Below are 62,998 nucleotides of genomic sequence, written 5' to 3'. Positions count from 1 at the left end.
TGTTTTAAAGGAGTAATTTTCGACGATTTTACTTAGTTTCTAATTAGGATTTCTAGGAGCTTGGTATAAATATGTTTTGAGTGTTTTTGGTATATTTGACCTCTTCTCTTAGCTTTTCTCTCACTACTTAGTTTTTTAGATTAAACTTCTCTCTTGTTTTCTCTCTCTACAACTCTACAACTTTTTTCTTAACTCAGTACATTATTTCCGTTAATTTTGGTAACAATTTCTTCTCTATTATTTTCAGTAATTTAATTTCTTTATTTCATCATGACTTGTTTAATTTCTTTGATTAGTTTAGATTCAATGATGTGTGAGTAGTTTTCTTTCTAGGGTTGTGGGAATCCATAACTAATATGAAGGGGTAGTTTATTATTGTTGATTGTCAATGATTGATTAATTTCCTATTGATTGATTTAATGCTATGCAATTAGATTAGGCCTGGTTTAATTGTATGAGTTATGCAATATTGATTTGAGATTTGAGAGATGAGAATTAATGTTTAGACTTAGTTTCAATAGGCGGACTAATTTATAAATGGTTAAGTCGAGATTCGAGAGATGAGATTTAATACCGGTAAATTAACTCTGTGATTGTAATACGTAGCGAAAGCCCTTTATGATCTGATTAATTGATGCATTGATGATTGATTATTATGTTTTACCCTAGAATATTATTTATTGGTGAACCTATACCCTAGGCTTTTATTAATTGATTTTCTCCCTAATTTATTCTTCCTTATTATTATTTCAATTATATCTATAATTTAGTTACTTTATAATTTAGATTATTTTAATTAATTAGGAATAGAAAGACTTGTTTCCCTGTGAATCGACCCTTTTTCCCTGTCTGCATAGTAGAGGAACTTAGGAATTATTTTTTACTAGGTGATACGACTTTATCATGTCACACCCTCACTTGAGAACGGCAACACTCTTGTTGCGCCTGGAAGCCCGAGGACTCCGGTATTATGCCTAATGGCAACTGGGTAGCCAAAGTGTTACATCCAATTTGGATATGGCCAAATAACCCCAAAATTCTCCCCCGCTAGGCGACTGGCATACGATTAATTATCCATAATCAGCACGCGGTCGCAGGGTTGCTCTGATACCATTTGTAACACCCCGACCCCAAACAAATTAGGGAGGGCCTATTGTCACGAAATGCGCATCAAGGGACAATAACTGTCCCCACAAACCAACACAAGTCCTTCCGGCGCATTTTATCCTCACTCATGTGCCCCCTGAGAAAACTTCCCAGGATTCACCTATCCCAAGACTACTCCCAGCCAAGCACACTTAGAGTATCTTGGCAAATGAGCTCCCTAAAAGGAAGATGCACCTTATTGGTATGAGTAGTATATTAAACTCCTTTAAAGCAATCATCAGGGGTATTACAATATGCCTTTTCTTTTTTCAATGTATACTTTTCAATTGATGACATAACACAATATACGATATATCATGAACCACTACACAAACATGAATTCCTCCATAGTATGTGAGTGATTTTGACTTAAACTTGGATTAACCTAAGTTCAATGTAATGGGATCAACTGACACCATTTTTTTTTTTAAATCTTATTACAAATAATTAAAAAAAATAATGATTATTTAACATTAAATTTCTATCCATACAAATAATTATATGTGTCATGTGCAATATAATATATATATATATATATATAGTTTTACGTAATTTGTTAAATTTAATAACTTTAATATAATTTTGTTCAAAAATGATGCAAAGACATACATCTAAAATTATCCATGAGCAGTTCAGAAGCCTTATAACTTTTTCATGTTGATTGAATCCACTAATAAATCAAAACACCATTAGCATCAAAGTTAACACGTAATTTCAACTTAAAAGTCTTTTGAATTTTGTAATTAACACCCTCCTTCAACTAACAATACTTAAATATAAGGATATATACTATATAAATAGAATATATATTTACAAACCACAATGTTCTAATAAACAACTTCAATCGATCAACTTTAACAAATCAAAAAATTCAAGATAAAACTGAATTCTACCAATTCAATCGAATATCTATCAATTTCTCCGATCAAAAATTGCAATCGAACAATTAAGTCACAGTGAAATCATCATTGAATGAATTACGATATTGAAACAATCAAAAACTCCAAAATGCAAAAAACTCCATTAATAGCAAGATAAACTTTAGAAAAAGTTACAAATTTTGCCATAACAAACTATTTTGATGTGGCTTCTTGCAACTAAATGTGAAGATGAAGAAGAGGGAAATGCAACTTACAAATCAAGTGTGAAATTTATAATGTGAGGATGATTTTACAATTATGCCCATTCAACTTGGAAAATTAAAAGCTAGCATAAAAGTGTAACTATGTACTCTATCTCTCTTACCGAAAATTTTAAATATACAATTTTTTTTATATAAAACGGGCTTATAATAAATATTGTACATCAATTGTAAACTTAATATATATTGATCAACCAATATATGTAAAGGTTACTAACATAACTTTTTTTTGGTAACATCCGGTATTCCGGTGATTATTCCTGCCATTATTTACAAAGATTAGCTATTTCATTCTTTTTTAATACAGAATGCAGGCCCTCACTCCTCAGTCCACACTATTTGAGGTTTTTCGTATTTCTTGAGGGTAAAGGGCAATCTAGCATAAAAGATAACAAACCAAATTTATATATGAGTTTACTCGTTTGGTTGGACGTGGCAAATTACACTCAATAGTTTACAATTTCCAAAGGAGTTCAAGTATTTAGGAAATGGAAACACCACAAGTTAATACCATAAAGCATCCCCCTCCTAGAAAAGGTCAGCAAGGATCATGGAACCCGATATTTTCCACAGCACCAACGGTCTTGGCTGCACGTCGCTTGTTCAGGGACTGCATCAAGGCCCGGTTCAGCAACTGGCTACGGATGTCCATGAACGAACGTATCCTGCTAAATTTCTTCTGCCCACTTGAGCTCATACTCTTGAGGGTACCAGATAATCCATTGTATTTCTCATCACACTTGAAAGTCGTGCTCTCACGAGGACAAAACCTAGAACACTCCTCTACTTTCAAATCCGAAATGACATCCCTTACTTCTGGACTCTTCAGTGAAGTGTACTCAAAATCAGAGCAAGAGCTTGAGCTACACGAGCTTTCTGAATATGCATCTTCAGCATTAACCAAATGTCCTGTAACCAAAAAGAATTTACACAAGTACAATTACCCCCTGAGAAAACACTAATCCTCCTAAGTACATACATATTATTCTCTCTGTTCCACTTCAATAAGACCACATTTCTAACTTGGGACAGCACGTCCCAAAATATAATGCCAATCTACAAATTAGTTCAACTTAAATTATGAACTTTCCCACAGTACTGCTACTACTATTTTTAGGATTTGATGCACATAACATGGGCATCTCAAGCCTAATTCTTAAAAAATGGACTGTTATTAGATATGGAAATTTAGAGTGGGAAGAAGAAAGAGGTACAGCTTAAAGATTTGGGCAAGTTTACTTTCTACAAATTCTATTTAATTCACCAGCTCACCAGAGCTATTTAGACACTAAACAAAACAATTAGACTTGTTTTACAGCATAATCTTAGGAGAGCCAATAACAACCCTTAATTGTCAATTGGTCATTCAATCAATCGTGTATATTTAGTTTACAATAAATTACAGCTTCATTGATACTAGAGAAAATCCCAAATATGAATCAATAATACAAATGCGCACAAGAAGCATTACTCTCACCAAACTCTTTAAGTCTAGTTATACTTCCTCCTTTCAAAATAAAATTTGACTTTTGGACTATCCATTTACTCAATTTGACCATACATATATTCATGTAAACTGTAGTTGGATTAGTCTCAATTTATAATTTTGAAATATCCTCAGTGTTTATTAATATTTCCCATATATAATTAAAGATATTAATAGTTAAGTTATGCATAGGTAACTGCGGAAGTCTAAGTGTTGTATCTATTTTGAAACAAAGTGAGTAAAAATATTGTATCTTGATAGGAGCTTATATATGTACCTTCAAGCCAATCATGATTTACGTTCAAAGGAATCTCACGAGAGCAAAGTACTTCACATGACTTGGAGGAACCAATGGGAGACCCATGGGAAGGTGAACAAGAAGACGGGAAGGGAGGGCCATTTTCATCATCATCATTATAGTCAAAACTGTGTTGTTGCTGGCTTTTGGGTGAATCTAAATCTTTCCATCCTGGAACTAAAGAGGATATCTCCTCCTCGATCATATCAGCAATCTCATGCGGCTCCCAGTCAGTTATATCCAGTTCCCTCACCATCTCAGTAGCAACTTCCATTTCCGTGTCATTAATGATGTCAAATGGGAAGTGAATAAACCTTACAGAACCTTTACAGTGCAGTACAAGCAAAACACCAATAGCGTGTGTTAGAATTTTTAACAAAGATATTGAAGTAATAGACAACTAGCCACAGTACAAGATTGGATAGAGAACAACAATATATATTAGGCATGGCAGATCATAATATGAAATTTGACTACCAGCATTGTTTAATGTGCCCTAAAATTACAGTGTAAATTGTAAGATACCCACAACCATTCCAAGATATTTAAGCATTTTAAACAAGATTGTCTTGATATTCAGCCGTAAACTAAAATATGTCTTATGGTTAACTAATTGGCAGGCTCTAAGAATAGTTGGAGCCATGCCCAATAGAAAAAGGACTGAACAAGGAGAAGTATAAAGATAGATAAAAACATACCATCTTTGTCAGAGATTTGCACCTTGAGGAAAAGGGTACTATCTTCTGGATTCACAGTTCCAGTGATTGTCATGTCAGTACTCCTAATAGGTTTATCAAGCAGAAAAGGCATATCAACTAAAACACCCTTTGGGGAGTATATTTGAAGAGGTTGTTCCGGCACGGGCATGAGATCCTCATCAGGCGCCAGAAATGGATCCAACAGTAGCTCATGGGCTGATAACCTCTTTGAAACAGTTTCCAAACATTTTCTAACAAACTGCTGGGCTTCAATATTTTGGATGCGGTAAAAAGCTTCAGGCTTCTTTCCCTGGAATATTCAATAAGGGAATGGGTCAGAGTGGAAAATAAATATAGAAATACAATAGAAAAGCCCTCATGAAAACTCACCGATGTCACCTTCTTGTAGATTTGGGCTGGGTTTGAGCATTCGCTATAGGGATATTCAGAAGTAAGCATCTCTAAGACACACATTCCAAAAGAATATACATCTACAAGCTCATTATATTTCTCCTCATATAGTTCTGGTGCCATGAATTCTGGAGTCCCTGTCAAATATAATTATAAACAATTCAGTGAGGTACGCCATAAAGTCCACAGAATTACTAGCAAAAGAAGTGTAGTATAAAGATGTCATTTAAAACATAACAAAGAATAGAAGCGTAGTCAGAAATATTATACTTCGCACTTTGCATTAGTTTGAGTAAATCAATTAAAATTAAAGCTTAACAGGTTTGATAAAATCCTACATTCAAAACACACAGATTTGGATAGATGGCAGATTTGCAAAATGAATAAAACAACGGTGGGCCACAGCAATTGCAAAGCTAATTAATAAAACAACTGCGAGTGTTGTCTGCTCAGCTTACAGCCTCTGAGTAACTTAGTCTAAATTCATATAAATTCAAAATCAGAAGTATCCTTAAGACAGAGGATGACTAAAGCCAAGTGAAAGGTTCAAGTTCCATTCACAGTCTTCCCTAAAAGCCCTCCAATTGTATACATGTGTCAGAGCTAGTTATAACATATATGAGCAGGAGATTGACCTATAACACTGTGGGCATGTTTTGAGCGAAGAATAGCTGCTAACCCCAAATCACCAATCTTCACCAGTCCAAGATGGCCGTTAACAAAAATGTTGTCACACTTGAGATCCCTATGTATCACCGGAGGATCATGACTGTGCAGATAGATGAGACCACGGAGGATTTGACGGGCCCAATTCTTGATAGCTCGAATATCAACTTGCTGATACTTCTGCCTATATCTGTGATCAAAGTGCCACAACACAAGGCATTAATTTTTGGACTTTAGGCTTTAGATATTAATGGTATCCAATAATATAAGATGTGGATTTGAATGGGTTAGTATCTATCATAGTATGCTTGATCAAATTACTAATTTATATAATTATTCTTAATCTCATTGTAGCCTAAATTCTTTCTGATGTCATAAATATTTGAAGAATCTAAAAACACTAAGATGCCAGAAGAATATTTTTAGTAATTTAACACATGAGATTAATTAAGTAGAAATGCCATTTTTGAGACACTTGTTTGGTCAAGTAAAAACACCATTGTAAATCACTTATCTTAAGTAGTGTGAATGTAATGCTACTTGTCAGAATCAGTTAAGTTTTCCTTAATCTCAAAAATATTATCTTATTGTGTACACTTCAATGATTATTTCACATGCACAAGCCTAAAAAAGGTATTGGAAAGCGATTGAGAACAACTAAATAAAAAGAAATTCATACTACAGATCCAAGTATTAATCGAAGAAAAGAGTTAGTGATTACTCTCTCAAAGTGCCTGAGGTGAACATTTCAGTTATGAAGTTGAAGGTTCTCCGATCAATATCAATCCACGAGTTGTAAAATTGTATGATAGAATCATGATTAAGGTTCTTCAGTAGATGAACTTCAGAGTAGAGTCGTTGCAGTTCATCCGGAGAACGAAGAACGTCATTTAGCATCACTTGGCTCCATGCTACCTCCATTCCAAGCACCTCATCAAATGCTCTATAGACACTCTTCATGGCTCCTTTGCCAAGAATGTCTTTAAACTGCCAGATTTTTGACAACCAAACTTCTCATATCAGTTAACCAACCAATAACAGCTACCAATTGTATGATTTATAGCTTTGCATACAAAGATTGTCAGCATAACTTATCAGTCACACACAACAGAATTAGCAATGAAATACCCACCTCTCCCAGACTCCCACCAAGGATCCATCTATGACAAGTACACAATGAATCAAGCAGAACAAAATTATAATCACTTTCACTTCCCTCAATTAACACAAGATGACCATACTGCATAATTGACATTCAAAGTGCAGTTGTGAAACATAAAGATACATACTACCTTTGTTTCTCAATAGAAACATCACTTTAAGGGGACACGTTTGCCAACACACTACTTTGAGCATTAACATCTTTAATTATGCTTTGATAAAAATTATACGGAGTAATAAATTTATATTATGCACATATACATTGAAATAAACTCTACAATAATGAAATTTATTGTTATACATAGTGTAGGAATAACGTAAGAAGTTAAGATGACGTATCTATTGAGAAACAAAGGTAGTACAATGGAAGGGTTCTTCTATTACAACAATAACCAACTTTCCACCAATACATGTGATACTAATATAAAATGCTGCTGGTTGGTGACGATAAATAAGGTAAGATTGACATGCTATCGCAAAGATTTGTGGTTTAATCATGCTAGTTGATTCCTCAATACACCACTTATTGATAGCAATAAGAAACCATATAGATCCACATCAATAGTATAGCAGCACCGTATCATTGCTATGTATAACCAGCACTGGTACAAAATTATTCATTCCAGAATAGCCTTGTTATAATTTAATCCCATATCAGCAAAACAAACAAACAAACAACTATATACACATTTTATTGACGATTGCGACTTCAAGGCATAATAGGAATATATAATACGGTTTTAGCCCCTATTTAAAAAAAAAAAAAAATAAAAAAAAAAAAAAAAAAACTTGTATTAAGCTAAAAAAAAGTCTGATACTAACATCCCAACTTGTAATGTTAGCTCACTTGCACCAACCATGGTAAGCCATACATCATATCATCTTCTCAAAGTCAAACTCATTACCTACTTCAAGTTGTCTCTAAGAAAGAATATTTAAGTCAAGAAATATACTCCCTCCGTTCCATAAAGTTCTACTCACTTCCCATTTTCATCCAATTCACAAAGTTCTAATCACTTCCCTCTTTCGATTTTACGAAACTTAACAAAGAACAAGGTAAGATATGGTAATAAGGATACCATACAAGAATCAATCCCCCCCAAAATAGAGGAAAAAAAATAAATAAAACTAATAATTTCCTATAAAATTAACTCTATCTCTGGCAAACAACTCTTTTGCCACCTCTACTTTATCGAACAAAACACAAGATCATAATCCAAACCAATAACATAACATAACAAGACACATCAAACAAATAGTTCCAATTCTACAAAGAATCAAGTGCAAACATCAATTACATGCAATATGACTAATTAACATAATAAATCACAAATTACTCAGAAATAAATTACAATAAATTGGAAAAATGAGAAACTTACACGTCCATAACGACCAGATGGATCTACTTCAACATACTTCATATGAGAATTTGCTCCTCCACTTTGAGTCTTAATTCTCATATTGTACATGATTATATATCAAACAATTTTAACTAACTTTTAATTGCTAAGTATTTATATATGTATCTAATTAACTTTCAGTGGAATTTTAATAAGAAAAATAAAGTGAGAAAACACTAGAAAATCCGGGGTTTTCCTTCATGAAATTCAAAGAAGAAAACGCCCAACCACAACCAGAAAAGCGTAGAATAATTAATTCTTAGCAAATTTCTCGCCATTTCTACTACTGAAGGTGAGTAATTGTAGCTATTAGCACTGATTTTATGAATCAAAGCCATAAAATTCAAAGAACCCAGGTTATAAAATACGAATTTTTTTTTTAAATTACAAGAATTTAAGGTCAAAATTCAAAAGGGTTTTGTGGGTTTATACTAATTTTTCAGGAAACATGGAATCCTGAACTTGAAAAATCTGCGACCTCGATTAAAAAGTGCCATTTGTGGATTGCTGAAAAACCCAAAAAGTGGAAAGAAAAACAGAGAAAAAGGTTTTATCTTTTTGGAATTTTAAAGAATAATTTCACAGGAAATTTGTCTGATTCATAGGAAATTAGAGGAGGCAACCAGAAAAAGAGAAGGGAGTAGAATGAAGTAGCGGTGTGAAGGTGTTTATAGAAACCGATTGAAATGGCAGGTAATCTTTCTACGTTGGCATTGTGTGGGGCCTTTTTTTGATCTTTGTGGAATGTGGAATCCCACCACTTGGATTTAGAGGCGTTAATTCGGTTGTTCGAAATGATTCGATTTAATTTTAAACTTCAATCATACTGTACTAAATTAATAAAATTATTTTGTTCATGTGTTGAATAGAATATTTTTCAGGTCGGATTTGATTTAGGTCGATCGAGTTAGATTTTGACACCTCAACTTAGATTAGTATATTAAACTATCAAGTACTTTGTCCGTTTCAAATTATTAATGTATAAAATAGGGTAAAACGTAAGTGTTGGGTTTGATTAGAATAAAAGTTATAAAAGTATATCAACATGACATCTTGTACAAAACTCTAGAGAGTAAGAGAGCTACAAATTGCAAATAAATAGAAGTACTACGTAAGACAATAATGGACTACATTACACATTAACAAAATTTTGGATACCATCCCAAAATCACCCCTTTATATTTTACGGAATTTTATTATAATTATGAATGAATCTTATTGTGACAACGAAAGCTTATACAAAGTATAAACCTATTAAAAACAACTTTAAACTAGTTTTCTTGAAACAAGTTGTTTTAGGTGATATGGCGATCATTTGATTGGATGTACAAAGTTACATTAATTTTTACACTTACAATTCTTAATCTATAGATATTTGTTTGATTTACAATGTTATTATTATACGTTTTGTGTAGAAAGTTTCCCTAGGTAAAGGGGCTAAACGGACTAGTATGGCTTAGATAATCAATATTCTAGTATGGCTTAGCCATGCCATACTTAGATTGACTCGATATTTGCATGTTTAACCGTTTGGATCACTTGATGATCAAGCCATTTGTGAATATTTGGCTCGGTGTGAATTGCATATTAATAAGAAAGCGATAATGAACAATATTGTAGATATTTTTTCCTAGTAAGACTAAAGATTGGATTATTCGGAAAGAAAAATTTAATAAGGATGGCAATAAATTTTATGACATGGGATTTATCATTATTATTTATTACTTCAAGAATTATTTAAGTATTTTTTTACTAGATAATAACAAATAATCCATACGTTGTATTACAAATTTTAGATTACTTTGTACTTACTACTTCCCAAATTTTTTGCAATATAATATTCAACAATTAATTTTTTTTTTTTTTTTAAGAAAACAAGAGTAAGTCTTGTATGTGGCTAGTCACACGGTGTGACCACATTATATATATGAGTAACCTTATTTATTCCTAAGAGTAACCTCATTTTGTCCATTAAAGTAACTCTAATTCATTATATGAGTAATATCAACTAATTTAAAATAAGTAATCCCATTTATTTATTCGAGTAATGCCTTTTTTTGTTATAAAAATTGAAAGAATGATTCCACTTATGTAAGAGAGTAACCCCTTTTTTTATTTAAATGACTCACATACGTCAAGGTAACCCTATTTGCTCATCACCATAACCCCATACTATTTATTTAATTGTTTTATATGTGAAGTGGCAAGCCATATATAAGAATTTGAAAACTTAAATCAACAACCATTAGTAATTAATTAATCGGTTTTTCACCAAATACCCCATGAGTTTTAACTTAATTCACCAAATAATATTGACATTATTCAAAATCACTATATAACCATCAATTATACGAAAATGTCACCACATGTCATTTTCGTTAACTTAGGGCGTGTTCACTTCAGCTTAATTTCAGTTCAGTTCAGTTCAGCTCCAATCAGTTCAGTTCAGCTCAGCTCTAATCAGTTCAGTTCATTTCAGCTTCTAATTTCTTTCTCTCATAAAATATTCATTTCAGTTCTATTCAGTTCAATTCAGCTCCAATCAGTTCAGTTCAGTTCAATTCAGCTCAGTTCAGTAAATGTGAACAAGCCCTTAGTCATTAACGTTAATTATGTCACGTGGCAGCTAGTAATTGTTTCTTATTAATATTATTTGTTTAATTAAAATTAATTAAAATTTATAAACTTATTAACAAAATTAAGAAAAAAGACACCACCAACCCAACTTGTTCCCCCACCCTTACCCCCAGCAGGGCGGCGTCTGGCCCACTTCCCGGCTGCCCGGCACCCATTTATTCTCCCCCCGATGACAACCCCAACCCCAGCTCTTTCCTTTCCCCCTCCCCGCCGCACCTCACCTTAAATTCCTTCTCCCTCCCCGAACCCAAAAACCCCTCCTCGCCTGTCCACCTTAGCCGAAATCCCTTCGCCGGCAGCCCAGACCCCCTCCCCCCCACACGTCGCCATCGCCTACTTAGTATAAAACCACCACTCAGAAACCCTAAAACACCAAAATAGAAACCCTAGATTTTGAGTTTTGGGTTACGGCATACGTGGTGGTTTGGTGGGGTGGAGATGGCACGAGAAGGGGAAAATTATGTTCGCCGACGCTGGTGAGGGGGGTTTGGGAGTCGACCGATGGCTAGGGGAGGATTTTTTGAGGGAGAGTAGGTGGTTTTTAGGGTGCGGAGGTGATGGGTTAGGGTTTGGCTAGTGGCGCGACGAGGGAAGGGGGAGGGTCGGCATAAGGAGGAAAGGCAGGGAGTGGGCCGGCGATGAAAAGCTAGTGTGGCCAGTCGCTGGAGTGGGGGAGAGGGATGCTGAGTGTTGGAGGTGTGGGAGCGGGGCGATGGCCGGTCGCCGGAGTGGGGGAGAGGGTTGGGTACGGTGGTGGGGTTTTTCTTAAATAAATACTACATCCGTTAAATGTTATGTGCAACTTTGGAATATTTTATATCTCACAAATAATAGCCCAAATTTGCATATAACATTTAACGGAGGTAGTAGTTAATTAGTTAGTTAAATAATTTAAGGACAACTAGTCATAGGCTACTACGTGGCATAACTAAACTTAATTACTAATGGAGCTAACGTCGTTTATGATGATTTTTATGTAAAACTGATGGTTATATGGTGAATTTAAAAAATGTTGGTGGTATATTTGGTGATTTAAGTTAAAGCTAAGGGGTATTTGATGAAAAAAAAATTGAAATTTAAAAAGAAAAGAAAAATATGAAATTGGACACATGAACACTTACCAGACCAATCTCTCCTTCTATATTATATGCTTAGTATTCAATTAAAATGAAAAGGATGGTATCTCAAAAAATTGTGAAAATTAATAATAATTGTCAAAATCACTAAAATCAAAATTATAATATCTTTCATTAACAATATATTATACACATTATCTTATCGAAAATAAACAAATAGATAAATTATACGCATAAATTGCCGGCAGGTGGTATAATTCTAATTAAAGTTTTTTATTGAAAAAAATCTATGAATATAAACATGGATGCTACTATGAATAAACACGTAGTAAGTGACTTAAAAATAGTATTCTCCACTCGAGTTGTTTGTGACATTTGCCAAATATGGCCTACATCTAACTTTGCAATACATTTGGTAGGTGATCCTTCACATTTTTTAAAAATCTATATATATATATATTTTTTCCAAAAGTATTCTCTTAATGTTTTTGACTTATTTATTGGTATAAATTAATTGTGTTTGGACCCCATTTGTCTTGATAAATTGACAACCACCAATAATACTTAAAACCTTTTGATTTTAAGGGTTGGAGAATCTAAAAGCTAAGTGAAATTTGTCATGTTGGATTATTTCTCTACCTATAATACAAAATCCTTATACTTTTTGAGATTCAATTTTAGTGTTTATCTATTTGTTTTAAAATCAAAATAATATTGTAGTACACTTTGAGATTTTGTAATTTGTATCGGTCACAAACTCTACCCTCGTTAAGTCGTTTGTGATACTTATATTTTATATAAAAACAAATAATATAATTATATTAGATTTTGTTAATTTTATCTCTAGGTGGATACCTTCAAAACACCAAATTTTTATAAATTTTTACAAATGCATAATTGTAGACATTAAAACTAACAATTTTATGTGAGCAAGTGTGAAAAAAAGGTGTCAATTTTTTTTAAAGTGTATATTTTTACTATAATAATTATGCTGATAGAATTGTCATACAAAGTTATGGAGTTTTTTTTTTTTTTTTTTTTTTTTTGACAAGTATATGGAGTATTGAGTCTATAATTATAGTTTGAGATAGAATAAAGAATGTATCAGATTTTCTGTAAGAAAATAATTTATTAGTTTCAATCAAGAAGATACATCAACAACAAAAATAATCCCTCATTGGCTGTGCCAATCATTTTAAATACTTGATCTTAAAATTAGACTTCTTTCATAGGATTGATGGTAGAGGTGAAATTTGGTCCGACCATCTAATTCCTTCTATTATCAATCTTAGCTTCATTATCATTCGAAGTTGTTTACATAAATAATAAAAATAATAAAAAAATTATAAGAAAAAATTATAAAAATAAAAAATAAAAGATAAATAAAAAATAAAAAAATAATAAGAAAAATTATAAAAATAAAAAAAAATAAAAACATTTTTTCACACAAAAAAAAATTCATATTCGTAAGTATGATTACCCTAATTTATTCCAATTGAAGTATACATACTAGTATACATGGCAGCTTTGTATTAGTCATAATTATATTATATATTCTGTACATTATTATACTACTTATACCCCAATTATGGGAGTAAGAAGACTTAAAACGATCCATTCAGAGGTCCTATATCTTATGGAAGAGCCGTTTTATAACTTATCATTATATTGATTGGACTTTTTAGTATATCCTGCTATTTTTAATTGATGATCATAAGCATGTCATTAAAATTAAAATAGAGTAATATTTGCTACCAGAAAAAGACTCCTAATAATTTATGAGAAAACATAATAATTCTCAAAGGTCAAATATATGAATTTCAGCCCAAAATTTCAAAAGTTATTGTAGTATATTATTAGTGTTTTTTATAATTAATTTTGATTTCTCTATAAAAGAATTGTAGTGTGAAGGAAGATGCGTACTCAAAAAATTATTTTTATTTCACTATAAAAGAATTGTTGTGTGAAGGAAGATCAGTTTACTAAGCATTTTATTTTATAATGTTGGTCCAATAATTCATTGACAGTCCTTAATAAAATGTATGTAATACAAAAGGATTAATGATTAACATTTAATAAAGTGTTCGACCAATGTTTTCGCGACACGAGCATTATAATTCAGTCATGAATCTGAGTAGAAGTGTCACAAATCTACTGAAAATGCTCTTTCAGACATCTCAACACACTTTGATCAAAAACAATAATGCAATTGTGGGATTTATTTGGAATAGAAGTACCTCAAATCTAAATTGTAAGTAAACTTTGGTAAAAGCCAGGGAAGTGGCACCCAATCTCACTATTATCAGCACATTGATCAAAGGGTTTGTAAGCAGTATTCCAGCTTCAGAAAGAATACACTCCTTCGATACTCGTATATGAAGTTATACACTAAACATCTACAAGATTTGCATTTCAAAATTTATCTACAAATGCAACAAGGATTACCAAAAACGGCGTTAGAATCATCAACTAGGTTCCTAACTGTAATATAGCTAACCTTAACTGTGAGCTATGAAAAGTCAACATAATGCAACACAATTTCGTAAAATGTACAAAAATGCCTCTAATTAAACCCCTGGCTGAAAAACCTCTAGTTTCTGCTATGTGGTTTCAAGCTTTCAGCTACGCCACTGTCAAACAGACAAAGGGGGGAAGTCCTCATCGTCTTTAAGGTGGTAAGACTGCAGAGTGAGCCTACAAGTTCCAACACAGGAAAAATAATATTATTAACAGCGAGCTTTCTTGCCAAACTAGTTTGATATTACTGCTGATTTTAAGTATTTCAAAAGCTGTATGATATTAGCTGTGTAACAGACTGGAAATTAGTCTATAATGTTAACTTGGCAAACTGATAAAAAAAATCTAAAATCAACCTTTTTCTTTTCCAAAAGAGAAAAAAAAAAAAGTTTTAAGAATAGAAATAGGGGAATTGATAAGGAACACACCCTAAGTTTGTTGATTTTGTTGGAAGAGATTCAAGTACCTGTCACCATTCACAATAAACACACTCTCTCCATTTTGGCTTCCAGGAGAGGGGACTGAATCGAGTGGCTCACAACTCTCTGTATCTTGGAAGGCGGCTTCCAATGGCGGGTGCCCAGGAGCAAGAGATTCAACAGCCTTCTCGGAAGTATGAACAAATCCATTGACTTCTTTGTAGACCTTACCCCTAGGTGAACTTTCAAAGTAATCCGAAGACTTTGGCCTCCCAACGCCAGGACGACCAGGAGATTGTACCTGTGAGCTTCTATCTAGAGATGCTGGACCACGGCCATTGGTCCTAGGAGACTTCAATTGTCCCTGAGACCTTCCCTTTACAAAGGGCTTTTCTTTGTATGAGTGATGGTTCTGCAAAATGATTAAGCAAGAATCAGTTTCAACAAACAGAGAAAAAAGAGTAGACAATGACATTGATATCGGCGGAAATATGTCCCCGTGTAGCAAATAAACTAACAAATATGAAGTATAATAATCCAGCAGCTAAACTGTGTATACCGTTATGGGAAAATATGTTCCAGTCCCTCGTGCCTTTGGCATCTCATCCACATTATAAGTACCATGTACTGCTTGAGAATTCATGGGAAAGAAGGCAGGTCTGGAGGCATTCATTTGTGGGACAACATCCCGCCTGAAATGCACCGAATGTCGAATTACATCCCACGGAATTTTGGCTGGGAACACAGGAGGCAGGGTCAGATGAATGGGCTGCATGGTCATTTGCAACCCATGATCGAACCACCACCGTCCATATCCCAGATTTTCAAGATGACTGTCAACGTCCCCTGACAGATCAGGGCGGAGTATCGTTGCTTCATGCTTTCCAACAGTCTTAGAGGAAAATTTATTCCGATAAACATAATGTGAATCTCCCAAGCAGTGAGCACTCACGTTCATAGATGAATAACTAGAGTCTGACTCCAGGTTATTGCATAAATGAATATTTTCCTGCTCTCCAGATGCTAAGTTTCTACCATCATGGCATGTGTGTGGTCGTCCAGTAAATTTTTTACTGAGAGTTGAAAGAGAAGAATCTGTGGGCCGCTCATCATCTAAATATCCATTTTCCATCATTCCATTCTCAAAGGGCTGTGAAGGAATTAGGTTAGAATTAGATGCATGATCTAAAGGCGATTTTTTATCCTCTTCTGTATATGGGCAAGGTTTATGACTATGATCAGCTATTCTAAGATCCTGAATCCCATATGTTGCAAGATCAATGGCATCACCAGAATGACGGCTTGCAGAAGCAGAAAGTTCATTCTCAGATAACTGAGATGCTGGCAGAGCTCTACAAGGATCTGCTCCATTTACACCTCTATGGTTTTCAATTTCAATCCTCTCCATATAGGTTCCAGGCCTTCTAAAGTTACTGACTACACCATGTCGTGTATCCCCAGATCCTATACAATATCCAGTGGACTGGTCATTGAAATCGATAGGTACTTCTTCAAGAGCACAAGTATCATCTAACCTGGACTCAGCAACAGATATGAAAACCTCGGGGGCAAACCCATTGCACCCAGGTGTTAATACAAGATCCTGAACATCAGGTCTCTGTCCTTTTCCATGTCTATCCAGTGTGTTAGTAAAAAACTTACGGACTTCTTCAGCTATGCTTTCCTGAGGCTGCAACAGAATTTGACCAAGTTTACGAGCTCCATATGTGAAAGCACTCCTTATGCGGAAGAAGTTCCCTGCACAAATTGAGCAGGCAATGTCAAATTATAGAAAATCATAATAGGAAATTCAGACACACCAATATAGAGCAATTTCAGAATCTGTATCCCAACAGCTCCAGATATGTTGAATTGTCAAGGCAGCCCCTCAATATGAAGTCATCACTTTCACTTCCATCCATGCACCAAAAGTGTCTCAAATGTCCTATAGTTCTACAGATAATCTTCTCATATTAATATGTAGTAGCCAGGAATCCAACGGTTTAACCCTACTTATGTTCCAGAGCTTGTCAAACAAACAATACAGGAAATTCAGTCAAAACAGAAGAGGTAAAAACAAAAGAAGATTTAAATCCTTTAATTGTAAAAACTTAGTGAAAATGCTGATTTTAGATGCCATGAATTTCTACATGCAAAATTTATCAGCAGAAGCATATGAATTCTAGTTGAGGTTCTGTAGAGAATGGACTGATTTTCATATTATTCACCAGAATGAAATAAAATAATGAACTAATAAAAAAAGTCATATACCTCTACTGACACTGCGGCCAAGGTTGTTATTTTCTTTAAGTGGGTCAACTATATTAAGATGCTTCTGCATAAATGTCCTGTAATTTGTCTCATTTCCTCTGGAGGGGACAGAGAATTTCTTCACACACTCCTTCAAAAAATCATCACTCAGCAATAAATCATCCCCGCTGCTTTTTGGACTCTCAGCTGCAAAGTCCAATATACTACAAGAATGAGCATTCTAATGACCTAAGACATTTATGCTTAGCAGAATACCCATTTGTAGCTTCTTACCCACTATTTCCGGCAACGAGGATACATGTACTGGACCATTTAAGCTCACACAAAAGTTTTCCCAGTCAAATTTGCTGAAGTAGTCTAGGAATTTATGTAGAACCTAAAATAGTCAAATTAATTTAGTATGCACCACAAGGCAATGCCCTGAAACAACTTTTAATCCATGATTGACTTACTGCCAAAGGACCGTTCAAAGATGAATGGAAGAGATGGAAAATGTACAAAACCAGCGTCTCCAAGGCATATGTAGATATCAAACCATGATGTGCACCCAGTATACGGCTCTCATAATAACACCAGGCCTTAATCAAAATGATACTGCGCTTAAATAGATGATCTTTGCCAATTAATCGATCCACCTGCAATGATGTCAATATAAATTTATATGAAGTAAACTATGTCACAACGAATCAAGAAGTCAATTTATGTCAATAAAAATCATGACACAAAAAGGTTGAAGTATCCTACAAGCAAGTGAGCACCTTACATTTGAGTTAAATAATAACTAATTGACATGTCCTCAGAGAAGTATGCAAAAATAATAGCAACTCCAGTATAAAAAGCAGAAAACACACCTTGAAACATAAATGGAGGAATCTAGATTTTTAAAGTAATCTTTCAAGATTTAACCAACAAAATGATAATCATTTGTTATAGTTTCTTGGCAGAAAATGGGAACCAAAACACATCTAATGATACCATAAATTTTGTATCACCAACTACCATCACATTGAGGTTCCAATCAAAGCAACCTTTTATGATAGTAGGATACTAAGACGTATGCAACCTTATGCTCTTCACCCAAGAATGAGCTAGGCAGCCCAATGGTATGTACTTCAGAGACAGGTTAATGAAAATAATAACGTAGAAAGATGGAAACGAGATTTCCTTACAATTACAAACGTGGAAATGCAAAAACTTAAGCATTAAATCAAAAAAATTTTGATTAAAAATCCAAAATGGTTTTGTATAATTTCCACAAATATTGTAAGACAAAGGGCATGAAAGCTAATCTTATTTAAAAAGACTTCAGAACTAAATCATCATTTTGGGCGACTGAATATCCTTGAACGATTCTACTCATTCAAAGAAAATGTTTACCCCCACAGTTTCCTTGACTTCCAAGTTTGGGAAACTGAAAACATGACCTTCATGGGAATCTCCATGCTTCATAAGCATCCATGTCCAAGGAACCCCAAAAATGAATTGTGCACTTCAATTGGATATAACAAAATGGCTTGAAAGATTGTATACTCTTTTCACAGAAATTTGCATTCCAGACTCATAAGACATTAGAAATCTCAAAGGTTAAGAAGAACGGACCTCCTCAAGAAAACATAGCGCGCACAAACCTCCTATTTGATTAAACGATATGTCTACAACAATATTCTGTACCAGGCATTTTACAAGCTTAACCTGCAATCAGAAATTCCAAACCATAAACAAATCACATATTTTTCTGGGGAAAAAAAAAAGGTAAGCAAAGGGTATTAGATATTATAGGACAGCAGGAACTAAATTTTGAGATTGAAGATGAAGGAATTTTCTAAAATGCGTGTCACATGTTGCTTAAGTAAAGCTAACAAAAAAAAAAAAAAAACAACAACAACAACATCAACATCAACAACAATTTCTTTTTCTTTGTTTTTTCCAATTTTCTACATCACATCAGTATTGCCTTTGAAACTGCCTAAACTACTACTCTTTCAAAAGGAAGTAAAACTAACAGCATCACAAACTATTCAAAGACCAAACCTTAACCACAACATCACATTATGACATCACTTTCTGTTTATACAATAGTCACATTATAATAACTTCACGACAATAATGATGCATATATAAGGTAATAACTACAGAAAGAACTCAATGCACAGCACAACAGCAAAGAGGGAAATAAGGATATGTAAGCTCTCGATCCTTTTAGTCATGCTAAAACATGGAGTGTCTAGACTCAAGAGTCTAGACAACAAAACCATGAAAAGTCCTTGGATATCCATCTTCAGAAAAGAGACACATCACACTGGGGAATTAATTGACCATGCCAAACCAAAAACAGCAATCCAATTTTAACTCTGTAAACGTGTTGACTTGTAAAAAGCAGACCAAGTGAAGCACTGGTAAGGAGGATTGAAGAGTGGTAAAGAGTTGGGATCACGAGGGGTAGGGGAAACCAAAGAAAACTTAGAAGAGGGTGATTGAGAGTGATATGAGTGCTTTAAGGATTGAGGAAAATATGGTGTTGGATAGGGCGTAGTGGAGGAAGAAAATTCACATCCAGGTTGTGTAATAATTTAACATATATACACGTACACTTTGGTTTAATTTATTTTAGTACTTCTATTATTTACTCAATTCGTGTTTTGCGAATTTTACATATTTCCTTCGCTAACGTTTCTCAAACCTTTATGTTTTTTGCTCGCATGTTTCTCTTCTCCTTTTTATCCCCTTACCACTCTTATAAAACTCTCTTAAATTTTATTTGTATACCCTTTCTGTCTCTCACTTTAAACACCTGTTTTTAAAAAGCTTTTATTCAATTGATTATCTTGTTATGCTCTTGATCCCTTTCGTACAGTTCCTTCAGACGATTCATGTTAGCCGGCCCCAATTCATTTTGGGACTAAGGCTTTGTTTTTGACATAAAAGTGTTCACTTGTCAGCTGCAAACTTCCTTTATAAAGATCCTTCAGAACAACCACACCTATTTATTCTCTCAAAACTAGATAAACTTGTCTTTCTTAACCGTCATCAATGAAATGATTTAGAATTAGAACCCCTATGTTCAATCAGATAACATCATTTTATCTAAACATGTTTGTTCCATAAATTACAATTCATTTACCATGATCCAACTACAATGAAAGAAAACATAGCAGCAAAGTAAAGATAACCTTTCATTATTAAGTATTGTTACCGTGTGTGTGTGTGTGTGTGTGTGTGTGAGAGAGAGAGAGAGAGAGAGATAAAGATAGAGAATTGCATATCCATAATGAAAACAAACGAGGACCAAATAGGCTTTTCACCTCATTTCTCTTTTCTATTTTTCTTCTGTTTTATATAAACAAACAATCCTTCACACTTTATAGTGAACCAGTACCTCTCAAGGGTCAACGAACCTAGCTACACGAGTCAACGCTTGAGAGTAGGGAGGGAAGGTGAGGGAATCTCCACTACTAAGAAAAAAGTAGAAGGTGAGGCTCAAACTTGTGACCCCAAAGTCACAAGGTAAATTTACCACCATCTCCACCAAGTTTGATTGGTAACTAATCATTCACACTTGGTTAAGAGCAAACACTTGGTTAAAAACAATGGATTGGGCATAAAAATACAGAAAAGAGACATAGCATGAAAACTATCAGAACATAAAAGGTTTTACTAAAAATAAAGCACCAGAATCTTAATGGAGCACAATATGCATATAACAAAGTGATTGAAAGTAACCAGCAAGGGAATAGATATGGAATGTCAAGAGTATGAATGAACAGTATAATTGATTCTAATAGGGGGAAAAGACCAAAGAGTATAGTTTTACTCACAGCATTGTACAATCATTGTATCTATTCCTAAGGCAGCATTAAAAAGATCAATCTTATGGACAAAGAAATGGCCATAAATTAAATTTTAAGTTAAAAGATAGACCTCTGCACGAATATACTGCACATCCTTTACAACAAATTCGGAGGCAGGGTTACGATCTTCTTCTACTAGAACAGTGTACACATCATTTGCAAACGCTTCCTCAAAATTAAAACCACAAAATGCAGTAAGATCAATGTCCCCATCAGGAAGATATGTCTTCAATGGTACTGATCCGAAAGGGAAAATCTGACAACATCAAAAGGTAGAAGTCAGCTTTAGACAGCTAAATATCACGTATGTGAGACCATGTTGCAGCTATAGAAACATTACACATGATGCCCAGTTAACGGGGGAGAAAAAAATAAAATAAAATAAAATTATAAATGTGCAATAAACATAAAGCTTCTTGAATAGCTCCAATTATGCTAAGAGTTAAGTTGAGCCTCTACAACAGCTCCAACTTATATATCATCCTTTTGCATGACAGTAAGAAAAGTATGATCAATACTCAAGTCAATGTAAAGCATAGTTATGTGTATGTGATGTCAGTATCTGCATCTTTGCACATCTAGAGCAAGAGTAATCCTTACTTTCTTGAGAAAATAATAAACCAATTGTACTGGAAGCAATTAGCTTCTTGATTTCCCAATTAATACATACAACTTAATTGTATTAAATACACAAAAATTGTGCCCTCCTACACATAATATTTTGATTATTAAATCTTTAATTTCACTATGACTTTACTTACAACTAGCACTTCAGTCAGTACTTCATCCTCTTTTATTATGCTGTCCTTCCCAATCTAAAGTACACAGTAACAAGCCTTTTGCCCTAATCGGCGTAATGTTGCAAGTCACAGCAATTAACAATCACCACAACACCATAACTACAGAATGCAGTGGGAATTTCCTATGGAGAAGGATTGAAGAAAACAATTCTCTTCATTAGATGTATGGCAACAACAACAATAAAAAAATAAAATTAAAAACTAAAAATTAAAAAAACTGATTTTGTCTAATTACCAGCTCCCCTGCCCCGGCCAAAACAAAGGCGGAAGGGGGAAGAGTAAGGAATTATAAAATAAAAGAGTGAAAGCTAGCCATGTCACCAAAGCAAGAAAAAATACGGTGCTTCCTTCATGAACCATAGAAGCTAAAGTTTCCTAGCAATGATTTTGTAGCTGACTCACTTAGTTGGTAAAGCCTCAAGTAGATTCAAGAGATAATTATTTCAGGCTATATATGTCGCCAAAGCAAGAAAAAATACGGTGCTTCCTTCATAAACCATCAATGCTAAAGTTTCCTAGCAATGATTCTATAGCTGAACCACCTAGTTGGTAATGCCTCAAGCAGATTCAAGATATAAACCTTTAAGGAATATAATTCGATATTCAAAGATATATACTTAACCTCATCCAGCCAAATGGTACAACTGAGGGAGCAGATCTATCCATGTTCAGATATAAGTATATCCACCTAAGCTTGTAAAGGAACAAGTGCTTCTTATGACACTTCTTTCCAACAATATTACTATAACATGTTTTCCTGCAAAAACATTGAACATTATGCACATGTTTTGGGACACACTTCTAAGTTCTACCACATTAGATACACTCTGGTATGTGAAAGAAGATGGAGAAGATAGGATGGGTGGTTTGATAACTTCAAGTAGAAAGTAAAAAAATCTTCATGGGCACTTGAGCCATTGAACCTGTTTCCATAAATGCTAAAAGCCTTCACATAGAATCATTGTTTAGAGACCTGGTAATTTGACATCTATTCAAAGGGACATAATTTGTCATATTAGCCAATTACTACTTTTCTAATAGGGAATATTGTGACTTACAATCTTCTCAAAATACGCTAAAGACCTGCCAGCTAATTCATTTATACATTTTAACACTACCTTGGCTAAAAAAAACCATAATCACTCTCTCTCAATTAATGAATTCAATATTATAATTTGTGAAACCATAGACATTAGCAGTTGCACAAACTTCCTTGCTGCAGAGAACCCTTCTGTCTCCCTTCTCATTTGCTAAAGTTGCAAGTGAGAGTTTGATATTAATATAGATTAGGAAAGAGTAAGGCAAATTATGAGATAATGGTGGTCAGTAATGAGAAAGAAGAGAGTTACTGCATTTCAAGAGTAAAATTAGATCTCAACATTAAAAAGGGAGAAGATACTTACATAGCCTTCAATTTTACAGGGGCAAAAAATTAGGGATTCCATTGGCCGGAATTCGAACATAGGCAGTTTTATACTACCTCTGTCCCTTTTTGTTCTTTATGCTTTCCAAACAAGTCAATTCCTTTTTGTTCTTTAAACTTTTAATTTATTCCTTTTTTGGCAATGATTGTTTATTATTTTATCTTCCCATACCCTACACAATCACCCCACTATTATTCTATCCTCCCTTACCCCACACAACCACCCCACTTATTCAATAGCTTATCATGAATAACCCCGATTCCATGCATTTGCCACATGTTGCCCACTATTTAATTGTCTTCTTCTTGTCTTAGTTCTTATGAGAATAGTAATGTCAAGGACATCGAGGAATGGAAGTAGTATATGAAAGTGTCTTTAAAAAAAAAAGCTGAAACGTCACAGAATTGGCACATTTACTAGCTTTACACCGCTTCTTAATTTTATATGGACAACAATTCCTTTAGCATACCATGATGATAACATAAAATTGGTTAAAAGGCTACAAACATATACTTTTCAGTGAATTTTTAGCACCATTGTGTTCTATAAAATCCATAGATCAGCATCAACAAGCAATAGCTATGAGTTTCACTGAGTGAATGACCTCTACTTCACTGTATATTTACTCCAAGCTCCTGCTTACCCCTAATATTAACCCAAGTAATTCCACCACATCCCTCCAGCATAGTGTCTAATTCATCCAATGTTCCACTGTTATTCGTTTCACCATTAATTATGTTATCTTCGAAACAATCTTTCAATGATTTTTAAGCTTCTGACTTGTAAGCGATGTGATTAGACAAGGACCATTTAACCAATTTTATAAATTAAAAAAATAAAAACTATTGAACTAAAATATAGTATAATGACTCCCATCAAATACATGCTCATTAGGCCATAGATAGATATCCCTTGCTACCAAAAACCCACAAACACTACAGCCATGAAAATCCATATTATGTAAAGGTGCTCTCAAACATGTGTTACAGGAAGCAATCCAAGGGAAGATGACTTAGATTTTTCTGTGGGTAGGACTACAAGTGAAATAGAGTTTTACTTTGTTAGAATATAGGAACCATTAGAATAATGCAAGAGTTAACGACAGAATACAATGCATGAAGACTAAAAAAAATAATTCCAAACAATGCCGCAAGTATTGAGAGCGCAGTCATCTTACCACTGAATCAACAAGTTTTGTTTTTTTTTTTTTTTTTTTTTTTTTTTTGAATAATGTATTAACAAGTTAATAGTTTCAATATGTAGAGCTTCTCTTAAGTAGGTTCCAATGCGGAACTTTCAACATTAAGCCACAATTCTAGAATTATTTTATATTTAAAAAAAATATAAAAAAAAAAATCATAAGTAGGCTCAGGTTTCCTTGCAAACCTATCTAAATCCTCTACAAAACCAATTTCTATCAGGAAACATGAGGCCTACAGTACAGTTCATATGGAGCCAATGGAGGAAAGGATTTGACAAAAAATTATCCAACCAAACTCACCAAAAATGAGCATTATCAGAAGATCCATACATTGTATTCAGCCATTGATCCAAAATTAATCAACAAGAATCTTGGGAGGGGAGGATATCATATGAAAAAGAAATATCTCAGAAGCCTCATTCTGACAGAAAATTATCCCAACCAAGGACCTTTAATAACCATCTTTAATGCGCAAAAAAAATCATTTTCCCTTCAATAGAACACTCGGTCATAAACCCTTTTCCCTTCCATAGAACAATCAGTCAAGAACACACATATCTAGTACAGGATAGCATGTCATGGACACTGATTCAATCAATCCCAGATTAATTCCAGCGTTCTTCGTCAAACACATTACGAATCCAGGCATAACCATCACCATGCAAGACTTTAAAAGCATATATCTATGCTTAAGAACCATATTCTCATGAAGGGGTCTAGCCAATAACCATCTATTCTGAAGAACCATACACACATCACACATGTGTCATGGTCTCGTAAAATCATGCAGGATAATTTGACAAAACAAGCTGAAGAACCCCAAGGGACAGCCAGTACCACCCTTTCAGCAGATTACCACGCACTTAACACACACTAGCGAATAATTACATTCATAAACCATCTCAACAAATCACTCACCCAATGATAACCTACTGTAACAACAATAGCTATTCGAAAAAAATCCACCCTCAGCTGCCAATCATCGAATTCCTTCCTCGAACTATTTATTAACAACTTATTTCTTATCTAAAACCCTACTCATACTCATCACTCAACCCTTTTTCCAGCATTCACAAACATCCCACAAATTGAACAAAAATACACAATCACCAAAACTAACAAAAACACAAGTACAATCATTTTACATACACTATATAAAAAACATAGATAGTAGGGATTAATCAATCAATTAATTAATTAAGCATCAATTAATTAATTAAGCAAAGAAAAAAAATGCAGAAAATTTCTAACCTCACAACCAAGACAATTTCTAAGAAGCCTTTGAACATAATCAACAACATCTCGTCTCCTCTCCTCAGAAACAACAGAGGGTTGAACCTGCAATATTATTTCATGGGTCGACTGCTCGGCCCGGGCCCACACTTCCGGGCTAAAGGAGGAGAGAGAGAGAGAAGAAGATGATGGTACCGGAGATTCTTCCAAAACGACACCGTTTGGTTCCCGAAAATCACCCATTCAGTAGAATAACCTTATTTTCCCCAAAAAATTAAGGAAAAAAAACCTACAACCTCAAACCCCCCCAAAATAACACAAACCCAGAAAAAATCATCAACCCACCAAAACTATATAAATCAAATTCTTGCAAATGGGTCAATTAAAAATCGGATTTTTGGATAAGGGTTTGATGCAAAAGAGGGAATTATCAACGGAATCGAATCTGGGCACTAGCTCAAAATGTCGAATTATTTACCTAAAATTAATCATACAAAAATTAAAAAAAGATCGAATGTCGAATCCAAATAAAAAAAAAGAGGGGAATTAAAATTTTTTTGTTGTTGTATTCAAACTTATCATCAGCAGAAGCAGCATACAAATCCCATCAATCTGTCTCGATTCTCCTCTTCTCTCTCTATCTTTCTCGATCTTTTTCTCTCTCCTCGAATTTTTTTAATTTTTTTTTAATTTTTTGGGTATAAAATTTTTGCCCTCTTTAATTTCCTCCGTTGTTGTCTGTGTCCTTGTCTTTGTCCCTGTTTAGTGTTTAACCTTCTTCTTTTCCCCTTTGTCCAATTTTCACACCTTGACCCTTTTCGTTTTTCTGGTTTTTTTAATTCTTCTTTATTTATCATTAGGCCTTGCGTAAATTAGGTCTTCATATCGCGTAATCGCTTAATTGGTAAATTTATACTCCGTAATACGTCTAAATGTGTCGTATTGGCTTGTACTTGTGCTCATGCTCATGTTTAATTATTAATCAAGTTGAAAACCTTAACCCTAGCTAACTCAAGCTAAGAAGTATATGATTAAACAATATGTATCATTTTTAATCGTTTAGTTAAAAGTGACAAAAAATTCTGACATTATTTTTTTTGTCCGATTTATATCGTATTGTCGTGTTATATGTTAATAACTTAGTTTTGTTTAGAATATTTATCATTAATTTGATACAATAACTATTTTTCTTAGGCAAGTTGATTCGTGTTAGTTTTATGTTGGAAATCTCAACATGTAGTATCGTGTTGACTAATTTAATAATATGAGTCGTGCACCCTTGACACTAACCTTGTTTTTTCTCTATACATTTGCACCTTGTGAATACATTTGTGGGAAAAAAAATAAAGAAATTAATATTACGAGTAGCTATATTTTTCATGGTATAAGTAGTATAACTAATTGATGACCGGTTGGGACTAATGAAAGTGAATACGTCTCAAAATTCAAATTATTAAAAATAAATAATATTTGTATAAAGTTGACATTATTTAACACTAATACGTGAATGTTTGAATTATTTTTACCAATTTTTCCTAAATAAAATGATATAGAAATACCAAATATGATTAAAATAGTTAATATGAAAATGAATTTAAATCTAATATACTATCGTTCCTTCGAAAAAAAAAAAAAAAAAAATCTAATATACTACCGTACTACTAATAGCCACTGAGAACCAGAGTCCAAATACTTGTTATTAATGTGGTAGTACAACTAATTGCTAATTTATAAATTCCATTGATTATAAAAACTATGGTTATTTGATGAATATATTATATAACAATACAAATTTTGTTTTGTCCTCCCACCTACCTAGCCCCATTCCTATGATCCTATCTCTCGAATTTTTAATTTTGGGGCTTTTATGGGTTCTTCTGATTTGTTATGACACCCACCGTTTTTGGTCAAATTTTGTGGAATTTTGACGTGTCTTTATTGGGCTTCTATAAATCTTGTACCAATGATCATATATTCAACCTGGCTTGGGTCCAATTCTCTTTACTCCAAATATAAGTATAACGTATGTGAGTATGGGTTTGTTCGGCAAAATTAGTTGTACTTGTTGGCTATTAGCTTTTGACTAGCTGTGAGCTGTAGAGGTAGTTGTGAGCTGTCAAGTAGTAGCTGTTAGGGTCAGCTGTTAAGGTAGTGGTTCATACTATGAGTGTTCGGTAAAAGGAGCGATTGAAACTATAAAATAGTTATTATTAGGAAAAATTGCCCGGAATAATCCCACCTTTGGAGCGTCCACTAAAAATAATCCCACTTTTGGATTATTTTTAAATAATTCGACCTTTATTATCAATTAGCTCCGAATGGTCCTAACCGGTCATTTAACTTGTTATAACAAGTTACCAAACACGTGGCAGTCTGTAATTGGTCAAAAAAAAAAAATTTAAAAAAGGTTAAATTTTTTAAATAAAAAATAAAAATAAAATGAAATAAAATTATGAAACCACCCTACTAGCTGCCGTCCTGCTACCCAACCCCAACCACGGCACCGGCGACGACGCCGGAGGAAGCGCCGATCGGAGACAGCGTCGGAACCTCCTCCCCCAAACCACCAACCTTCTCCCTCACGAGAACCTAGCGAGTGTTTCCCAAAGCCCCAACGAGCTGTAAAACTATCCCCATCCTCGAAAACCCATTTCCCGTCCCGATCCCAGCTCCCTCCCCGTCCCTTTTCCGGCTGCGTCCAAGATTCTACAGGCGTCGATCTCCTCTGCCCTTGGTTCCGTCAGCACGCAAACCTCCCCTCCTCGTTTCCTGAGATCTGGTTTGCTGGGGTTTCGAATGGCTCAATCAAGGTTAGTGGGGTTTCGATTTTCAAAAAAGGTTTTGGGGTTAGGTTGGGTGGGATTCCGATCGGTGTGGTGGGTTTCTAGGTGGCGATGGATTCCTGTCTGGGTGGAGTGGTGGATCTGGGGTCTGGGTTTGGGTGGTGGTAGGGATAGTGGTGGCTGAAGTGGTTTTGCCCAAGGTGGTGGTGGTTTTTTTTTTTATTATTTTTTTTATTTTTACTTTGTTTGATTAATTTTTTTTTCGGACAAATCAAGTTATGACACGTGTAAATTAAACTTAATCCTCACCTTTTAAAAAGTCTCACCTATGCCCCTTATGAACAGTGCTCGAGCATGGGAATCACGTGTGCGAGAGCATGTGCACTTCACATGCATCAACCTCTTTTTTTTTTTTTTTTTTAATTTTCAAGAAAAGCACATGTCTTCTTCTACTTCTGCCCTTCTCTTTCTTTCTTTGATGATTCATGCAACCTTGCTTTTTACTTTAGAATAGACACTTTGTTTGTTTTTCTCTTTTCTTCTCTTACTGATGGATGGTGCTGACAAATAAGGCTTGCATTGCCAACAAATGAATCTTCACATCATTTCCAACAACCCCAATGGTCTGATCCAAAAATTCAAGAGTAGAGCCACATCTGAAGAACCAACATTGATCGGTTGCTTGCCATTACCAGAAAATGTCGTAGCGGCGGAAGGGGAGAGCAAGTTCAGATCAACAGTGGCGATTTTTCGCCGAATCTTTCACATCGGAAGTCCGATGATCGCTAGAGAATTAATGTTTCAGGTGACTTAAAATTTAGGGTTTTTGGATTTTACAAATTTGGGTCGAATTTGAATCTAGGAATTCAACTGAATTGGGTTTGATATGATTAGCTTTGAACTTTAATATGTTTTATTACGTGATTTTAATTATTTTTCCTGTTGTTTCTTCAATTTTTCGCTTCTGTCTTTAATTTATCTGTTGCCTTATTGGTAAATACATGATTATTGTAAAAGGGTGAATTCGTAACCCTTCTTTCTCTCTCTTATTTTGTTGATGTTGCTCTTTAATTCTTCATTTAATTTGGTTGCAATTTGATTTTGTTTTTGAAATTTGGGATTAGGATCTTGGGATCTTACAAATTGGGGTTCAAATTCGAATTTGGGAATTGAATTGAATAGGGTTTGATTAATTAGTTTTTGGATTTGAATATTGAAATTTGCTATTTGGTTTGGTTGATTGAGTGCTTAAGCTTGTGTTGTTCTATGTAATTTGGGAAGGAAATCTTGGGGTTTGCAGGAAATGGTTGTAAGATTCATGGATTACAAGGATAAGTTCCATGCTAATAGTGTCCATCTTTGCCTTTAAACAAGTACTGGATGTGATATGGAAACCCGGTTGCAGCACCTCATAAAAGCACATTCAATTCTTTTTCTCATAGGAGTCATTCTTGTAGCAAAGATATTCATTCAAAAACAATATACTTTTACTTATAGTAGCAATTTTTATTCAATGCTCTGCAAATCATCTTCACAAGTGTAAAAGATCTCTATTCATGACCAGTGGACTTTATAATTTTACTCATTAAGATTATAGTTAGTTGTGATAAATGCTCATGGTGATTAGGCTTGGATTGTTTACAATGTTTATATGCACATCCAAATATTAAAGGCAGGGACTCAAAGCTTATGCAATCTGGTGGTTGTGTGATTGCTTGAATTTGGATATAGATGTGTAAATTGTATATGTTTATTAGCAATAAATTCTTTTGTCTTATGGAACTCTTGTGGCAGCTATGCACCCTGCTCACGAGATCACTCCATCTTGGTCTCCTTATCCTTCAACGACTAACATAGTCCTTTTCTATGGATGCTCGCTATATTATCCTGTTTCCCCCCCCCCCCCCCCAATTTCACCCTTTTTCATTTTTTTTTTTTTTTGTGTGTGTGTGTGTGTGTTGCATTTCTCTATACTCATCTCCTCATACTATACAAAATCACTATAATGCTTGATTCTTATAATGAAATCTTGTAATGTTTTGTCTGCCCATTTACAGAATGATAAGAGGTTCACTTTCGGCAGGTTCACTCACTTGCATTGTTTGGATCTCTTGCTTTTGTGAATAAGGCATTAAGGCCTATATTATAGCTTTGTGCAAAATTTGTAATCATAAAATTTCTTCAAATGCATTATCATATAATACATCTCTTATACTTTTTCTATATGAATGTTCAATCTCTTATACATCAATTTAGAAAGCTTTCTTCCTGAGGTATTTTGTCTTTGTTAAAGATATGAATTATATACGTAAATTACTTTCATTATTATATCAATGAGATGTGCAACTGCAATGGAACTGTACGTATAAGTGTTACATGCAACAACTTAACGCAAAGCTTCACAATCTTGGGTTATTCACAAACTAATATTTGTAGTAAATCTGTGCACCGTGGGTGCTCTAGCAGGACATGTTTTTAAAGTTGTTTCGAAATGGGGAGTGTTGCTTGTGATGGGAAACTCGGGATCGAAATAAAGCAAGAAGAGCCTACAAGAGTTCCACCATCGGAGAAAACAGAAAAAGGGCATTACTTCTTGTGCAACTTCGACCAAAACATTGTTGTTATAAAGAGGACAATTTACTTATACAAGTCACTAGAGAAAGGAAATGCAGATGCTGCAAAAATTTTTAGTGAATCATTGTCTAAGGTTCTTGTTAATTTCTACCCTCTTGCAGGTAGGTTAACTATCTGAGGGTAAATTGATCGTTGATTGTGCCAAGGAAGGACCGTTGTTTGTCGAGGCAGAGGCGAATTGATGTGTTAGAGCTGGTGGGAATAGCTGGTGCTGATCCCACGTTGCTAAAGAACCTTGTTTATGATGTTCCTTGTGCTTTTCAAGTATCTTTTTTTTCTATTTATGAAGTTCAAAAATCTTATATACATAGTATTTTTTTTTCTTATCAATTAAATAATTTGGTGATATTTACCGGAAATGGTTAGGAAATTAATTTATATATGAGATGTTTAAACTGTTATGATCTGAGATGTCCTTTTTCTCTACCAAAATATGTTCATGGTCATTTGCTCTTGACAGTTTTTTTCTATATGTGTACATCTTGAGAAAGATGAAAAAGTAGTTAATTTTCATGTACATAGATTATAAGATATCTGATTAATTATTATAGATACTTCTAGGCTATATACTTGTTGAAAATCTAAAATTGCTCTACCAGTAAATTATTAACTACATGATATTTCAGAAACAAGTGGACTTTGCTATTAAGGGGAATTTTGAAAGGGTTTCTATAATGATTTATTCTCAAAATTATTCGGAAACCTTTGGTTTGCAATTGTGATATGTTAATATATGTTTATTCCATATCTTGCACTATAAGTAGGTGTTGCCTTTGAACTAGATTCACTTTTTTTTTATAATTGGATGCTTTAGTTTTAAAGATGGTGCTGTTGCTGTTCTCTTAATGGTTGTTTAACTTCAAATTTTACCTTCTTGTGCAAGGTAGAGGTTGGTGTGATAATGCTAGAACATGTGTCTACAGGAAAACGACTCGACAACTCAACGTGGATCATCTAAATATATGGAAAAGTAATTAGCATTTATAGGATTATTAAGCAATAAGGCAGTTTCAGGTCTTGTTCAATTATATACTTGTGCTAAACTTCCCTTTTCATGTAAAAATTTCGTTGAGTTATGTTTTATTTTGAGATTGGCTTTGGCAGGATGGTGTTGTAAGTGTGATCATGTACCTAACAATATAAAGAGGAATGTATGTGGATTATTAGAGTTCCCAATTAAGATTTTGATTATACCTAAGATCTTGTCTTACCTCATCAAGCAAAGTACTTGAGAAACCTTAATTATGAGTTAATTTAAGAACGAGAGTAAATATAATATATTTGTTTCATAAAACTTTAGGTAACAATAATCAATTGAACATGGAAATCACAATTATAAAATTCATAAATTGCTACTACATTTTTTTTTTGAGGGAATTGCTACTACGGGCCTGTTCACTTCAGCTTAATTTCAGTTTAGTTCAGCTCCAATCAGTTCAATTCAGCTCTAATCAGTTCAGTTCAATTCAAGTCCTAATTTCCTTCTCTCATAAAATCATTTCAGATCTATTCAGTTCACTTCAGTAAATTTGAACAGACCCTACGTTAAGCAAGCATGTATAATATAAACAATTAACAAAGGGAAATGATTATACCCTTATTATTGCGATTTTATCAACGATTTAAATCGTTTTGTAAATTTGAATCGTAGAATCGTACGATTCTACGATTCAAATCGCGATTTTAATAACATTGGAGATAGAGTGAAAAACGACTGAGAAGAGGAGAGGAAGGGTGGAGCCGCGGAGAAGAGAGAAGAGGAAAGGAGAGGTGAAATATGAGAATTTGGATTTTTTTTCCTTTATATACTTAAGGTTAAATCTATTGGGCTAGGGTATTTTTTTGGGTTTGGGCCTAATTTTGGTTTGGTTCGGTTTTCACTTTCTCAAACCGAAACCGAACCGAAAACTGAAATATTTATTTTTTCAAAACCGAAACCGAACCACTTTAAAAAAAATCAAACCATATTTGTTATTCGGTTTGGTTCAGTTTTAAACCGAGTTTATTTCACCCCTAGGTAAGAGGGTGTAGTGTCATATTATGTTGAATTGGTCATGAAGATAAATAAGTAAAAATGTAGTGTTATATTTGCCATAAAAGGAAACAGGTCAAGTAAAAAGAAACTTCCTAAAAAAGAATACAGGTCAAGTAATAAAGAGAATGAAGGAAGTATTCAAAAAGGAAAAAAAAAAATAGAGGATTAGAGTTAGAGTCGGCGGAGAAAAAGTGCAATAATAAATAGGAATTAGGAAACTACTCGCTCCTCTCGTTTTGTTTTTTTGTTGGTGATGTTTTCTCCCTTAAATCTTCTCACTTTTTGTTCTTCGATTCCATTCTTTCACGTAATTATCAGCTCGATTTCAAGCTCGTAGATTATCAGCGTTATGGCCAACGGTCTCATCTTATTCGCTCCTTACCTCGATCGTAATCTCTTCTTCTACTTTCAATTTGTTTTGGAATTTTAGTGATTAATCTAGGGTTTCTTGTTTATTTATTGAGTCAGTTTATCAAATTTTTAGAATCTTGTAATGGAGAGTTAGCTAGAGATGTGGAGGACCTAAAATCTTTACTGACCCCGACGAGCTATTGCCTAAACATTGTGATAATAATGAGCTAGAGAAGCTGGTTGGATTGTCAAATTTAGTACTTTGAGAAGTACAGTGATGATACATACGAATTCAAAACCCTCTTCTTCATGGCTCAGGTATCTTTTTTAAAATGCTAGCCTCTTTATTGTTCTTTATGATGTTGATTTCTTATCTGTGGGAAGTTATTAGTACTTTGGATATACCATTATGCTAATATAATGGGTCAAATGCTAATTTGCTCCATATTAGGTTTGAAATAGGATCAGGATTTTGAAAATAAGATAAAGATTTTGAATTGCTATGTTCTGTGAATAACATTATATTAATTTATTTGTACCTTGTATATCATTATGCTTTTAATAAGAGTGGTGTTTTCGAATTTGTGTATATTATTGCGCTAATTGTTGCATTTTTCATGAATTACTGTTAATTGCTAATTTTGGTGCTCATAACTTTTTGTGACTTTTCTAGGGTGGACCATAAATGGCATATTGCTCTTAGTGTTTCTACTCTTGTTGCCTTGTTGGGAGAGCAACTTAACCCTCTCTATGCCTCTCTTCTCAGGTTCTATATAACTCTTGAAATATTTTAAAATTTACAATTCATCAAACTCACAATAGGTGATTTAGTCAAAGTTATAGTTTCTTAGCTTAATGATATATAAATATATTAGTGATTTCAATTATGTTAATGATTTTTTTTACGGAAGACATTGACGTCAAATAATTGAGTAAAATGTAGCTGATCATCGGAGGAGGCAGTTAGTTATACTCAATTATTTTTTTGTATTAAAACCCCCTTGAAGGTATATCTCATTCTTTTCTGGCTCAATCTGCTCAAGATTGGTAATAAAAACTATAAAGTATGAGCTTTTCTTTTATCATTTTCTCTACGCTTTTTTTTTCACGTTGTCTGTTTTCATTATAGACTTAAAGAGTGGCAAAAGTTTATTGATTAAATAGTTTAATATGATAATTGATAAGTGGATAATCTTTAGTCAGGTAGACTTCAGGGACACATTGTAGTACATGAAAGATGATGACTCTGCATCTGGGTGCAGGCACCAAGGATTGAAACTGATAGTAAAAGTTCTCTGTAGTTCATTTTAACTTTTAAATGTTATCCTCAATTGCCTTATACTCGGTACTACATATGTGCTTCCATGCATTTGATGTGATCATGTGAAGTTAAGTAAAACTAAGATTATACTCCCTTGCTGCCTTTAGCTGCTGCTGATGCGACACTGGTCAAGCATATTGGTAAAAGCCTTCAGTTCAAATATTTAGAGGTACTCTACTCTTAAAACGTAATCATAATTCTGTTGCTGTTTTTGGGTGGGCAAATCTTGTGACTGAAAGCAGAACTCTAAAAATTCGACGTATAGCTGCTTACCTATTGAATATTGACCCATAACTCTACTTGTGTAATAGGGATGGTCATGGACTCATGTTAGCTTTAGTCATCTAAATTAAAATGCATATTTTTGTGTTTCTTGTTCTGTTTTAGGCGTAAATTTTGCCCCATTATCTCATCTTCTCCTTCAATACTATGTTGCATAATGTGCCTCCTGCAGTACTGCTTCGATTCTTGCGAGAACATCGATCTGAATGGCCTGATAGCGGCATTGTTGCTTATGCAGTAGCTGCTGTCAAAGCTGCTCCTTGTACCATACCAGTTGCTCGTACTGGATGTGTTGGGGGTCAAGTCATTTTTCCTCTTGCACACACAATTGAAAATGAAGAAGCAAGAAAAATCTCTTATAATTTTTCGATGAGCAGGGCCGTAAAACCCTCTTCACTGAGTAGCTTCAAATAATGCAGCAGGTCAGTGTAAGAAATACTTCGTGTAATCTCATTTAAACCCCCTCTCCCCTGTTTCGCTTGATCCTACTTTATGTTAAATTTCAGCTTGATCCTTAAATATGTATTTATCATTTGCTTTCTTGTGCTATTTTCAGGGTTTCATTTGCCTACAAAGAGGTAACTGTATGTCAAGCATGGGAAGACCGATTTCATATGAACGAGCAGTCGCTTGGAAGGTGTTCAATGATGCCGAGGAATGCACAGTGCATGTGCTTTATGTTTATCAACTGGTCTTTTGTATTAAAATCTTGGTCATGTAGTTTCAGGGATAAATCAACAATTTAAAAAAGTTAGAAATTTCCTTCTTTTTAACTTAGGAATGTCTTAGGGAAGCAATGGAGAGGGTTCTATGTCTTTGGGATGGCTGATTTTGAGTTGTGCCCTAAATCATGTAGATCTTTTCTATTTTTGAGATACTTCCACACTTTGACCATCTAATTTATGATAAATCATGTTTATGTTTAATACTACATTTATGATAAATCATGTTTAATTGTGAATTGAATTCAACATTCTTTCCATGTTGCAACTTTGGGTATTATTTGTGAGATATTAAACTCATTCAATACTATGTTTAATACTTCCACACAAGAAAGATATAAAATATTCCAAAGTTGCAAAAAAAAAATTCAGTGCACGACTTGTTCTTTCTTCTCTCTATTCTGGTCTATTCTCTTCGTTTTTCCCCAATATTTGCATACTTTTCCTGTATTTTGACGTATAGTTGCTTACCTAATGGAGGTTACTTTCTTGTCATTTTGAAGGCAAAGATTGAGGATAAAATCCAGAATGCTCATGATGAAGCCATGCTTGGAGTCCCATAATCTGGTCCATCATATGCATTGGAAAATGGAAAAGGGGGAGAGTGAGAATGAGAACGAGAATGGAAATGAAGAGACAACAGATGATGAATTTCATAATCTTAAATTTGTAATAAATTTTGTTTGATTAATTTTTAATTCCGTAAGAAATTTACTTATATATGTTTGATTTAATTCGAGCATTTTTCCCCTTTTTGTTTTTGAATTTTATTTCTACATTTGAGTAATTAATCAAAATTGACCAAATTAATCAGGTTTTTATCAAGATGCACATTTTCTTTCTTTCTTCTTTTTTGGTGTAGAATGGGTCTTTCGTTTTGGTGGTTTTGAGAATGGCAATGGAGTTAAAGTGATTAAAATGTTGAACCATTCATTATGTTGAGGGCGGTATGTGCTTTGCTATTGCTTAGAACTTAATAGTTCGAGTTCTTGAATTAATGTGATCTTATGTTTGTCCGGAACTATTAGTTTAAGTTTTCGAATAAATGTGAGCTTACGCTACTGTCTAGAACTATTAATTTGAGTTTTTGAGTTGATGTGATCTTATACTATGGTGTGGAACTATTAGTTCAGGTTATTGAATTGATTAAGGCAAGCACACCTCATTTGTTGTTTGCTGTCTCTCTCTCTCTTCCTTATGTTTCATATAAAACATAAAACTGAGATTCATACAAATTGAAAAACAAGATCTTTGTATGTAAATTTTATGATCTTCATATATGTAAATTGAAAAAATAATCTAATATTGAGATTTATTCAAAAGTAGTGTATCACATGCATATGTTGCGAATACAAATTAGACTTTTTTTTAAAAAAAAAAAAAAAAAACCTATACAAATTAGACTTAAACTTATCTAACTATAATAATGAAGATATTCAAAATTAAATCAACTTTATTATTATTTTTTTGACAAAACTTTATCATTAATTGCAATAAAGAAATTACGATACCACAACTAGTGAATGTAAAATGGTACAATTGATGGCTTTTATACCTTTGCACAATGGGAGAAATGGGCCTAAAGCCAAATGGGCTTGTCATGTTGATTGGGCTTTGACTTGACTTTAACTTGGCATGGATTGGAGAGTTGAACCTTTGACTTGGGCTTGCAATTGGATCATTTATGGACCGGGCCCAAATAGGCTAAATTGGACCCAAACAATAGTTATTGAAAATTACCGTGCATGGCACGGGAACTAAACTAGTAAATACATAAAGTTGTGATGGGAGATTAACTTGGAACTAGCTAAAATCCCGTGCAATGCACGATTTTTATTAAATTATACTTTTTTTTTTTTGGTGAAAGGGGAAAAAAAAATACTAAATTTAACTTGTATAGTAAAGTATAACATTAACACAAAATTTAACAATTATATACTTTAAAAAATTTTATAGTATCTTAATATACTACTTATTTGTTCATTTTTATAACCAAATTACCTAAGGAAAAATAAATAAGTAAAAAAATATTTTATTTGAGTGTGTATAGAAAAAATACAATTGTGGAAGGTGAATATTATAGGCTATAAATACTTTTCATATAAACGATAGACAACCAAAAAAAAAAAAAAAAAAAAAAGTGGAGGGAAATTAAATTTTATTTGCATATCTTGAATGCTGTGAAGGGTGTTATTTCAATATCAGGTATATAAAGGTTCAATTGCTTATGAAAAAGGTGTATGCCCTGGTGATTTAGTTGCTACCTGTAATGGAATTGCGATACATTCTGCCAAGCAGGTATGATATTTATGAGCCATTGATATATATAGATGTAAAATTACAGTTTTAAATCATGGCAGTCATCTCATTCTCTTTCGAAGTCCTTTTAAAAAGCAACATAATCAACACAAAATTTTCCAATTTTTAGCTTTTTTTACATCTTTGGATCCATTCATATTATTCCCACTTGAGGGCCTTGTTGAAAAATAGTAAAAATATCCTTTGTTTCAACTTTTTAATGCATATCATACATGAGCAAGATCTTTCCAGTTCCATGGGCTGATGTTTCACCAGCTTGAGATAAAGACAAGGATAGGAATTGGATATTTATTTTGTTAGCTGGCAGTCATATTCCACAGTTGAGACTTGCGATCCAGTGTTTGATGTGGTTATTGCTTTGCTGCAGAATAATAGACTTTTAGTTCCCTATATATGTAGTCCCGGTTTTCAAGCAGTTTGATCTCAAATCCTCAATCCTTTTGCTAATAACTTGAAATGATAAGTTCTTGATAGAGCTTATTAATATCAATATATTTTCTTATCTTTTCCGTAAATGGTTAGGTACTTAGTGATCATCAGAGGGATGGGAATGAACACAAACTACGCATAGCAAAGTGATTTTGTCACAAGAAATATTTTTTGCTTCACCCACTTGTTTGCCATGGTTCAGAAGTTTGGATTATAGGAAGTGACTTGTTCATATGAAATTTTACAAATTCTGAAGGACAAATAATATCATTGGGTTTCTGCAGTTTTAAGCTGTGTGCTATCTATAATTAATGTTCTTTATCCTTGGAAGTATTTCCAGCTATTGTTCGACAGATCCTGTATGGTGACTGCTAGTGGTGAATCTAATATGGTTCATGAAAGTTTCAAAGTGAGTATGATTACTCTATTGTTCAGCCTTGCATTTCTGGTCAGCATGTTAGTGATATCTTAAATTTGCATCAGGTTGTTATTCAATCAAATGGTGGTCATATTGGTGAAATTAGCATCGAAGCTGATAATGTAGCTGTTGTTGACAAGAGGTTTTGTGAATGGTAATCTTCCTTAATATAATGGTCATTCTTATTGATTGGACTTGTTTGGTTAGGGATGTGTTTTGTTTTTTTGGTTGTCCTATAACAATTACTGTTTTGCTTTCAGTTGGCCTTGTTCAGGAGCTGAGTGGGCATCCAAAAAAATTGGATCTCAAAGAAATGAACATGGTAATTTTGTCACGGGGGTGGGAGGAAAAAAGGAATATTTTTCGTGAATGGCCATGGTGACTTGAAAGAATTATTAAATATTATTATTGATAATTATTAAATATTATTATTGATAATTATTAATATGATTAATATATATTAATTATTATTAATATTAATAATTATTAAAATATTTTTAATATTAATAATTATTATAATTATTTTTAATATTAATAATTATTATAATTATTCAAAATAATAAATTATTATCATCAATACAATATTAATTATTATTATTGAATATTAATTATTATTGTTGTTATTATTAATTATTATTTGAATATAGAGTAGAGCAGAGCAGATTTGATTTGAACAGAGCAAAGCAAAGCAGAGCAGTTCTAAAGAACGGGGCCTACGAAGATTTCATATCCAATACTTTTTTTTTCAATTTCTACCGATCCAAATTGAATGATATAGGGATCATTAAAATTTCCACGCAAAATCTTGTATAAAATCCCTTTGAAGCACGTTTTGTAGCTTAATGTGACACCTACTAAAAGTCTAAAAGTGAGATGTGTGCAATGCAGAACACTGATATCTATAAACTCTACTTCGTATACCAAAAAGATTGTTTTTTAAGGCTAGGTAAATATAAGGCCCAATAGATAACTATGTCTCATATGTTCAGATGGGCCACGAACTACATAATTATTAAGCAATGCAATCAGTTTCGGGTACCAGTGGGTACCGGGTTCGTAAAATCAAGAACTGGAACCAGTTATAACCGGTTCCTGATTTTTGGACCCGGACCCAAAACTGGTTGCACTAATTCCAGTTCTGGACCCGGTGGGTCCGGAATCAGGTACCCAATATTTTTGCTCACCTCTATTCAGATGTAGCCTCATATTAAGTGCAACCAAACCATATTGGGTAACCATAATGTCATTAATACCCTCATTTTAAACCGTTAAGTATATATGCATATAGCTTAAACATCTCACTGGTTAATCTTTTTTTTTTTTTAAAAAAAAAAAAAAAACATCTCACTGTTTAAAAAACATCTCACTGTTTAAAAAAACATCTCATTGGCTAATCATGTGCGCCAAAGACCATTTTCCTTTGTAATAATTGTATCAAACCATTTGGTTGCAATTAATTATTAGAAACGGAGGAATTTAGGACATAATACCCTTATGAATAGAATAGTAGAATTATAAAAAAGAGAAGTCTCATCTACTTGTATTATAAGGTAAACTTGCAAAATTTTGTTATATAATTTTTTCTTAAATTTGCAAAACATGAGTTTGGTTCATTTTTAAGTAATACTACGTACATGATAAGGATTGACCTATGGTCAAGCTTTCTAATATTTATCTTCTTCATACTGTTATTTTTGTAGATATCTTTTTAAGTAGGTTTAAGTGTATATCTTTTTGCTTATGGTTGTAACCACCTAATCGTAGGTTTTGTAACTCTATAAATAGTTGCCTAATCACTGAGAATCATTGACCTTTTCTCTATCTATTTTTATATGGTAAACAATAAATAAATTTAAAAAGCCTTGTTAGTTGTTACTCTTGTTAGTAATTATGTTCTTAGCTTGTTCTGAATACTGATCAACGTATGATAAACAATAAACTAGCTACGGCACTGTGTTGTTAGCATGTAAAAGAGAGATAGAGTGAAATGCACATTGAAACACACTGAAATACTTTGCACAAGAGAAAAGTCATAATTCGTAATTGACATAAGAGAAATACTTTAAACAACCATTAAAAGAAACTACATTAACCAACTAATAAGTGATAATGATATAAAACAAATTAGGAAAAAAAAAAAAAAGATGATCTTCATCAGTTGAGAGGCTCAACTAATTAATAGGGACCTCATGTATGCTTCAATAAATCCCATTCAATGATTGATCTTCATCATCAACAATCAATTTACTTCGCAATATCCCATCCAAATACTTTGTATGCACGGCATACCTTAAGTGACATGTACGTATCGGAACTGTTACTACATGAGTCCAGTCCAACTCAACACGAGGAGTAGCAACCTGATGTTCAACAGCCCAATCACGAGCCCTGAGTAATGAAGTCCCATCAACTAAGTAATAGTTGCTAATTACTTCTCCAGTTTGCAGGCCGACAATACGCCCATTAATATTCACTAGAGCCGCTCCTGACGAACCGGGCACTAGGTCCAAGTCATGCTCGAAAACCACCATATTCTGATCATAATTGGCCGTAGCATCGCTTAAGTAAGTGTCAATAGTACAGGAAAAAGAGATTTGGCAATTGTGATTTTCTTGCACTCTACTTTCCTTTGCCAAACTAAAGAAATTCGTTGCCTTTTGCTATATATCAAATATATAGCCCTACATCATAATATGGTTCTAGTCTTGCAGCCCTACATCATAATATGACGAAAAAAGATGGTCATCAAAATATTAGGATAATTGAATCTTTTAATATTGTCAACTAAATAAAAAGATTTAAGCAAGAGTTGACAAAAGCCAAACAAAGCCTAGCACCACCTTGCTACTCTTTTGACAGGGACGGATTTAAAGTCATTGAAAAAGTTCGAGGTGTTGTTGAAGAGTTGATTTCTGTTGACCACGAAAATGAGGAAAGGTACATAGTTAATCCCGACTCCAAACTAATAGTCAATAGAAGAATTTCACTTTCTTCCTGTACAAACCGAGTTGTGGCTTCATAGTTCCTACTTTCACCATTTTCAACATAAAAACATACAAGGAATAGATTACATGTTCCTATCTTGAATGTTTCTCAAAATCTGGGCTATTGTCATTACTATTGCTAAGTTATTTCAAAATCTGGGTTAAAAAGACATTCACTGCCTTGCAATGCTGTTTCAATTTTAGATCCACCAGACATGGCAAATTATATTTGAATTAAAAATATTTATATTTAGCGTGATACCATGTAAAATTGGTAAAACTCAGCTCATAGTATTATTAATCTCCAGCATCAATATTTATAATACACACGAAAAGTTCCCAATCCCCATCAAACTTTATCTTACGGTAATTCTAGATTTTAGGAAATCTTAGTAAATCTTCCCAGAATATTTACTGCTTGCTGCTTGCTGCTTGCTGCTTGCTGCTCAAGTGAAGGAGAATTGCGGCTCAACAAAGTGAAGGAAAATTGCTGCTCAAAGGGTAACTAAAGGAGCTTTGAACAAGGGTAAATGAGATGAGTAAAGGTGGGGCTTGGTCTTTGGTCCATGAGCCCACCACAATAAGGGGCCCAAAGAAAGGTAAATATTTTTTAAGGTTTGACCCCAAATTAAAGTTTTTGGGGATTGGTACGAGTATGTAAAGTGGGATTAGTAATTGTATGTGTTTTTTGCTTATTGATTTTGAGGTACGTAATGTACGTTTATAGTGCATGCTTTGTACTATGTAGTTTTCATATTGATGTTAGAGTTTTTAATGAATAATATCTTTTGAATATTTGATACTCCGCAATATCGTATGGCAGCTTGATTTTCTCAATAGTACCCATGATGTTCTTGGTTTTCTCAAGTGTACCATGTAAGATGCAATAAGATGGTGTGGTCCCGCTGCCTTTGTTATTAGGAACAATCTTAACATGTACTACCATTTTGCCATACACCACCCACACCACACATGAGTATGTAGTACCTTATCAATCCCGATCGCCCCGTTTCAGTGTTTCATTTTGAAAAACATTAAATATTGAAAGATGCTTCAATAATAACGAAAATGCCATCATATTAACGAGGGGCGTTAATATGGCATATTAACTGGGGTGCGCTCATTTTAAAATTCATTTTTCTTTGATAAATTATTGTTCAATTTATAAATAAATATCATTAAAGTAACAACCGCTGACATTTGTTTACATGACAACTTTACACGAAAAATTTTCCCGCCTAAATAAAATCTGATTTTTACTTTGAGCACTTATTTAGTATATTAAGTAGGTTTTGATTTTTTGAATTTTTTTGATGCTAAGTCTATAATCACAACCTCTTGATAAGGATTGACTTTAGTATTGTATATATTCTTTCATAATTTCCTCCTAGAATTACTGTAGTTGCCAAAATCATATACTCTTGTAATCACTATGCTGCTCATAATCAATGCAAATTATCATCAATAATAACTTCCCTCAATATATTCTGTCCGATCCATTCTCTATATGCATGGTACTCGTATCATATTCCTTGATCCTAAAGACTCACTCCCTTTCTATTTTCGGTTTTTTCACGACTTCTTCAATGGCACCACAAGTACTTGCTGTGAATGCTACTATCTATAAATAAAATAAAATAAAATAAAATAACTGATTAAGAATTATTTTAAAATCATTTACAAGTAAGTACATTGCAAATAGATGAGTAGAATTTTTGTGAAAACCGTGCGTGCACTAGCCTAACCAAGTTAATAAATAATTGTAACTCTTTATTAATATTTTAAGATGGACTTAAACTATTAAACATTTCAATAAAATTAACCCTATTAACTTTTTCTTAAATGTTGTGTCTATTAACAGGTGTTAATTATTATAGAACAGAAAGAGCATGGTCTATCTTACTTGTCATTTCTAAGATACACCCTCCGCTTTTGCTTCAATTTAAATTTTTGAATAAAAAAATCTAAAGGAAAAATGAAAAAAAAAAAAAAAAAAAAAAAAAAAAAAAAAAAAAAAAAAAACACAGAGGAAATAAGCAAATATATGCCTGTATGAAAGAGTTTTTCGTTCTTACTTAAAAAAAAAAAAAAAAAAAAAAAAAAAAAAAAAAAAAAAAAAAAAAAAAAAAGAGTTTTTCATAGGATTAATTTGTACACCCACATGGCCACATATTAAGCAGTAATCATATATTCATATTTCCGCTTTTGAAGCTCTCTGTTGCTTCTAAATCACAAGATACCTTAGTTGTGCCGGGCTCAACTATAGGGTTCAGCAGCTAGCTGGATACACTGCATTCAGATAGCGAAAGAGAGAAAATGATTCAATGGCCAGGGAACTTGGGAGCTTTTAGGAAATCGTACATCATTTTCAAGGTAACTTATACAAGCAAAATTAGCATTATCTACAAACTTTACAATGGTAGCTGAATAGATAACTAACACCAAAATTGGAAAAAATGCACATTTATCAATCCCCCGATAGCCAGACAACAAATTACACAGCTACTTAAACCAATTCACTTGCATTAAACATCAAACTAGACGCCACAACTGCACAAAAACATGAAACTAAAACTCCTTAATAATTTAACAATGAATACTTCACTCTCAAAACAATCTTCCCTTTCTCAATACCCAGTTTTCCACCCGTTACCGACCAATGACCAGGGAGATCTTCTGGGCCCTTCGTCATTTCTGACATGTCAACGAATTTGACCAACTTGTTGCCGTTGACACTTTCTGATGAGCCTGAACTTGACACACCAGAAGTGCTTTCTGAACCACCCGATTTCTTGGGTTTTACTGCTGGAGAATGATCCCACAACGACCTCCTTATGGTGCATTCTGGAAGCCTAGAGTAAAGGAGTTTCATGTACAAGACATTTCTTGATCCAAAATCCCACACTCCAAGCTGAGCTCCTGTGACAATGTGGACTCCAGAAAGCTCTCCAGCAAAAGTCTCAGGGCTCTCGATGGGAGCAGTACTCACATGAGAAAAGTTCTTCCATTTCACAGGTTCAAACCACCGACTATCTTGTTCCTCAGGTCCACGCCATTTGGGTGCACCAATTGCTACATGAGAGTCCCAATATGGAACCATGATTTTTGGGAGAGATGCCAGGTGCTGAAGATGAATACATAATCGGTTCTGCTTGGCTCCATCTAAAAATAATCTTAGTCCGGTTACAGGTTTACGCCCTACAGAAACCTGCATGTACGAGATACAAAGACATGAGATGCAAACACAAAAACACAACAGAAAGCACTGGATACATTGAGTAGGCCAGTTTAAACTGGACAATTATTTCCAAACAAACTCCTCTTCTCCAAACAATATTAGGGTAGAGAGGAAATGCAACTTTTAGCTGTGATTCTATGAACCAGAGCTAATGATTGGAAAATAACAGAGTAATCATTATTTGTAGGACAATAAGAAACTTCGGGCAAAACTATCTCCTTTCAATGGATAAATAATTCTCAGTTTTCAGGCCCTTAACTCTTCATCTCTCTCTAATTTAGATCTGTGTGACATGTATTCAATCCTCAATGCACAATAATAAGTTTTCAACCCCATAATAAACCCCCTTCACCGCCAATATAATTAACATTGTGGAATCGAAGGCTAACTAACTCATCCAATGAAGTGAGAAATTTTGCCCATGTGTTGAGAGGAGATCAAGACTACTTGCCAAGTAAGAGATGATAAATTTAGTTTTAAAAAGAACTAGAAGGAAAGTGTAGAAGATATCGGCAAAAAGATGAATTACAAAACTATATTAAGATATAACTCCGTGTTATAAAACCGGCTTCTATTGTCTAAGTTAAAAAGATTAGGTCTGGAACATAAAATTTTGATATTATGGACCCATCAAACAGATTACACCAAATTGAACTTGAATAAAATGTCTTCCATGATCCAGGAAAGACTCAATGAAATCATTAGCCACCAGCCAGTTCCAACATTTCCAAGGTTAAGGAAGAAGCAACACAGGCAAATAGTAGTCTTGATATATATCTAGGCAAGCATATAAATATGCAGAAACATGTAAGTGAATGCAAAGTTACCTGCTCTTGGCTAACATAAAGCTTCTGCCCCATTAAACTAAACTGCAAAGATGGACACACAGGTTCCTTTCGTTGATGACCGGGATGTCTATCGTGCATAGGGGCCCATACCCGAGGTATTTGAAACTCCAAGAAATATCTTAACTCCTCAATCGGAGGTTTGTCTGCAAATATAGGTAATTACATGAATAATCTTGTAAACTGAAAATCCTAATTATTATATGTTCATGCTGAAACAGACTTCATCGAATACGGTGACAGCTTACATTCCAGATAGAGATTAATTGCTCGGCTGAGGTGTTCTTTTCTTGCTAAATCTTTAATCAGATCAGTTATCGGGACAAAGGCCATCTCAATGATATCTGGAGAAGAATGCACAGTCATAAGCCATTGTTTGTGACTTTGCTCCAGATCATCACCTCCCCTCCGCCTAAAAATGACAGTGATATCCTGCATGACCAGTTGCACGAAGGAATTAGGATGTAACAAAATAGAGTATAAAAATCATGTCAGCAATCACAAAGACAAAAATAAGAACAAGGGAATTTTCAAATAGTACCCTGTGGAGCGTATTTCCCTACAGTTTCAGAAATACACCAAGTACCTATTAAGTAAATTTTAAGTCCCAAATTAAGGAAATAAAGCTACTCAAAATCACAATTTTTATTTACATTAAAAATTTGGCCCCAAAGTAGCATTATTGTCTCAATTGTGATACTAAATCTCAGCCCTGGTATAAATTCCTATAGAAAATAAAGAAATAATAATAACAAAGGAACGTCATGCTAATTTCCAGAGTAAGCTACATATGTTCCACAAACACATGGATTTCATTATAAGTAAGCATTGAAGTCCTTACTTCTTTTCCATTAAAAGATGGAACATTTGCAGGTTGCGGATATATTCCTTGGCTGTTGAACAAGCTTGAATCTCCAACCTGTAACAACAATCGGAAGAAATCAAGCATGAGAACTGAGTCAAAATATGAAAGCTCACACTAATGGAGACAACCAATAGAAGAAACATTCTGAGACTAGCCTTATCCTTTACTCTAATTGGACCTGAACTTGTACGAGGGTCGGTTTGCATAAACCTCTGGTTTCCAATCTCTTGAACATAGTTCTTCATTTCCATGGCAGATAAAGGTGATGATTTATGCTGTTTAACATATATTACGTCTTTACCACCGATGGTAATGGATGTAATAACATGTGTCCCAAAGTTTTCAATAAAACTGGTGGAATTAAAAATAAAATAAAGTTATTATAAGCAATAAGTGGCATCACAAATATAAAGTAATACAACCCAGTCATTTGCTTAAAAACACCACAGGAGTTCAGTGAACACTCATACCTAGCTAATGAAGGCGGATCCCATGAAGTAGGGATAGCCCTGATGACATTCTCCTGTAGAACCCATGAAGACTTAGCAAGCTGAAATTTGGCAAGTGGGATGACAAACCCTTCCACTGATAAGGATTTAGTGGATGTTGCATCAATGTGCTTCGAACCAGTAAAATTAAATGCAGAATTGAAACTTCCAAGAGGAATGTCAGCCATTAGCTCAGCTTTTTTATTAAAGTGCTTCACCATCTGATGCAATAGCCATGAGAGATGAATTAGAATGACAAAACAAGTACATTGAGATAACATGCGCAAGCTGACAGGGGTGAAAAGGGGAACTCTCTGCAGAGCCAAACAGGGGAAACTTCTAAATGTAAACCTTTTTTTTTTCTTAAGAAATTCCCTACAGTTATAGGTATCTAGTAACAAAACTACCACTCCCAATACAATAGATTCCAAGAATCAAGGCTTCCAAGTAGAAAGTAGACAAGTCACAAACAAAGATGATAAAGGTTTCATATAATCCTATACTATGTATTTTGATGTGACCCTAGTATGGTCCAGATAACCAAAGCTACAATCAGATCAGCTACAGGTAGCAATGCAATCTTTCATGATCATTATCTAATGCCTTTAACTTAACAGTCAACCCAACACGACAATTTTTCAAACATTTAACTGATTCTGAGTCAAGTCATCCTTTTCTTGACACCCTTGTAGACCAACATTACACCCCTTACTAAAAGTTTGGTCAACTTTAATCTTGTCATCAAGCATTCATAATATTGCTGGACAATTCACATTTAAATTCAGTAAGTTTCATATGCATGGAACTCCAAAGCCAGTGAATGTAACTTGATGGCATTTAGCAGAACTTTCCATGGTTGAGCAATCATTTCCCGTGTATTTGCAACAAACTACCACTTCTCATACTACAAAGAATTGCATAAGAATCAATTTTCTCTTAGATACATAAATATCATCCCTCACAAGCGTTACCTAGGTGTAAAGACACCCTCCAGCTTCCACTTCCCATTCCGATTCTTACCCCTTCCTTGCAAATTGAGATGTCCTTCAGCTTCCTTAAATAGCCAAAGAGGAACAGTGAATCTCCTGAATGTTACTGATCAAGCACTGCAAGGAGCCTTATAGTAAGCAGGAGATGCAAGATGAACTTTTCCTAGATAAAGATCCACTTTACCAGTATCCCACTCTTCAGCATCTGAATAGAAGAAGTTTTCCAGTCTCTCAAATTTCAGCCTTTGTTGATTGAAGTTCTAATGTCCAAAACTTCTTACAGGACTAACCATGAGTAGCAGAAACTCTACATTCAACATGATGCAGAATGAATTACCATCCCACTTCAAGCAAATGCACCGTCTTATAAGCTCAATTTATACTTCCATATACAGCGAACAACTGAGCTTGCGAGTAGCCTAACTCAATCATCCAACCCTTAGCTCAGGATTGAAAGCACAAATAACAAATAATCCAACGACAATAGATGTTCATTGAACTAGAAAACGCAAATCGGAGACTGGATAGGATCCAACCTCTCAAGCCATACATAGGAATCATTATAATAAACTTTCTAAACCAAAACAGCAATAGCCTTTGTTGTTCAATGACAATGGCACAAAATTATAGGTAAAACGTGAAATCCACATAAATGCTCTCTAATTAATGTTACAGTTAAAATACAAATTGATAAATAAACCATAAAAAAGATGCAGTTTAACACACCTAAAATACAACAATCATCACCAGAACAATAAAATTTGTAAAATTTCAGATAATAAGAAAAATAAAACCAATTTAGATGATCAACACTAATTATTTGCATTAACAACCAAATCCCACAAACCACAACAAGAAAAACACACACACACAGAGTGGATGTCAGCTCGCTTAGTTGGTAAAGACTTGCCCAAGACCTAGGATCAAATCCCTATATATAAGAATAACAAAAAGAAACAAACATCTAAAATCGACTCCAATTGAAGAGTAGAGATATTATAGAGCATTACCTCATCATAAGAGCAAACACTAAAACTCTCCCGACCTTCGTGGAAGTGTTCAGTTTTGATAGACCTAGGAACATTAGGGATAATCATATGATTAGACAACCTTAAATCCCAAGTGGTTTCTTCATCAATTTGGAGAATCCTAGACCCAGCAGTTCCTTTGCAATACAACAACCTCGTATCAAAGTTCAAATCAAAACCTCTTCCTAAAGCTTCAATTGCATTAATAGCTGTATGCAAAGCTGCTTCATTTCCATCCATTTAAGCTTAAACCCAAAACCCCAAAAAAATTAAAATTTAAAAAATTAAGATGAAATCTGTCAAATTTAAAGGAAACCCAGAAAAATTAATGGGTCATATTGAATACCCAAAACCCTAATTAATTAGGGATTTTTGAAGAAACCCAGAAATTGGTAAGAAAATAAAAGGGAAATTAGGTCCCAATCTCAAAACTTCAATTGGGTATTTGGTGCAGAAATTTCCTACGAAATTCATGACCAAATTCAAAGTAACCCAGTTTCAATTTCCAAGTAAAGAAGCTTTATAGTTGACCCTCTACAAAATTAAAAAAAGACATTTTTCAAAAATGATACGGAGGAATTTCGATGAAAACTTGCTCAAAACCTGTTTCTCACTAATCTAGATCTTGAATCCCAATTCATTTGAAGCAAGTTTCTTTCTTTTTGTTTTGGTTTGTTTGTTTGATAGTTTTCTCTCTCTAAAATCTGGAAGAAGCTGTGCTGTGAAGTGTTTCTCTCTCCACGATTGTTGTTAAAGTTGTCCAAATTAAACATTGACTTGTCTAGTCCACTAAACTACCACTACTACGATTGACTGACTGACTCACAGACTCGGTATTACTGTTACATTACTAACTTGTCCTAAACTCCTAACAGTCCTAAGATATCACTCGCTATGTGCTATGTCGCTTTTGTCATATTGTGTCATGTCGTGTTACGTTTGTATTTGATGTCGTATAAGTTTTTACCAACTTGTTCTAAAATAAGGTAAATGTCTTGTTTTATGTGTTTAACAATGTTAATTTCGAGCACAACGATGTCAATTTAGATACGCAAAATGAGATATTTATGTTAATTTTTGTCAATTTTAAACTCAATTTGTAAGATTAAAGACTAAAATGGCTCATAATATCTAAAAGGAGCAATTTTCGCAACAAAAAGAATAGCAACACACATATATGTACATTTTTTGGCACGTAAAACAAAACAGGTATGTGTTTTTTTTTTCAATATCGAGCTCAATTTGGCTCCTTAGGATGAGTTTATTGCAAGTCTTGGAAGGAGTCTTGAGCCGGATTCTTGCAATAATGTATACAAAGACTACATGTAGTCTTGAGATGAGTTTTGAAATCCAAAGCTCATCTTAAGACTCTACAAGAGGACAGAATCTTTTTTTTCCCAGTAGTGAGTTGCCAACTCACCCTCTTAAAAAAAATTATTAAAAAAATAAATATATATGTAAATGAATGTTAATAATATTAATAGGATAAGCAAATCTAAAGTGAGTCATGGAATAATGTGTGAAATTGGAGGAAGTTTTGTATGAATCTGAATAATAAAAAATTTATTAAAAGTTAGTGGAAATCTGATGTGGCTGAGTCTAGAGTATAAGTCTCAGTGTTGGGATAAACTTAACCTTATGAGCCAAAATGACCCCCTAAAACCTTAAAGGAATATCTTTCGACACGCAATTCGAGAAAAAATATTAATGGGCGATCGCTAACGAAACCCTAACAGAAACCGTAATATGGTAGCAAAATCCATATTTTTGTGTGTTTTGGTGGTTGTAAAATAAAATAAAATTTTACCTAGGTAGCAAAAAAAATGAAAGTGGTGCTTTTTAACAATAACAAAAGTCAAATATCTTCATAATATTTGTCTATTTTCGACCATTTCTTATTAATTTCTTTATAATTTTGTTATGCATTTTGGTAAATTTGCATTATTGTTTGAGTGTAGCAAGTGCCTCGAGATTTGTCCAAGTTTAGTTTTTTGAGTTTAGTAATTCTAATGTAGACTTACATGAAATCCAAAAGGAGATTTATAATTCTATTACAATGGGATAAATTTTGACAATATTTTTTTCATAAATATAAGAATTTTTTTTTTTTTTTTGAAAGAATAAATATAAGAAATTAATAAAACGACAATTGTAACTTTGCTAAGAAAGTTTTGAGTAATTTCAATGACATAAGAATATTACTCCATAAGTTGATTCTTCAACCCCCTATATGCAAATAAATAAACACCTCATATTCCCTTCGTTTTCAAATAAATGAAACGTTTTTCTTATGCACGCATGTCAATGTAATACTTTAAATGATAATATCTTTAATTATCAATAGGTAAAAGTATAACAATTGAATATTAATAAATTATTCATAAGAACGACTCCAACAAGTACCCACAAGACAATTTATTTTTTTGTATAAATCACAAACATTAGTCAAAGTAAATTAAAAAAATAGTAAAAAAAATCAAAACGTTTCATTTATTTAAACACGGAGAGAGTAATTACCAAGACGATGAATCCATGACTACCATAACTTTTATTGTGGTTTGTACTCGTGTTGGAGGGCATAAGGGTATAATTTCAGCAGATTACCATCAGGTGGAAGTGATGGGGAAACTCCCGACAATGAGCTACGTGAGAGTCTCGAACCTCACACAGTCACACCTGGGATTCAGAGGCTTCGTGAAGTTTATAATCGAACTGATAACATAACACAACGAACCAAGTAAAGGCAGTGTCCTTGCTGCAGCATTGCAACATGGTGACTGAATTAGAGGAAAGATTCAAAACCTTCCATGTGACATACTTCGTATTAGGCTTACAGATTGTAATCTAGTTAATCCACAACGACCACAAGGAATGATCATAGAGACCATACAAACATGTTTTACGAAATACACCAAAACTGAAACAAGCCACATCGAAGGATATATACATGTATAAATCATCTCATTACGGCACTACTCCACATCCATCACTCTAAATGAGTCCTGCCGAGCAACAAATTGATCAAGCCATATATATTTTCTTTACAATGAAGTGAACGTTGGTGTAATATTGACAACTTGTGTATTTCCTTTATTTCTGAACAAGAACATGTTCCCTCACTAACATGCTATCTCTTTCAATAATCATCCTGAGCTAATCATCAAGTTCTCCAACTAATCAAAAGATATTACACAAAAAAGAGGAAGAGAAGAAAATAACCGTCTATTGAATGTTTCAACACAAAATTTTACCCAATTTTCTTCATTGCAAGTTCCTTGTCCTCTTTGTAGCAGCAAAAAGTTGGCGAATGAAAGAGAATTTCCCCCTAGCACGTGCTGAGAACTCGGTAATGGCACCATTACTTGTTGAAGCAGCCTGATTGGCCTCTGATTCTGGCAAGCACGGCTGTGGAGGAGGTGCTGGTGGTTGGAGTGTAAAGAGATATTGATTTAACATGCGGATAATCTGACTGAAGCTAGGCCGTAAGTTAGGGTCTTCGACCCAACATGATTGTATGATGAATGCAAGTTCTGGGGCTATATCATCTGGAATTTTTGGTCTCTCTTGCTGCATTGAAAATAAGACGAGAAAATTACTCAGAAACTTTCACATTAAAAGACATATATCATAGTTATATGGAATTATACGAATACTGCTATAGGCTAGGGCATTTAGCTTTTAACAAAGGACAATCCGAACTTTGTATAAAGCCCCCCTTCAAAACTGGATTATTAACATACTCCCTTGAACTCTCAATAATCTTCCTGCGTTTTTGCTCGTCTCAATAAACGTTGTATCTCCAACATATCAAGCCATCAACCTTCCTCTCACAACTCCCAACATTTACTCATACTACATTCCCTCGTACTACTTTTTCTCTACACTTTCAAAATTTTAGGAGTTTATTTCACCATTTTTTTTCTTAATTATCATTCAATAACAATACATTCTTTTTATGATCATACAAAATCTTGTAAGAAAACGATATAGAAATTCTGAGTTAATGAAGAGAGATGCATACTTCAGCAACCTCCAAGTAGAATCAACCCTATGTAAAGTACATACACAATAACAACCACCTAGTATGGATCCATGTTCTGGGAAGGTCAAGAGAGGTCCAAATTGATTGTAGCCTTTCTAACCCTTATCCAGATAAAAGTAACATAACAGTAATCTAGAATAAACATAATAGTTGAAGACATTGCTCTATATTGAAACAGTCGCAAACTAAAAGTAAACTAATGCTAAAAAAACACAAAGGTTCGCTAATACTAATACTAAAAGGGTGTCCCAGTTCTAAGTTAGCATCCTACTTTCGGCAAGATTTTTCAAAAGTCAGAACCCACGCCTACCCAGTCACTTCAAACTCTTCACTTTTCTTCCTATTTTATCTTTGTGGCTTTGAGCCCTCAAGCAAAGTTGACTTACAATAGGGAGGGAGAGAATAGTTAGGAAACAGGTTTAAATAACGGGACTACAAGAAGCAAATAAAAGAAAGCATCCATGAAAACATAAGATGCAAAGAATTAAAAAGAAGAATCATTATATGCTGTGCACAATGACACCTAGCAGCAGCAGAAAGATTTTAACTCTACACACCTTAAATGCTGCAGCATATGCAGCTTGTAAATTGGACATTCCTTCAAAAGGCATGCGATTAGTCAACAACTCCCACAGGACAATTCCAAAACTGTACACATCTACCCTGTTGTTGTAATGCTTCTTTTCTCCTTGGCGTAAAGTGACTGTGCTGTACAACTGCAAGAACAAACCAGTATGCATATATAAGGTTATCATAGACTACAGAAGGAACATCAGACAATGTTCTGGCCTGATTTAAAGCCTATAGTATCTTCAACAACTTTATAAACCTTTGTCTGTTCCAGGAATATGGAAATTACATTTCTTTATTTCTTTTGAATATACCCTAAGGACTAAAAGACTGGGGCGTTAAATTTAGACAAGTTCAAAGGAAAAATTAGCTTTGATAAGGGCTAAGCTAAAAAGTAACAACTAAGAAAGTTAGGATAAGCTCAAACTTCAAATTAGGAAAAATAAGCTCAGATAAGGGATAGAAAGTTCATATAAGGGTTCTCATGTAAAAAGAAGGAAATTTAAACCAGGAAATACATCCACAACAATCCAAATTCTCTAAATGTAAAAGGCAACTACTTCGTGGATCTATATGAATTATAAAAATATCATGGTGCATATGATTTACCAAAAGGATAAAAGAAATCATGGGATCAACATAATCTAGCAAATTACATACTAGTCTACAGGACAGTATATTACAGAGCATTAGACACAACTAAATAACTAATAAACATTAAATCCTACATTATGCCAGAAGCCAGAACATGGCATCCTTCGGTTGTTAAATTGAGTGGATGGGCATAGAAGAAGAGAAAGCACCTAAGGGAGGACACAGTAGTCTCTTGGTCAATCAACTGATTTAAACAGCCTATACAACAATGAAAATCCTTGCTCTGGACTATCATGGTTCCACTCTATAACTAATTAAGAACTAAAGTACTAAAAGAACATAATCTAGCTAGAATCTCTTAAATGACTATTCTGTTGACTCTAATTAAATAGCTTAAACCAAAGTGATATGTCAGCAAGACATGCCTATAAAACTGAGGATCATCTTATATTGCAATATAAACTATACAATTAGAGGAACACATGGCAATTGTTTAGGGGGATTCAAGAAAGGGAAAGGCAACCAACTACCATGATTCCCTTATCGTTCATTAGGCTAATTTAATCATTCGCTTTACCCCTTCCATTCCCCCACTTTCTTCTACCATGATTCCCACACCCCCAAGCAATCATCCTAACTCTTCTACACCCAACCAACTTAACTACCACTATGACCACCCCAATACACCGTAACACCACCATCTAATGCCGGAATTGTTAACCTCTACCAGAACCACCCCAACCACCACCGAAAAAGTGACCAAAAACAAAACCAACATAACCCCTGGTGTCGCCGCACCCTTCAAAAACACTCATCCACTTGTATAAAAAAAATAATAATCAATCAATCAAAGCCTTAATCCCATAAGAGGGGTCGGCTACATGAACCAAACTTGATTATTCAGTGTAAAAAAAAAAAACCTTCAAAAACACCCACCACCACTAATCCACCACCCCACCACCTACAAAACCACCACCCACCACTGAAAAGAGTGAAAACCAACCCCACCCACCGAATACATATCCAACTCACACGAAACCACACTTCCACCACCATCCAACCTTCCCACTTTCACCAAACCACTTCAATAAAACCCGTAACCACACCAGAAAAGCCCAAATACAATAAAAACAACTCTAAACATTTAAAAGCACACCACTTGCTCTAAAATCAACCCTGAACATCAAGAAATTCCATCAAAAATAATACTTCCTTTGTTTCCTAAATATTGCAACATGGGGAAGGGGCACATATTATAAGAAGAGGAGAGAGATAGAGAGGAATAAAGATAAGGTACCATTTGATGAGGATAGAGAAAGAGAAAACATATGCAAATAAGGAAATGTTGCAATATATGTGAAATTTCCTAAAATGGTAATTGTTGCAATATGTGTGGAGGAAGTAGATCTAAAAGAAAGAGGAGAGAGAGAAAGTGGGTGCGACGTATATAGGGAGAGGGGTGGTGGCAGCGGTCCAGTAGTTGTGGAAGGAGGGCGCCGGTGTTGGAAGCATAGAGCCGATAGAGGAATGGCACTAGTAGACTAGTGGTGGTGGAGAATAAAGGTAGCGGCGGTCGTAGATGGAAGGATAGATATACATGGTTTCCCTTTACTATTTTTTTTTCTTTTTAATAAAAGACAAAAAAGAAAACCTAGGAGAATTAAAGGAGTTGTTTTCCTTTCTCCTTTCCTTTACCCCTTTACAAACCAAACACCATATGCCTAGACATGTTGTAGCCCTCTTCCTATTATAATTTGCATAGAGTTCAAGGTGCAAAAATACGGCCGCATTGTTTCAGTACAGCCATATTGTAAAGGATTTTCAATTGATCAATCCAAAATCATACGGTTCAATATAAGGTGCATCAAAAACACGCGATCTCATCATAATCAAATGATTCAACATATCAAACATTACATCCTGTGTTTCACTCAAAAATTACTTGCTATTTTTAGATAGAGCGAAAGTTTCCTCACGTCTCCCCAATAAAGGCTTTATGCCTCTAATAGTCTAACAACACTAATAAATTACAATTATTGTAAGATTCTAAAAAGACTTTGTAATCAAATTCATATTGCGACAACCGCGTCATGATCTGCAATCAATGCATCAACTCTAGTCCCGCCACGCAAGGCCGTTCTAGGGATCATGACCAGAACCGTATTTTCGAACCATATTTGAGATCATCCAACAAAAATCAATTTACCGCTCAAAAAAATAAATAAAAACTAAAACCTACCTCAGGAGCCATCCAGCGATACGTCCCAGTTTCTGCAGTCATCATCTCGGTCAGAGTTTCTTCTCTCGCAAGGCCAAAATCTGCTAGCTTCACAGACTTGTGATTGGCAGTAAGCAGCAAATTATCTGCAAACAGCATAACAATAGACAATCGATAGAGTCTCCACAATGAACAAAAAGTTGTCACAATTAATGACATAAGTAAGCAAACAAATCAAGAAAAGGAGTTATTTGCATTACAACCTGAAAGGCTGAAATGATTAAATATACGTAGTTTATACTTCAGAAACACACTCGGCAACAGAAAATGAGAGCAAAAGCAACAAAACTTCATCATACAGTTGTAAATCAAGTAGAATAAAGTGAGAAATAAAATTAAAAAATCTAGTTTTAATGCTTTAATCTCATTACATCCCAAGTCTACCAAACAAGGTTATATGGACAAAAAAAAATACATATGGTAGTTGATATTTAGTTCACTTCCTAATATATCAGTATGTAAAATAGTCTACAAACAAAGGATAGTCCTGGCAATACCAGGCTTTAAATCTCTGTGTATGATTCCATTAGCATGCAGACAGTCCATTGCACGAGAAATGTCAAGTGCATAACTCAACACCACATCTAGCTCTAGCTGATTTGGACGAAGACTGTTCAAGTACTTCCGCAATGATAGGCCTGGTAACAATTCTGTAACTATAACCATCAATGGGTCTTTGCAAGCTCCGATAAACTGCAGTGAAAAATAATGGGTAAATATATGACATGCTTGAAGTAGATTTCCAACCACAAAAATACAGCAAAATACAAGCTTCTCTGCTGCAACAGATAGAAGGAATGGGGAGGTTTGAAAAAGAAAAAGGGACACAAACAATTCACCAATCAAATATTAAAGACCTGCCTTGACGAGGTTCTCATGCTTAACTCTAGACATCATGTTAACCTCCCGTATAAAGCGGCTTTCAAGCAAAGCCCTCTCATCAGTAGTACTCCCACGGTTAAGAACTTTAATAGCCACAATTCTGTCACCATATCTGCATTAAGGCAAAGGAAGTATTAATTACTACACCAATAAGGCAATAACTCATAGTACATACCAAAGCAATGCCCACACGGTGCTACACAAAGGCCCTCAACAATAAGAGTCACATAGCACAATCTTATAAAGCACCACACCAAAAATTTATCAACAAGACATCATTTATCAAGTCAAATGAAGGACTTAAAGAATGAAATTCAGTGTATCATAATGTTTTTAGCTTCATAAGCATCATTAACTAAGTGCACTATGAAAAATTGAAAATCATAGGAATAACTCGGTGCATTATACTTCGCAATATTTGTAGCTTCCTACCCTCCTTTCTTACACAAAACAAAAATGCTCACACTTTACAACTATGCTATACTTTCATATCCTCATCGAAAATACCAATTGTAATAGGGGCAAGACAGCATACATCCGGAACTAATCTCAGGCCAGCTTTACTATTATACTTCGTATGAAGTTTATAGAGCTCATCTTATCTCTCCCCACCCATCCCCTTCATTCTAAAACAGAAAAATGGTTACACTTTACAACTATACTATTCTTTCATACTCCAATCTAAAATACTAACAGACAACAGTAACCGGGGTAAGACGGCATACATCTGGACCTCATCGGACCTAATCTCGAGCCTGTTGGAGGCACTAATACCGGGTTGCTGCAGCGATTGATGTTATTGTTACAGTCTAATTAGCATGATGACAGCATACAAATCTATTCTGAACTTAAGCCCCCTATAAATTTTTAAACTGTTTTATTGGCCAAAGTAAAACTAAAACAGTTAAAAGAAAAAAAAAACAAAAAAAAACAAAAAAAAAAAAACAAAATTCAGCAAACATTTACAGACATCAGCAATTACTTAGCCAAGTAATCAATTAATAATACAACAAACATCATGAATTCAAAATTACCATAGACTTAAACATAAACACTCTAAATTAAGCAACTTTAAAACACTATTAACAATATGATCACAAAAAAGGGAATAATTAACAGCACAAAATCATGAAAATAACAATTTCACTTTTTCTTTCTTTTGGTTAAATTAATCTGACCTGCCTTCATAAACCTTGCCATGAGCTCCTTCCCCAACTTTGGACCCAATAAACAACAACCTCGGGTCAACCAGAAGACTCTCATCAAGTGACCCGGTGATCGACCCGTTTCTAGAATTCGGGTTGTTTGACCCACAATCATTCTCTTCTCTTCCAATACTCATACTCTTCAATTAATTTTCTCAAATAATCCCTGAATGCCTCATTTCAAAAAAAAATTAAAAAAAAAAAAATCCCCAGAAAAACCCAAAAAAAATCAAACTAATTTTTAAAAAATAAGCCTTTTAATGTTGCATCAAAAGAAGAATCCGGGGTTTATCAACCCCATAAAAACCCAAATTTTCTCTCTCTCCTGAATAGTCAAATGTTGAATTTTTTTGGAAATTACCAAAATAACAAACAAATAAACAACCCCCTTATACTATTATACTATTCTTTTTCTTGAAATTTCTTGATTGAACTTGAAGTTTCTTAGTACCCGAAAATGGAAGCAAAATTGTGGGGAGGAAAAAGGGTAGCAAAAAGAACAGAGAAACTTACACTTGAAGCTACAAAAAAAAGATTAAAAATAAAAAGAGATGTTGAAATTTTAGTGGGATTATTGTAGAAAAAATTCTAAAAGCAAAGTTTGAATCTTTTATAAGTAAATAAAAAAATAAATCTTTTTTGAGCTAATTTTGAGCTGAATGAAGATTAAATGAACCCTTATTCTAAATTTTTGTGGGGTAATTGATTTGCAGAGTATTTTTACTTTCTCTCTCTAAGCACTAATTTTCTCTCTCTAAAAGTGAAAATGGAAGTTCCGGTGAAGATATTCGCAGGAATTTGTTCCGGTCAGTATTGTGTTATTTTTTTAATTTAATAATTTTTTATTTTGTTATTCGAAAAAAGTGAGAGGTAAAAATTAGATTTGATTTTTTTAAATAAAATGGAGAGAGAAAAAAAGGAGATATGAAAATACATGTGTCGAATAAGACGTGCACACGTGGAGAGCATATGAAGTGATTCATGTTTTTTTTTAATAAAGAAAAATCTTGATGTTCTTAGTTTAGTATTGGGAGCTCAATCACTCTCCAAATAATTTTGCTTGGCTTCGCTTGGGTTGCCCTTTGCTTGGAATTTGGAATTTAGGCCACCAACACAATGAATGGGTTAAGGCATAATTGGCTTATGCCGACTACTTCATTTGTTTCAAATTAGTTAATGTCGAGTATGTTTTTTTTTTCTTAGAGCAACTCTAATGGTTATAGGTAGGGAGTTGCTTGCAATATTAAATAATCCCTAGCTACTAGCTTGACCATTGGAGCTAGAAAATGCAATTAGGTTGGTCAAGCAAATGCTTGGCAAAGCTAATTTGCTTGGGAAAAAACTTGCTAAAGTAAAACAGATTAGAATAAATAAAATAAAAGTTAAAAACATAAATTAAAGAAGTGTGGTTAATTTAAATAGTAAGCTAATAACTAGCCATTGAAGCTCAAATTAGCTAATATGATAATTAGCTTAAAAGCTTATGTGGCATGGCAAGCTAATTCAACAATTAGCTTGTCATTGGATACATTTATGCATAAATTTATCATAAATATTCTAGTTATTAATAATAAATTGAAAATTCTATCATAATAATTTCAACTTTGTCCGATTTATTTAATAAATTGAAAATTCTATCATAATAATTTCAACTTTGTCTGATTTATTTCGAATAATTAACTTTCGATTTTTCTTTAATAATCTCAACTTTCACCTCCATTTTCATCTATTAATTCCAAACCGGTCAACAAAAATCATCAACCTATTATTATAGATTGCTTGACACGCTTCGGCATGTGAGTGATCCAATAAAAATTGAATAGCCCCATACCCAGCCCTGCAGACACCCTCTTACCTTGCCCCTTAGTCCAAAAGCCACCCCTCCCCTCGCCCCACCGCCGAAACTACCTTTCTCCTACAGCCAGTTGACCGAACACACCCCCGAAATCGCCCCTGACTTAAACCACCCACCCCAAACCACCCTAGACCCCCACCCTAGAAATCCACACCCCCCCCCCTTCCCCCACCCGAAACCTTTCTCCCACCCCTCGAAAACCTTTCCCCAACCCCTCGAAAATCCAATCGAAACCTTTCCCCCACCCCTTGAAACCGGTGTGTTTAGTGGTGAAGGGCTAGCAATTTAGTGGTGGGGAAGGGAGAGAGAAAGAAAACGAGGAAGGGGGGTGGGCCAGTTTTGGAGGTGGAGAACGAATGGGAAGGTTTCCGGTTAAACTAGGGAGTGAGGAGGAAGGAATGGGGTTGGGAAGGGGGGAGTTCTTCCAATAGGGCTTAGAATGGGGGGGTGTTTGTCGGTTTTTTTTATTTATTTACATTTTTAGGACCGATAAATGAGCGACACGTGCCATATTAGAAAAAAAAACATTTTAACAAGTTGCCAATTTTTGGGACTGAATAAAGAAAACACATGTGAAAGTTGGAATTATTGCAGAATAATCGAAAGTTGAGATTATTTAAATTAAATAGGCAAAGTTGTGATTATTGCAGAAAAATCGAAAGTTGAGATTATTCAAACTAAATAGGCAAAGTTGGGATTATTAAAATAAGTTAAAAGGTAGATTTTTTGAATACACATTAAGTGAGAAAATCTACAAAATCTCACATGACTGTGATCTTCCTTATCTATAAATAAAAAAAAAAAGAAAAAAATAAAAAGAAAAAAATTAGTGAAGTAAAGTTTGCAAAAGTGCAAAAAATCAAAGTGTTTAATTTGAAATGAGGGACATATCAATGATAGTTGTTGAGTCTTCAAATTCAAATTTACGAGTAAATAAATAAATAACAATAAACTTTTTTAAAATTTAAATAAAATCGTCTTATCACAATAAGACCACTTTGTAGGTAGGTTGGGCCAAGGGTTGAGAAACTGAGTACAATCATTGTAATCTATTAGTATACTTAGATTATTATAGGCATATAGCCTACTTGTCTGGGTCACGTGTTTGCAACAACTCATAAAAGTGGTTTTATGATGACAAGGTGGTCTTATAAAAAAATTCAATGTGAGTCATATGTCTAAGTGTTAAACTTCCATAAAATTAAATTGTTAAGGGAGATTAACACTCGGACATATAACACATTCAAACATCTAAGACAAATATATAATGTAGTATAATTATAACATAGATTGTGAGCGTGAGAACTATGATTCTAACCTAAAATAAAGTATTGATAAGCTCATATAGTCATATCATGTTAAGGATCCGACATGCATACTAAAAAGGTAATGAATGGTCTAGATAATATAACTTAGGTCTTGTTTGGTTGCACTTTAATAATGGGGGAAATACAAATTCATGGAAAATGTGTTTAAGAGTAGTTATTTGGTTAGCAAAAATGTAGGAAGTGGAAATTCCTAAGAAATTTGGAATTCCTACAAAACATGGGAATTAATTTCACATCCTACCTTGGTCACTCAAATTTCTTACATGTATTTTACGTGAAATTACATTATTGTCCCAAATTTTTGGGAAAGTAATTGAAATTAGGAAATTTGTCAAAAAAATTCTTTTAAAAGCACCATTTTGCGAATAAAAAAACCTTTTAAAAGGTTATTGGTTTAAAAAAACCATCACGTATATTTTTTTGCGAAAAGAAGCCTATTTCCATAACTATCCTCTAATTAACTTAATTAAACTCTAATTTCTTCTTTTTTTTTTGAAAGAAAGTCTAATTTGTTCTAATTAACCTCTAACTCAACAAATTACTAAGCAATTAGATTTAATTGATATATATATAAAAAAAAACCACCATCCCCTCCCATTCCTTCTCCCTTTCTCCCTCCCCTTTCCCCTCCTTCCTCCTCCCATGGAATCAAACCCCTCCCTACCGGACCCATTGTCCGG

The 62,998-nt window shown here is 34.0% G+C and overlaps 4 protein-coding genes and 1 long non-coding RNA gene across 9 annotated transcripts; 1 reads left to right on the top strand and 4 right to left on the bottom strand.

Moving 5' to 3' along the window:
* Positions 1 to 2,671: 2,671 nt before the first annotated feature.
* Positions 2,672 to 9,065, bottom strand: LOC145570648 (putative serine/threonine-protein kinase WNK5). The gene is made up of 7 exons (XM_081629783.1): positions 8,387 to 9,065; positions 6,568 to 6,833; positions 5,816 to 6,036; positions 5,160 to 5,317; positions 4,770 to 5,079; positions 4,051 to 4,395; positions 2,672 to 3,196 (listed from the first exon to the last, which is right to left on the bottom strand). The coding sequence occupies exons 1-7, from the start codon at positions 8,474 to 8,476 to the stop codon at positions 2,826 to 2,828; spliced, it is 1,761 nt and encodes a 586-aa protein (XP_081485909.1). The 5' UTR covers positions 8,477 to 9,065; the 3' UTR covers positions 2,672 to 2,825.
* A 5,365-nt stretch (positions 9,066 to 14,430) lies between these two features.
* On the bottom strand, positions 14,431 to 26,582 carry LOC145570646 (uncharacterized). 2 transcript variants are annotated; one of them, XM_081629782.1, is made up of 9 exons: positions 25,852 to 26,582; positions 21,246 to 21,431; positions 18,927 to 19,019; positions 17,780 to 17,962; positions 17,601 to 17,703; positions 17,328 to 17,513; positions 15,616 to 16,814; positions 15,066 to 15,468; positions 14,431 to 14,814 (listed from the first exon to the last, which is right to left on the bottom strand). In XM_081629782.1, the coding sequence occupies exons 1-8, from the start codon at positions 26,074 to 26,076 to the stop codon at positions 15,067 to 15,069; spliced, it is 2,577 nt and encodes an 858-aa protein (XP_081485908.1). In that variant the 5' UTR covers positions 26,077 to 26,582; the 3' UTR covers positions 14,431 to 14,814; position 15,066. The 2 variants fall into 2 exon arrangements, with proteins under 2 accessions (XP_081485908.1, XP_081485907.1); XM_081629781.1 differs by having other exon boundaries at positions 15,104 to 15,468.
* Positions 26,583 to 33,471: 6,889 nt separating this feature from the next.
* Positions 33,472 to 36,170, top strand: LOC145572675 (uncharacterized). 4 transcript variants are annotated; one of them, XR_014096919.1, is made up of 5 exons: positions 33,472 to 33,674; positions 33,770 to 33,954; positions 34,310 to 35,126; positions 35,412 to 35,661; positions 35,796 to 36,170. It is a non-coding gene; the product is annotated as an uncharacterized LOC145572675 (long non-coding RNA). The 4 variants fall into 4 exon arrangements; XR_014096921.1 differs by having other exon boundaries at positions 33,472 to 33,954; positions 34,310 to 34,402; positions 35,065 to 35,126; XR_014096920.1 differs by having other exon boundaries at positions 33,472 to 33,954; positions 35,065 to 35,126.
* Positions 36,171 to 44,476: 8,306 nt separating this feature from the next.
* Positions 44,477 to 50,316, bottom strand: LOC145570645 (MACPF domain-containing protein CAD1-like). Its single transcript, XM_081629780.1, has 7 exons — positions 49,547 to 50,316; positions 47,530 to 47,768; positions 47,215 to 47,410; positions 47,036 to 47,113; positions 46,443 to 46,626; positions 46,177 to 46,340; positions 44,477 to 45,319 (listed from the first exon to the last, which is right to left on the bottom strand). Exons 1-7 carry the CDS (start codon positions 49,802 to 49,804, stop codon positions 44,690 to 44,692), a joined length of 1,749 nt encoding a protein of 582 aa, XP_081485906.1. The 5' UTR covers positions 49,805 to 50,316; the 3' UTR covers positions 44,477 to 44,689.
* A 2,300-nt stretch (positions 50,317 to 52,616) lies between these two features.
* LOC145570644 (serine/threonine/tyrosine-protein kinase HT1-like) lies at positions 52,617 to 59,967 on the bottom strand. The gene is made up of 6 exons (XM_081629779.1): positions 59,109 to 59,967; positions 57,910 to 58,042; positions 57,546 to 57,741; positions 57,010 to 57,134; positions 54,164 to 54,322; positions 52,617 to 53,131 (listed from the first exon to the last, which is right to left on the bottom strand). Exons 1-6 carry the CDS (start codon positions 59,270 to 59,272, stop codon positions 52,826 to 52,828), a joined length of 1,083 nt encoding a protein of 360 aa, XP_081485905.1. The 5' UTR covers positions 59,273 to 59,967; the 3' UTR covers positions 52,617 to 52,825.
* Between the last annotated feature and the right edge of the window lie 3,031 nt (positions 59,968 to 62,998).

Source organism: Chenopodium album, chromosome 12 (assembly GCF_948465745.1).
Source record: "Chenopodium album chromosome 12, dcCheAlbu1.1, whole genome shotgun sequence".
Taxonomy (NCBI): domain Eukaryota; kingdom Viridiplantae; phylum Streptophyta; class Magnoliopsida; order Caryophyllales; family Amaranthaceae; genus Chenopodium; species Chenopodium album.
The sequence above is the reverse complement of the archived record's forward strand: the minus strand, read 5'-3'. Positions and strand labels throughout refer to the sequence as shown.

What these genes read in the sequence shown, in the direction of transcription:
- LOC145570644 (XM_081629779.1), bottom strand. Translation starts at nt 59,272, where the DNA reads ATGAGTATTGGAAGAGAAGAGAATGATTGTGGGTCAAACAACCCGAAT. An exon ending in AGCATGAGAACCTCGTCAAG is followed by an intron (nt 57,742 to 57,909) that starts GCAGGTCTTTAA and finishes TTTTCACTGCAG; the next exon opens with TTTATCGGAGCTTGCAAAGA. An exon ending in ACACAGAGATTTAAAGCCTG is followed by an intron (nt 57,135 to 57,545) that starts GTATTGCCAGGA and finishes TGCTGTTTGCAG; the next exon opens with ATAATTTGCTGCTTACTGCC.
- LOC145570645 (XM_081629780.1), bottom strand. Translation starts at nt 49,804, where the DNA reads ATGGATGGAAATGAAGCAGCTTTGCATACAGCTATTAATGCAATTGAA. An exon ending in CATCTTTTAATGGAAAAGAA is followed by an intron (nt 46,627 to 47,035) that starts GTAAGGACTTCA and finishes CTGGTCATGCAG; the next exon opens with GATATCACTGTCATTTTTAG. An exon ending in AATTAATCTCTATCTGGAAT is followed by an intron (nt 46,341 to 46,442) that starts GTAAGCTGTCAC and finishes CTATATTTGCAG; the next exon opens with ACAAACCTCCGATTGAGGAG.
- LOC145570646 (XM_081629781.1), bottom strand. Translation starts at nt 26,076, where the DNA reads ATGGGTGATTTTCGGGAACCAAACGGTGTCGTTTTGGAAGAATCTCCG. An exon ending in GAAATTGTCTTGGTTGTGAG is followed by an intron (nt 21,432 to 25,851) that starts GTTAGAAATTTT and finishes TGATGTTGTCAG; the next exon opens with ATTTTCCCTTTCGGATCAGT. An exon ending in TGGCCGCAGTGTCAGTAGAG is followed by an intron (nt 16,815 to 17,327) that starts GTATATGACTTT and finishes CAATTTGTGCAG; the next exon opens with GGAACTTCTTCCGCATAAGG.
- LOC145570648 (XM_081629783.1), bottom strand. Translation starts at nt 8,476, where the DNA reads ATGTACAATATGAGAATTAAGACTCAAAGTGGAGGAGCAAATTCTCAT. An exon ending in ACCTCAGGCACTTTGAGAGA is followed by an intron (nt 6,037 to 6,567) that starts GTAATCACTAAC and finishes CTTTGATCACAG; the next exon opens with ATATAGGCAGAAGTATCAGC. An exon ending in GCAAATCTCTGACAAAGATG is followed by an intron (nt 4,396 to 4,769) that starts GTATGTTTTTAT and finishes TGCACTGTAAAG; the next exon opens with GTTCTGTAAGGTTTATTCAC.